The following is a 72,089-nucleotide window of genomic DNA, read 5'->3' as shown; positions in this document are numbered from 1 at the left end:
TTTCCATTGCCTAAGTAAAAAGCCCGTCCGGGCTGGTATTGTTGGGTATAAAAGTACAACAGTGTTCCCCAAAAAGGATACAGACACTCCTTTTTTCAGCCAATAACCAATCCAAGCCTGTTTTACCAGGCCATTTTGCTGGTGGCATCAAGCTGTTCCCCTAAAGACGATAGCGCATCCTCGGTATAATTAATAAATCTTTGCTGGTTGTAATAAATGTAGTTGATCCATTCTGTGTTTTTTTGCAGGTGTGATCCAAAACAGTATCGATTCCAACCTAGCAGTTATCTCATTTCTAGCTTTAAATTGATTTGGGATTCCTCTGGGATGCCCTATCGCATCCTGGTAGACTCCCTCGGGCAATTGGTCAAACGATCTCTTCGTTCGAGTACTCACGAACGCCTCCTGTGGGCTGATCATGAGGACTGATTGGGCTAACATTACCCCAGCACATCCCCTAATCCAGTTAAGCGGAATATAAGAAAATAACTGCAGATGCTGGTACAAATCGATTTATTCACAAAATGCTGGAGTAACTCAGCAGGTCGGGCAGCATCTCTGGAGAGAAGAAATGGGTGACGTTTCGGTCAAGCGGAAGTGTATTTCTGGGGCTGCCTCCGCACATCCAAAATCTGTCCGCTATAGCTACTACAATTTGGCAGTAAAGCGACACTAACCTTCTGTGGCCAGTCTCGGGCTGACTGACGTGGATCTTGCTGATTGCATCTCCAGATCCTGATACATTTACCTGGGAATGTCGATTAGTTTGCATGCGACAGCTCATTAATGCCAATGGCAGGGCATCGATCCAATTTAACTTTGTGGTTGCGCAAATCTTATTCAGCTTGGCCTTCAATGTTCCATTAACTCTTTCTACCATGTCCTGAGATTGAGGGTGGTATACACACCCAAATCTTTTTTTCACTCTTAGGGCTTGCAGAACCAACTTAACTATTTTTTGGATAAAAGCCGCCCCATTGTCGGAACTGATTTTGGTTGGTATGCCGAATCGTGGGATGACCTCATTTGTCAGAAACTTGACTACAGTTCCTGCACCTAAATCCTTAGACAGTACCGCCTCCACCCATCTGCTAAATCTATCAATTACTACCAGCATGTATCTTTTCCCTCTTACCGCTTTCAGCATGTCCACATAGTCGATCACCAAGTGCCTAAATGGTCCTTCGGGCACAGGTATATGACCTTCTCGACCTCAGCGCAGCGTTCGATACAGTGGACCACACCATCCTTATTGACCGTCTCCGGTACGCGGTTGGCATTGATGGCACTGCCCTGAGCTGGTTCGCTTCGTACCTCAAAGATAGGAGTTTCGCCATCAACATAGGCAGTTATCCCTCTGCTCCAGCTAGCCTCTCCTGCGGAGTTCCACAAGGCTCCATCCTAGGCCCCATTCTCTTCTCTCTATACATGCTCCCCCTTGGCCAAATCATTCAAAGGCACGGCATTTCTTTCCACTGCTATGCCGATGACACTCAGCTTTACCTCCCCCTGAAACCCAACAACCAGTCAAATTTAAACAGCCTCTCACACTGCCTTGAGGATATAAAATGTTGGATGGCACAGAACTTCCTCCAATTAAATTAGAGCAAGTCTGAGGTCATCCTATTCGGCCCCCCCTACTCCATCAAATTGATAACAGGCAGTCTTGGAAGTCTATCCTGCCTAGTCAAACCGCATGTCAAAAACCTCGGCATGATATTTGACTCTGCATTAAAATTTGATAAGCAAGTCAACGCTGTGGTAAAAGCCAGCTTCTTCCAACTTCGAACCATAGCTAAAATCAAACCTTTCCTCCAATTCGACAACACAGAAAAAATCATTCACGCTTTCATTTCCTCCCGCCTAGACTACTGCAACTCCCTATACACTGGGATCACCCAATCTTCCCTGTCCCGCCTGCAACTGATCCAAAACACCGCAGCGAGACACCTGACGGGTACCCGTAAAAGGGACCACATCACCCCGATTCTGGCCTCTCTCCACTGGCTCCCTGTACGGTACAGAATCAACTTCAAGCTCCTCCTATTCACGTATAAAGCCCTAAATGGACACCCCCCCACATCAAAAATCTTCTAACCCACCTCTCTATCTCCAGGTCCCTCAGGTCGGCCGACTTGGGGCTACTCACTATCCCGCGGTCTAGGCTTAAGCTCAGGGGTGACCGCGCTTTTGCGGTTGCAGCTCCTAGACTGTGGAACAGCATCCCTCTCCCCATCAGAACTGCCCCCTCCATCGACTCCTTTAAGTCCAGGCTCAAAACCTATTTCTACTCCCTAGCGTTTGAGGCTCATTGAGGAGGCGCTGCGAACTGTTTGCGTGCTACTGTATGTTTCATTTTTTTTCCATTGGAACCTAATCAGATGTACAGCACTTTGGTCAACGTGGGTTGTTTTTAAATGTGCTATACAAAATAAAATTGACTTGACTTGACTTGACTTGACTTGACCTATAGGTGTTACTATTCCCTTTCTGACATTGTTTTGAGCACATATCTCACACTGTCACAGAATGTGATCTACTGAAGCCTGAAGATAGGGTGACCAAACCCATCTCTCTTTATCTTCCTTAACACCTCCCCCCTTGCACAGTGGTCTAACCCATGTGCTTCTGAGATGAGAATGGCTAGCAGAGGTGTAGGTGCTACTGTCGTGGTTACCGGTGTTCAAAATGATGCAGATGACACGGAGAATTCTTCAAGAAGTTAAAAGCCTTTATTTGCAAACAACGGCTGGAACAATCAGGATGTCAACCATCTGACTGCCCACTTAGTACACCGGGCAGCCTATTTTTATAAGATTCTTCCAGCCTTATCTTCTTTTCCTTATCTCGCCCTCATACTCCTCTTTACAGTCATTCATCTCTTTGCAGTCACCCTGTTTACCCTGCCACCATTAAACCCCACTCATTGATGAATGTCTGTATTTCTTCACATGTCACCTTTCACCCTGCCACCATTAAACTTTCAAGTAATCACCCCACCACTCATTGATGAATGTGTATCTCTTCCCATTCTGCCGCCCTTGTCTTCTATCCTGGTTCATTCAACAATGTTTCTCCTCCTCCTGAGCAGCAGTTACAGACACGTGTCAACGGTAAGGAATGTCTAGAGCGCCTTACTTAGTTACAGAGAGGCGCCTAATGCCTAAGTAGTTACAAACCTTAAACAACAATGTATAAAATAATACCGTAACAATGTCTAATGAATAAAATAATATCAAATAATATCATGCATAAAATAATATCGTATTATCTCCCATATTCCCCCCTTTGAGACCTACACGGTCTCACAGTAAAAGAAAACCAAAAAACGCATATGTTGTTAACTCAAATCATAAATCCACTCTCAACCATTAGCCCCCCAACTTAGGATTTTATAAATAATGTGCAGTTTGCCAGTGTTCTCCTTCCATCGTGCTAATATCCTGGGTCACTCGGCCAAAAACCTACCCCCATATGTCTAGGGTAGGAAAAAAGACCCAGCTTCCCTTACAACTACGTTCTTAGTAATTCTCCAGAGTAAATTGCTCATCAGTATAGTATTCTATCGGAGGGATCTGTTGCTCTTGGAGATGAAATTTGCCCGTATCCTGGAGCAACGGCAGCTGATTCGCAGTAGCTTTCACTAGAAGAGATTTAATACATGGAAAAACACAACACAATACAATAGCAATTATAAGTAGGGTGATTCCGATAGTCATCCCGACTTTAACCAACCACGCTCCCCATCCGCCTAGAATGTTTTCTAGCCAGCCAAAGAGTTGGTGTCCGTAACCTGCATTCTGTTTAACCTCTGAAGAATCTAAACTTGAACAATGCATATAGTTGTGAGGGTCTGGTATAGCCAGTATTTGTTCCTTGGCTTTGGCGCATACGATACATTGTGATCGTTGCATAGTGTGTGCCGTATACTGTGCCCACTTATACCAATCATTAGTGGTCGCTGTGCGCCATGCGACTAAGTTATGTGAGTCATCGCCATCCCTATCCTCAACGTTCCTTCGAACCCGCCTCTGTTCCCCTAACTCTAGCAGGATAGTATTAGGACCAGTCTGGTTCCACCCAGTCCAAAGCTGTGAAATCGAGGACTCCCAGATCTGATTCGGGAGAGGCACGGTCTGATTCGGGAGAAGCACTATTGTCCCCCACCCCGTCACCCCTGTCCACATTGTCGCGAGGAGGACAGACGCCCACAACCTCATCTTCAACAACCTCAGAGTCACTAATGTCCCCCAAGACTTCCTTTATGATCTGGTCAATGCTTGATCCTTCCCCTGCGTTTTCGTTCTCACGCTTGCTTACCTCTTCTCCTGTATTTTCGTTCTCTTGCCCGTTTACCTCGAGGTCATTCACAGGTTGTGCCCGTGGGACAGTCCTTGTACAATGATTGAGATGGTACCACGTGGACCGGCCCTCTACCTGAACAGCAGTCGGTGAGGCCTTAGTTACCGTGAACGGTCCTTCCCTTCTCGGCTCATTCCACCTTTGTCGAAAGGCTCGCACATAGACCTGATCTCCGGGTTTAATAGGTCCTTCTCCCTGGTCCGCCTCTGGCTTCTTTTGCTTTTCCTGTGTGTAAATAGACTTGTGTATCATAGTTAAATGTTGCATGTATTGTTTAAGTTCTACCTCTAATTGCTCCAAACTTGGTCCCTTGTAAGGACCTCTCCATTTGGGCATCGGCATGGGTCTGCCAGTGAGCATCTCATGTGGTGTTAAATGAGTTATTCGATTAGTTTGCATGCGACAGCTCATTAATGCCAATGGCAGGGCATCAATCCAATTTAACTTTGTAGTTGCGCAAATCTTGTTTAATTTAGCCTTCAATGTTCCATTAACTCTTTCTACCATACCCTGAGATTGAGGGTGGTATACACACCCAAATCTTTGTTTCACTCTCTGGGCTTGCAGCACCAACTTAACTGTTTTTTGAATAAAAGCCGCTCCATTGTCGGAACTGATTTCGGTTGGTATACCGAATCGTGGGATGACCTCATTTGTCAGAAACTTGACTACAGTTCGTGCACCTAAATCCTTAGACGCTACTGCCTCCACCCATCTGCTAAATCTATCAATTATTACCAGCATATACCTTTTCTCTCTTACTTTTTTCAGCATGTCCACATAGTCAATAACCAGGTGCCTATATGTTAGTCAGCAGTGTGTGTGGGTTTGGAACCACTGCTGGCCAATCTCTCACTACCTCATTGACTGCTCGTAGATCATGCACTAATCTCCACCTTGACTTGTCTGCTTTTAAAACTGGTAATAGCGGGGTGTTACAGGGACTTTTTGTTCTAACAAGTACTCCCGCTTCCAACAGACCCTGTATAGTTATTGCTATGCCTTCCTCTGCTTCTGGCTTTAAGGGGTATTGTGGTCTCCTTGGCGGAATCGCCCCTTGTTTTAGTTCTATTTCTACCGGGTTTGCGGATTTCACTTTCCCGACATCTGTATCATGTTGTGACCATAAGCCATGTGGCAGCCTGTTGAACATGTTTTCCTTTGTCTGACCTTCTCCCTTCTGTACTAAAAAGAGATGGTGCTGGGGGCTAATTTCAACCTCTTTTGTTGTTCCCATCATATCTATGCTCACCTCTATCTTGACATAATTATCGTCCTCAGATTTCCATACCTTCGGTGTAATTTTTTTCCAGTTATCCATAGTGTTTACTTGCTTCATCATGAGCCCCAAGTCCCTGGACTGATGTCCCTTATTTACTAGTAATGTCACATGAGGTGCAGCTCCTGGCACCCTATACCACTTGTCAAGAAAGGTGTTCCATTTAATTTGCAAGGCTGCCCCTTGTTTTCCAATTGTTATGGCTTCTGCCCTTAGGTGCTGCTGGCCGCATGCTCCCAGGCACCACAACCTCTCTTGCTCTATGTCCTGGTTCTCGTCAAAACATACCGTACAATGTAGCTCAGTCTTGGGTGGGGTTGCTTCAGGTAATATGGTCATTACTCCCTCTTTCCATCTGTTCCACGTTTTCCAAATTTTATCTTCTATATTTCCTACCCAAAATACATTAGCTTTTCTAGCTTCCCCCATAAACAGCTGGGTATTCAATTTCTCCACATTCAGGCCATTTTTGGTACATTCTAACTTTAATTCCAGTTTCAACAAGGCATCCCTGCCTAGCAGATTAATGGTGGTTCCTTCAGACACCAATATCGGTAATACTATTTCTCTATTGCTCATTTTTAAACTTACGGGGGTTGTGCATCGTGTTAACTGTGTTTTTCCCGAGAACCCTACAGTTTTGACAATTTTTCCTGACATGGGAAGGTGGGAGGCATACTGCGGCTGCACACAAGTATATGTAGCTCCAGTATCTATCATCATAGGTGTTAACCGTCCTCCCAAGTTTACCTGAACCATGGGTTCTTCTTCTGCCTGTCGCGTTATCATTGGGTAAGGTCCCTTCCCATCCGGGTTCTCTGGGCACCCCTAATACCTAGCACAGGGATTCATGAGTCCAGTTGGGCCTCCAGTCCGGCCCGTTGGGGCCGATCCTGGGTTAAAACACTGCTCACCCTCTGTGGGTCCCTGTTGGTGTGGATCGGGCCATGTGGACAGTCCCTCCTCAGGTGCCCTACCTGATTACATCCCCAACATGTTTTATCAACTGCCCGTCTACTTACTGGCCTTCCTCGTCCCCTTCCTTGTGTCCCCTCTTGGGAGCCCCAGTCCTGTCGGGGCTGATTTCCTGATTTATTTTGTCCCTGATAGGGCATTTGAGGAAACGTTCCCCCAAAGACATTTATTATTGGCATGGGATTCTCCGGCCCCCATGGGATTCTCCGGCTCTGTCATAGGACTCACTATGTATCGGTGCATTGTTCATTTCTGCTGTTTCAGCCGGGTCTGTTGTTACTGCCAGCATTTTCTTTCCTTTTTCACGTTCTTTCTTTTTCAGTTCTTCTAGTTTCTTTTTGCATCAATTTTCTCTGCACCTCGTCTTGCTGGTCCACCTGTCTTTGTCTATCCTTACGATATTTGTCGACTGCATGAACCAGATGGTCCCTGAACTGGGAGTGGGGCATGGTTGTCAATCCCACCACCTCTTCCAGTCTGAACTTAACCTGAGGGGGCATGGCGTCCACCACAGAGGTCCGAAACAAAGTGGTCATTAACTCATTACCGTCTATTTTTTGTTCGGTTTCAAGTCTCCACCTTTTCAGTTGATCCTCCAGATAAGGTGCTGGGTTCTCCGTGTCCCCCAGCGGGTCTCCCCTCAATGTTTTTGGGTCCACCTTGAATGGGAAACAGTCTCTGAGGGCCTGCCATACCCTCCATCTGACGATGTTAAATGGCTGGCCATCAATCTTCGGGTCATTTGCGTTTTTTACCCCAGCCATTTCAAACAGTTCTGCTAATTTCGTGGTTCCTATCACTTTCACCAGTAGTGCCTTCACATCTCCAATAGCCAATAATCGTCCCGTAGTTTCCTCCTCAAAAGCCTTTATCCATTTTCCTGCCCCGTCATATATGTTAGGCAAGGCCTTTTTCAGTCCCTCTATGTCTTGGGTCGCCCAAGGGATATACTGGGTTTGTCCTGCCTTTTTCAAAAGTAACGGCATCATTCCATCCCTCAGCTCCTGTCTCTCATTCACCATCTCTTGTTGTGGTTCTACATGTATGCTTTCCCACCTCATTCCTTCCTGGGCATACACCTGGCTTTCCTTTCTTTCTCTCTCTACAGTTTTTTCCATCTCCCTTATCTCTATCTCTAAGCGCTACATGGCTGCCTCTATTTCCCTTCTACACTCCCTTGTTCTTTCCCCATCACTTTCTAATTCTGCTTCATTCTCACAGTTTTGCCCTCTCTCTGATGCCTGTTGATTACTCGCCTGTGATTCTGCATTGCTGTCTCCCTCATACTCCTCATTTGCTGCCTGACGGGTCTCAAAGATCTTTCTGTCCCTGAGGTCCTTGAGGTCCTGCAGCCTTCTGATATCTGCTTCTAGTTCCCGTGCTTCTTGCTTCATCCTTTCCTTTTCTCGCTTCCCCCTTCTCTGTCTATATTCCTTTATGTCTTGCTCATCGTTCCAAGCTGTGACTTCTCCCTCTATCTCCACTATTCCCTTCACCAAAGGACACTGCTTTATTCCGTCCTGGTTGGAATAGGGAGAGGGATACCCATGGTCCCTTAGGCTGGGGTACAGAGTTGATTTTTTCTCCTGAAACTCCTGACTTTCATGCTGTCCTTCGGGTTTTTCACCCTTGTTCGGGGTGGTATTCCTTTCTTGATGTGCTTTCCTCAGCCTTTCTCCTTCTATTTTAAATAGTTTAAGCACGTCCAGTTCCTTTTCCTTTTTCGTTACTCGGGTTTCTGATTTATCCTTAGGCTTATAGTTCTTAATCAACACTTCCATTTCATCACACATATTTATATCAAACGTGCCTTCCTTGGGCCATTTCGTAACCCGTTTGTTCATCCTTTTCCCCCATTTTTTATCCTCTTTGGATATGGGGAATTTCTTACTTAATAGTTCAACTGCAGTTATCTTATTCATTGTACTCGTCTTATTTAGTGCACTTGGTCAGTCAGTTCAAATGCAGTCCTTGTTCTCACTCCGTTCCATCTCTATGGTCACTATCCCACCTATTACGCTATTTCTATCTTCTACAGTTCTACTATATTCCTTTAATATTTTGCAATTTTTTATGTTATCCAATTATTCCAATTCTTATTCTGCCCGTAGAGACCCCTACTCACAGGGCGATATCCACAGATCACCTGATCTTGCCCGTACAGACCCCTAGCCAACTAGAGTGGTATTGGCAGGACATCTTATCTTGCCCGTGCAGATCCCTAGTTAGCCAGAGCGGTATCCACAGGATGCCTCGTCTATTCAGTCCCCTATCATATAACATATAACATATAACAACTACAGCATGGAAACAGGCCTGTCCGGCCCTACCAGTCCACGCCGACCATTCTCCCTGACCTAGTCTCATCTACCTGCACTCAGACCATAACCCTCCAATCCCCTCCTATCCATATACCTATCCAATTTACTCTTAAATAATAAAATCGAGCCAGCCTCCACCACTTCCACCGGAAGCCCATTCCATACAGCCACAACCCTCTGAGTAAAGAAGTTCCCCCTCATGTTACCCCTAAACCTTTGTCCCTCAATTCTGAAGCTATGTCCCCTTGTTGGAATCTTCCCCACTCTCAAAGGGAAAAGCCTACCCACGTCAACTCTGTCCGTCCCTCTCAAAATTTAAAAAACCTCTATCAAGTCCCCCCTCAACCTTCTACGCTCCAAAGAAGAAAGACCCAACCTGTTCAACCTCTCTCTGTAGCCTAAGTGCTGAAACCCAGGCAACATTCTAGTAAATCTCCTCTGTACCCTCTCCATTTTGTCGACATCCTTCCTATAATTTGGCGACCAGAACTGCACACCATACTCCAGATTTGGCCTCACCAATGCCCTGTACAATTTCAACATTACATCCCAACTTCTATACTCGATGGTCTGATTTATAAAGGCAAGCATACCAAACGCCTTCTTCGCCACCCTATCCACATGAGATTCCACCTTCAGGGAACAATGCACAGTTATTCCCAGATCCCTCTGTTCCACTGCATTCCTCAATTCCCTACCATTTACCCTGTACGTCCTATTTTGATTTGTCCTACCAAAATGCAGCACCTCACACTTATCAGCATTAAATTCCATCTGCCATCTTTCAGCCCACCCTTCCAAAAGGCCCAAGTCTCTCTGTAGACTTTGAAAATCTACCTCACTATCAACTACTCCACCTATCTTAGTATCATCTGCATATTTACTAATCCAATTTGCCACACCATCATCCAGATCATTAATGTAAATGACAAACAACAGTGGACCCAACACAGATCCTTGGGGCACTCCACTAGACACTGGCCTCCAACCTGACATACAATTGTCAACCGTTACCCTCTGGTATCTCCCATTCAGCCATTGTTGAATCCATCTTGCAACCTCACTATTAATACCCAACGATTTAACCGTCTTAATCAACCTTCCATGTGGAACCTTGTCAAATGCCTTACTGAAGTCCATATAGACAACATCCACAGCCTTGCCCTTATCAATTTCCCTGGTAACCTCTTCAAAAAATTCAAGAAGATTAGTCAAACATGACCTTCCAGGCACAAATCCATGTTGACTGTTTCTAATCAGGCCTTGATTATCCAAATAATTATATATATTGTCCCTAAGTATCTTTTCCATTAATTTTCCCACCACAGACGTCAAACTAATAGGTCTATAATTGCTAGGTTTACTTTTAGAACCTTTTTTAAACAAAGGCACAACATGCGCAATGCGCCAATCTTCCGGCACCATCCCTGTTTCTAATGACGTTTGAAATATTTCCGTCATAGCCCCTACTATTTCTGCACTAACTTCCCTCAATGTCCTAGGGAATATCCTATCAGGACCTGGAGACTTATCCACTTTTATATTCTTCAAAAGTGTCCGTACCTCCTCTTCTTTAATCCTCCTAATTTCCATCACTACTCTACTTGTTTCGCTTACCTCACATAATTCAATATCCTTCTCCTCGGTAAATACCGAAGAAAAGAAATTGTTTAATATCTCCCCCATTTCTTCCGGCTCAGCACATAGCTGTCCACTCTGACTCTCTAATGGACCAATTTTATCCCTCACTATCCTTTTGCTATTGACATATCTGTAGAACCCCTTGGGGTTTACTTTTACATTACTTGCCAAAGCAGCCTCATATCTTTTCTTCGCTTTTCTAATTTCCTTTTTAAGATTCCTTTTACATTCTTTATATTCCTCAAGAACCTCATTTACTCCCTGCCGCTTATATTTATTGTATATCTCCCTCTTTTTCCGAACCAAGTGTCCAATTTCCCTGGAAAACCACGGCTCTTTCAAATTATTATTCTTTCCTTTCCACCGAACAGGGACATAAAGACTCTGTACTCTCAAAATTTCACCTTTAAATATCCTCCATTTCTCTATTATATCCTTTTCATAAAACAACAATTTCCATTTCACTCCTTTTAAATCCTTTCTCATCTCCTCAAAATTAGCCTTTCTCCAATCCAAAATCTCAACCCTTGGTCCAGATTTGACCTTCTCCATAATGATATTGAAACTAATGGCATTATGATCACTAGACCCAAAGTGCTCCTCAACACATACCTCCGTCACCTGACCCATCTCATTTCCTAACAGGAGGTCCAACACTGCCCCTTCTCTGGTAGGCACCTCTACGTATTGCTGCAAAAAACTATCCTGCACACATTTTACAAACTCCAAACCATCCAGCCCTTTAACAGAATGTGATTCCCAGTCTATATACGGAAAATTGAAATCACCCACAATCACCACTCTGTGCTTACTACTAATATCTGCTATCTCCTTACATATTTGCTCTTCCAATTCTCGTTCCCTATTTGGCGGTCTATAATACACCCCTATAAGTGTTGCTAAACCTTTCTCATTTCCGAGTTCAATTTGAAAAGTCCGGGAGCAGAGCAAGGACGCCCGTTGGCTGAGCAGTAAAGTAAGTGCTAATCACAGTTCAACAGGCAGTTTAAGTGAGAAGTCAGGTAAATTGGACAATCAGGCAATTTAAATTGGTGATATAAGCAAGGCTCACAAAAGGGTGCAGCCCTGTTCAGGTGCAGACCAGTGAGGGAAGTGCCCAGTGAGAAAAGTGCGAGTCTTTGGCTGCGAGTCTTCGGCGAGGAGGCTGAGGTGAGGAGGCTGAGGTGAGGAGGATACCATTGTTTTAAGCCAGAGCTGGTTATAGGCACAAGGTGATGGCGGAAAAGTTGGTGCGGTGTGTTTCCTGCAGGATGTGGGAAGACAGGGATGTCGCTGGAGCTTCTGGGAGCTACACCTGCAAGAACTGTGTCCAGGTGCAGCTCCTGAAGGGACGTGTGGTGGAGTTGGAGAGGCAGTTGGATGACCTCAGGGCCATCCGGGAATGCGAGAGTTTCCTCGACAGGACCTATTGTGAGGCTGTCACGCCAACGGTCCAGGTCGAGCGAAGGTGGGAGACTGTTTCCGGGGGGAGTGGACGTGGACTACAGGAGACCCCAGTGGCTGTGCCTATTGCAAATAGGTATACCCTCTTGGGAACTGTCGGGGCAGAAGACGTTTCCAGTCCGAGTGGCGGACCTGTTGGCAAGGATACACGACAGGGGAGACCGAAGTCTGGAAGAGCCGTAGTGGTCGGTGACTCCATAGTCCGAGGGACGGATAGAAGATTCTGTGGCAGCAGGAGGGACTTGAGGATGGTCTGTTGCCTCCCTGGTGCCAGGGTTCAACACATCACAGACCGGCTTCAGAAAATCCTAGCGAGGGAAGGCGATCAACCTGAAGTCGTTGTGCACGTGGGCACGAATGACGTCGGGCGGAAGAGGAAGGAGGTGCTACAGCGGGAGTTTAGAGAGTTGGGAAAAACGCTGAGAAGTAGGACGTCGAAGGTAGTTATCTCTGGACTGCTACCGGTACCTCGTGCTGGTGAGGCCAGGAACAGAGAGATAGAGGGTAAGAATTTATGGCTGAGGGACTGGTGCAGAGAGCAGGGATTTAGATTTCTGGACCACTGGGATCTCTTCTGGGCTAGGGGTGACTTGTACAAAAGGGACGGGTTGCATCTTAACAGCAGGGGGACAAACATTCTGGCAGGCAGGTTTGCTAGTGTGACACCTGTGGCTTTAAACTAAGTAGTGGGGGGGAGGGGTTAACAAATTGTGAATATGAAGATGAGGTAAAAGGGAATACAGGAGATATTGCAAAAGACTCTCGGAAGAATGGGAACAGAAGTTCTAGAGCGGAAAATAAATTAAGGGCAGGGCCAATTGTGAACGATGTGAGAGGGGAGGTAAATACAGAAGTTAAAGTGTTGTACTTAAATGCGCGTAGTATAAAAAATAAAGTGGATGAGCTTGAGGCTCAGTTAGTCATGGGCAAGTATGATGTTGTAGGGATCACTGAGACATGGCTACAAGAGGACCAGGGCTGGGAACTGAATATTCAGGGGTACACAACGTATAGAAAAGACAGACAGGTGGGCAGAGGGGGTGGGGTTGCTCTGATGGTAAGGAATGATATTCATTCCCTTGCAAGGGGTGACATAGAATCAGGAGATGTTGAATCAGTATGGATAGAAATGAGAAATTGTAAGGGTAAAAAGACCCTAATGGGAGTTATCTATAGGCCCCCAAACAGTAGCCTCGACTTAGGGTGCAAGTTAAATCAGGAGATAAAATTGGCGTGTCAAAAATGTAATGCTACGGTGGTTATGGGAGATTTCAACATGCAGGTAGACTGGGAAAATCAGGTTGGAAATGGACCCCAGGAAAGAGAGTTTGTAGAGTGCCTTCGAGATGGATTCTTAGAACAGCTTGTACTGGAGCCTACCAGGGAGAAGGCAATTCTGGATTTAGTGTTGTGTAATGATCCTGATCTGATAAGGGGACTAGAGGTAAAAGAGCCATTAGGAGGCAGTGATCACAACATGATAAGTTTTACTCTGCAAATGGAAAGGCAGAAGGGAAAATCGGAAGTGTCGGTATTGCAGTATAGCAAAGGGGATTACAGAGGCATGAGGCGGGAGCTGGCCAAAATTGATTGGAAGGAGGCCCTAGCAGGGAAGACGGTAGAACAGCAATGGCAGGTATTCCTGGGAATAATGCAGAGGTTGCAGGATCAATTTATTCCAAAGAGGTGGAAAGACTCTAAGGGGAGTAAGAGACACCTGTGGCTGACAAGGGAAGTCAGGGACAGCATAAAAATTAAGGAGAGGAAGTATAACATAGCAAAGAAGAGTGGGAAGACAGAGGATTGGGACTCTTTTAAAGAGCAACAAAAGTTAACTAAAAAGGCAATACGAGGAGAAAAGATGAGGTACGAGGGTAAACTAGCCAATAATATAAAGGAGGATAGCAAAAGTTTTTTTAGGTACGTGAAGAGGAAAAAAATAGTCAAGGCAAATGTGGGTCCCTTGAAGACAGAAGCAGGGGAATTTATTATGGGGAACAAAGAAATGGCAGACGAGTTAAACCGTTACTTTGGATCTGTCTTCACTGAGGAAGATACACACAATCTCCCAAATGTTCTAGGGGCTGGAGAACCTAGGGTGATGGAGGAACTGAAGGAAATCCACATTAGGCAGGAAATGGTTTTGGGTAGACTGATGGGACTGAAGGCTGATAAATCCCCAGGGCCTGATGGTCTGCATCCCAGAGTACTTAAGGAGGTGGCTCTAGAAATAGTGGAAGCATTGGAGATCATTTTTCAATGTTCTATAGATTCAGGATCAGTTCCTGTGGATTGGAGAATAGCAAATGTTATCCCACTTTTTAAGAAAGGAGGGAGAGAGAAAACGGGTAATTATAGACCAGTTAGTCTGACATCAGTGGTGGGGAAAATGCTGGAGTCAATTATAAAAGACGAAATTGCTGAGCATTTGGATAGCAATAACGGGATCGTTCCGAGTCAGCATGGATTTACGAAGGGGAAATCATGCTTGACAAATCTACTGGAATTTTTTGAGGATGTAACTAGGAAAATTGACAAGGGAGAGTCAGTGGATGTGGTGTACCTCGACTTTCAGAAAGCCTTCGACAAGGTCCCACATAGGAGATTAGTGGGCAAAATTAGGGCACATGGTATTGGGGGTAGGGTACTGACATGGATAGAAAATTGGTTAACAGACAGAAAGCAAAGAGTGGGGATAAATGGGTCCCTTTCGGAATGGCAGGCAGTGACCAGTGGGGTACCGCAAGGTTCGGTGCTGGGACCCCAGCTATTTACGATATACATTAATGACTTAGACGAAGGGATTAAAAGTACCATTAGCAAATTTGCAGATGATACTAAGTTGGGGGGTAGTGTGAATTGTGAGGAAGATGCAATAAGGCTGCAGGGTGACCTGGACAGGTTGTGTGAGTGGGCGGATACATGGCAGATGCAGTTTAATGTAGATAAGTGTGAGGTTATTCACTTTGGAAGTAAGAATAGAAAGGCAGATTATTATCTGAATGGTGTCAAGTTAGGAGGAGGGGGGGTTCAACGAGATCTGGGTGTCCTAGTGCATCAGTCAATGAAAGGAAGCATGCAGGTTCAGCAGGCAGTGAAGAAAGCCAATGGAATGTTGGCCTTCGTAACAAGAGGAGTTGAGTATAGGAGCAAAGAGGTCCTTCTACAGTTGTACCGGGCCCTGGTGAGACCGCACCTGGAGTACTGTGTGCAGTTTTGGTCTCCAAATTTGAGGAAGGATATTCTTGCTATGGAGGGCGTGCAGCGTAGGTTCACTAGATTAATTCCCGGAATGGCGGGACTGTCGTATGTTGAAAGGCTGGAGCGATTGGGCTTGTATACACTGGAATTTAGAAGGATGAGGGGGGATCTTATTGAAACATATAAGATAATTAGGGGATTGGACACATTAGAGGCAGATAACATGTTCCCAATGTTGGGGGAGTCCAGAACAAGGGGCCACAGTTTGAGAATAAGGGGTAGGCCATTTAGAACGGAGATGAGGAAGAACTTTTTCAGTCAGAGGGTGGTGAAGGTGTGGAATTCTCTGCCTCAGAAGGCAGTGGAGGCCAGTTCGTTGGATGCTTTCAAGAGAGAGCTGGATAGAGCTCTTAAGGATAGCGGAGTGAGGGGGTATGGGGAGAAGGCAGGAACGGGGTACTGATTGATAGTGATCAGCCATGATCGCATTGAATGGCGGTGCTGGCTCGAAGGGCTGAATGGCCTACTCCTGCACCTATTGTCTATTGTCTATTGTCTATTGTCTATTGTCACCCAAACAGTCTCCTTAATCGAGCCTTCTAGTCTGTCCTGCCAAAGCACTGCTGTGATATCCTCCCTGACAAGCAATGCAACACCCCCACCTCTTGCCCCTCCGATTCTATCACATCTGAAACAATGAAATCCTGGAATATTTAATTGCCAATCGCAACCCTCCTGCAACCATGTTTCACTGATCGCCACAACATCATACTTCCAGATGTCAATCCAGGCTCTAAGCTCATCCACCTTTCTTACAATGCTCCTAGCATTAAAATATACACATTTAAGGGACCCATCATTTCTTATTCTCAGTTTATTTCTTTTCCCTTCTTTCTCTCCTACATATTGGGTCTGAGTGTTTCCCTTTTCTGCCTCCTGCCTCACACACTGCCTATTAGCTATCTGTGTTTGAGTCCCTCCCCCCAACCGTACTAGTTTAAAGTCTCCGCAGTTATTTTAGCAAATCTCCCCGCCAGGATATTGGTTCCCCTCGGGTTCAGATGCAACCCGTCCTTTTTGTACAGGTCATACTTCCCCCAGAAGAGGTCCCAATGATCCAGAAACTTGAAACCCTGCTCCCTGCACCAGTTCCTCAGCCACGTATTTATCCTCCACCTCACTCCATTCCTATTCTCACTATCGCGTGGCACAGGCAGTAAGCCTGAGATTATTACTTTGGAAGTCCTTTTTTTTAACTCTCTTCCTAGCCCCCTGAATTCTCCTTTCAGGACCTCTTCCCTTATCCTACCTATATTGTTGGTACCTATATTTACCACGACCTCTGGCTCCTCTCCCTCCCCTTTCAGGATATCCTGGACACGCTCAGACACATCCCGGACACCGGCACAAGGGAGGCAAACCACCATCCGGGTCTCCCGACTGCGTCCACAGAAACGCCTATCTGACCCCCTCACTATAGAGTCCCCTATTACTACTGCTCTCCTCTTCCTTTCCCTACCCTTCTGAGCAACAGGGCTGGACTCCTTGCCAGAGGCCCGGGCACCGTCGTTGCCCCCAGGTAGGCTGTCCCCCCCAACAGTACTTAAACAGGAGTACTTATTTCCAAGGGGTACAGCCACCGGGGTACTCCCTAGTCCCTGCCTCTGTTCCTTGCCCCCCCTAACAGTGACCCACTTGTCTACCTCCCGTGGTCTAGGAGTGACCACCTCCCTGTAACTCCTATCTATAACCTCCTCACTCTCCCTGATCAGACGGAGGTCATCAATCTGCCGCTCCAGGTTCCTAATACGGTCCCTTAGGAGCCCCATCTCGTCACACCTGGCGCAGATGTGGATGTCTGGAAGACTATCAGACTCCCAGATTCCCCACATCTGACACCCAGAACAAAAAACTGCCCTGGCAGTCATACTCTCCAAACAAAGCCCCGCGCTCGGTTACTAAACCTACCGCCCGGCCGCTACTCCAACCGCTCCAACCGCCCACCCAAAAGAACTGAGTGATCTCCTGGGAGAGGCGAAAAACCGGATAAAAAACCCAGGCCAATTTGGGAAAAAATCCGGGAAATTCCTCTCCGACCCCAAGCTAGGCGATCGAAACTAGTCCGGGAGATCACACAGGTCTTACTCCTTACTATCCCCACACTATCCCACACAATCCCCACACACTACTTCCCAAGCAACACAGCTAGGTGCTGCTTGCTACTGCTGCTTGCTGCTGCTGCTACTGCTGATTGCTGCTGCTGCTGCTGCTGCTACTGCTGATTAGGGCGGTATCCACGAGGTCTTATTCACATCACACAAAATCTACTTTCTTAACTATTTTCCACTTACCCCACTGCGCAGCCTTCTTGAGCAATCCTCCGGGTCTCCTTTCGGAATAATTTAGTGGCAGATTCTTTGGATCGGAGAGACCCTCTGCTGAAGCTGCTGTGTCACCAGTGGCTTCCCGTTTCCAACAGGCTATTAATCCAAATAAAGCGGAAAACCACCTACCTTTTTGCGGGTGGCCACCCTTAACCTGTTGTCCCGGGAAGCCCCCTGTGGGGCTAGGAAGCGCCCATGGCTGGTTGTCTTTTACCGAATGTGCCTCTTTCCGATCCTGCCGACTACGCCAAATTTGTTGTGGTTCCCTGAGCCTCGAAATTAAGACAGGCGACACGGAGAATTCTTCGAGAAGTTATAAGCCTTTATTTGCAAACAACGGCTGGAACAACCAGGAAATCAACCGCCGACATCAACAACTGCTCCCAATCTACCCTTCATAACAAGAGGAGTTGAGTATAGGAGCAAAGAGGTCCTTCTACAGATGTACCGGGCCCTGGTGAGACCGCACCTGGAGTACTGTGTGCAGTTTTGGTCTCCAAATTTGAGGAAGCATATTCTTGCTATGGAGGGCGTGCAGCGTAGGTTCACTAGGTTAATTCCCGGAATGGCGGGACTGTCGTATGTTGAAAGGCTGGAGCGATTGGGCTTGTATACACTGGAATTTAGAAGGATGAGGGGGGATCTTATTGAAACATATAAGATAATTAGGGGATTGGACACATTAGAGGCAGGAAACATGTTCCCAATGTTGGGGGAGTCCAGAACAAGGGGCCACAGTTTAAGAATAAGGGGTAGGCCATTTAGAACGGAGATGAGGAAGAACTTTTTCAGTCAGAGAGTGGTGAAGGTGTGGAATTCTCTGCCTCAGAAGGCAGTGGAGGCCAGTTCGTTGGATGCTTTCAAGAGAGAGCTGGATAGAGCTCTTAAGGATAGCGGAGTGAGGGGGTATGGGGAGAAGGCAGGAACGGGGTACTGATTGAGAGTGATCAGCCATGATCGCATTGAATGGCGGTGCTGGCTCGAAGGGCTGAATGGCCTACTCCTGCACCTATTGTCTATTGTCTATTGTCTATTGTCTACCCTCACAAGCTCCTGCCTAATGACATTGTAATCTGCTTTACTCCAATTAAGTACCTTCCCTCAACATTCAGACCTATTCTAATTCAAAACAGTATTCAATCTTATGGAGGTAGCTCTTTTAAGATTTACCTGTTTTCTTAGAACCTTTGTGTCTGTTAATTGGACATGAGAGGAAATCCAAAGGGAACTATCCTAATGTTAGTCTGACTGTCAATTGTTGAGGTGGTTATTGCACAGCAATAACCTGTATGTTGTCATCAGCAATAATACTGGGCTTGAACACTGAGGCCAAAGTTTGCTGTGTAAGCTCAGTTACTCTAGTAATATTGGGAAATATTTTCTTGACTTGATTGTGATTTTTTCCAACCATTATTGATGCACATCAGGTTCCACTTGTATATTTTTATTATATCAACTCTGCTTTTTATTTTAAAGATGGGCTCTTGAGAGCGATATGGCTTGACTGAAAAGATTATTCCAATACCCCTCCCCTTATAAACTTCAAAATGATGATAGTATGGAACATATTTCAGATGGCAGAATTGGTAGATGGCTCGATATCAAGGTAGTTATGTCCCCAGTGCTCTGTGAGATCTATCCCAGAATACTTTGGGAAATTGGGAAGGAAGTTGCTGGGATCCTGTGAGAGAACTTTCATCTTCAGCAGTGACAGGCGAGTAAACAAAAGACTGATGGACAACTCATGTTGCTCCAATGTTTAAAAAGGGTCAGCGTGGATAAGTTGGGTAACTCCAGGCGAGTTACTCTTTGCTTCAACTGTGTTGGAATCAATTGGAGAGGATTCGAGAGGACGGGATTTGTGTACATTTGGGAAGGCTGCGATCGATTACAGATGGTCAGCATAGCTCCATGCGATGAATGTATGGTCTCGGTAGTGTGTGCGTTTTATCTCTGAGGTGATAACAAAGGAGATTGATGAAGGAAGTGTATTAGTGGTTGTCTGCATGGATGGGAAATCATATCAGACGGACCCATATGGTCCACTGGTATGGATTTCAAGATACATGGGATACAAGGCGAGCTAGCTATGGGACCATTTATTCACAAAATGCTGGAGTAACTCAGCAGGTCAGGCGGCATCTCAGTGACGTTTCGGGTCGAGACCCTTCCTCAGACAGTCTCCTCGCCAACGGTCTGTCTGACTTTTCGTATTTTTTGTTATTTGTAGTGTGTTTTAAAAAGTTTGTGTTAATGTTCTCTGGATTGTTTTATGTGGGGGGTGGGGGAGGGGGTTGGGGAAAACCTTTTTTCAATCTCTTACCTTGCCGGAGATGCGGTATCTCCGGATCGCTCTGTGCCCAAACATCTTGGAGCTGGAGGCCTTGCTGGAGACTGGCTTTGAGCCCCACCGCGGGGCCGTGGACTTACCATCGGAGCCTGGGATCGACGCTCGAACTGCGGCCTGTGGATTTCAACATCGAGGAGCTCACAGTCTCGGGTAGCTCCAAAGTCGCAAAAGGTTCATCTAGCGCCGACCCGGGGTCCGGCTACGAGATCTCCCCCCCCCCCCCCCCCACCACGATGCGGGAGTTTGATCGTCCCGATGCCGAGGGCCAGACCGCCGGCTAGGGGAGGCAAGATAGTCCTGTCAACGGAAGGTACGAGGCTCCTGACCGCAGGAGAACAAAGGGAAGAGATTGAACTTTGTTTTCGCCGTCCATCACTGTGAGGAATGCGGAGCAGTCACTCTGGTGGATGTTCATGTTAAAATGTATTTTGTTTGTTTTGTTGCTTTTTATTGTTATAACTGTATGGCAAATAAAATTCCTCGTATGTTGCAAAACATACTTGGCTAATAAAGTATGATTGAGATTATGAATATGATTATGATCTGGCCCCTCCCTGCTGCCATAGATGGACACCTCACCCTCTCCTCTGTGTCATAGAAACATAGAAAATAGGTGCAGGAGTAGGCCATTCGGCCCTTCGAGCCTGCACCGCCATTCAATATGATCATCCAGCTCAGTAACCTGTACCTGTACCTGCCTTCTCTCCATGCCCCCTGATCCCTTTAGCAAAAAAGGCCACATCTAACTCCCCCTTAAATATAGCCAATGAACTGTCCTCAACTACCTTCTGTGGCAGAGAATTCCACAGACTCACCACTCTCTGTGTGAAGAAATGTTTTCTCATCTCGGTCCTAAAAGACTTCCCCCTTATCCTTAAGCTGTGATCCCTGGTTCTGGACTCCCCCAACATCGGGAACAATCTTCCCGCATCTAGCCTCTCCAACTCCTTAAGAATTTTATATGTTTCTATAAGATCCCCCCCTCAGTCTTCTAAATTCCAGCAAGTACAAGCCCAGTCTATCCAGTCTTTCCTCATATGAAAGTCCCACCATCCTAGGGATCAATCTGGTGAACCTTCTCTGTACTCCCTCTAAGGCAAGAACGTCTTTCCTCAGGTTAGGAGACCAAAACTGCACACAATACTCCAGGTGCGGTCTCACCAAGGCCCTGTACAACTGCAGCAGAACCTCCCTGCTCCTAAACTCAAATCCTCTTGCTATGAATGCCAACATACCATTCGCTTTATTCACTGCCTGCTGCACCTGCATGCTTGCTTTCAATGACTGGTGCGCCATGACACCCAGGTCACGTTGCATCTCCCCTTCTCCCAATCGGTCACCATTCAGGTAATACTCTGCTTTCCTGTTCTTGCCGCCAAAGTGGATAACCTCACATTTATCCACATTATATTGCATCTGCCATGCATTTGCCCACTTGCCTAATCTATCCAAGTCACTCTGCAGCCTCCTAGCATCCTCCTCGCAGCTAACACTGCCACCCAGCTTCGTGTCATCCACAAACTTAGAGATGTTGCATTCAATTCCCTCGTCCAAATCATTAATATACACTGTAAATAACTGGGGTCCCAGCACTGTGCCTTGCGGTACCCCACTAGTCACTGCCTGCCATTCCGAAAAGGACCCGTTTATTCCTACTCTTTGCTTCCTGTCCGCCAACCAATTTTCTATCCACCTCGACACTGAACCCTCAATACCGTGTGCTTTAAGTTTGTACACCAATCTCCTATGTGGGACCTTGTCGAAGGCCTTCTGAAAGTCCAGATATAACACATCGACTGGTTCTCCCTTATCCACTCTACTAGTTACATCCTCGAAAAATTCTATAAGATTCGTCAGACATGATTTGCCTTTGGTAAATCCATGCTGACTTTGTCCGATGATTTCACCACTTTCCAAATGTGATGCTATCACATCTTTAATAACTGACTCTAGCATTTTCCCCACTACCGATGTTAGGCTAACTGGTCTATAATTCCCCGATTTCTCTCTCCCTCCCTTTTTAAAAAGTGGGGTTACATTAGCTACCCTCCAGTCCTCAGGAACTACTCCAGAATCTAAAGAGTTTTGAAAAATTATCCACTATTTCTGAGACTACTTCCTTAAGCACTCTGGGATGCAGCCTATCTGGCCCTGGGGATTTATCTGCCTTTAATCCATTTAATTTACCTAACACCACTTCCCGACTAACCTGGATTTCCCTCAGTTCCTCCATCTCATTAGACCCCCGGTCCCCCGCTATTTCCAGCAGACGGTTTATGTCTTCCTTAGTGAAGCCAGAACCAAAAGTATTTGTTCAATTGGTCTGCCATCTCTTTGTTCCGTATGATCAATTCACCTGTTTCCGACTGCAAGGGACCGACATTTGTCTTAACTAATCTTTTTCTCTTGACATATCTATAAAAGCTTTTGCAGTCAGTTTTTATGTTCCTTGCCAGTTTTCCCTCATAATCTATTTTCCCTTTCCTAATTAAGCCCTTTGTCCTCCTCTGCTGGACTCTGAATTTCTCCCAGTCCTCTGGTATGCTACTTTTTCTGGCTAATCTGTATGCTTCATCTTTTGTTTTAATACTATCCTTGATTTCCCTTGTTAGCCACGGATGCACTACCTTTCCTGGTTTGTTCTTTTGCCAAACTGGGATGAACACTTGTTGTAGTTCATCCATGCGACCTTTAAATGCCTTCCATTGCATGTCCACCGTCAACCCTTTCAGCATCAATCGCCAGTCTATCTTGGACAATTCACGCCTCATACCCTCAAAGTTACCTTTCTTTATGTTCAGAACACTTATTTCTGTATCGACTTTGTCACTCTCCATCCTAATGAAGAACTCTACCATATTATGATTACTCTTTCCCAAGGGGCCTCGCACAACAAGACTGCTAACTAACCCTTCCTCATTACTCAATACCCAGTCTAGAATGGCCTGTTCTCTCGTTGGTTCCTCGACATGTTGGTTTAGAAAACCATCTCTCAAACATTCCAAGAAATCCTCTTCCTCAGCACCCCTGCCAGTTTGGTTCACCCAATCTATATGTAGATTGAAGTCACCCATTATTACTCCTGCACCTTTAGTGCACGCATTTCTAATTTCCTGCTTGATGCCATCCCCAACCTCACTACTGCTGTTAGGTGGCCTGTACACAACTCCCACTAGCGTTTTCTGCCCCTTAGTGTTTCGTAGCTCTACCCATATCGATTCCACTTCCTCCAAGCTAATGTCCTTCCTTTCCACTGCTTTAATCTCCTCTCTAACCAGTAACGCTACCCCACCTCCTTTTCCTTTCTGTCTATCCCGCCTGAATATAGAATATCCCTGGATGTTGAGCTCCCAGCCTTGGTCACCCTGGAGCCATGTCTCCGTAATCCCAACTATATCATAATCATTAATAACTATCTCCACATTTAATTCATCCACCTTATTACGTATACTCCTTGCATTGAGACACAAAGCCTTCAGCCTTGTTTTTACAACTCTCTTACCCCTTATACAATTATGTTGAAAAGTGGCCCTTTTTGATTTTTGCCCTGGATTTGTCTGCCTGCCACTTTTACTTTTCACCTTGCTACCTGTTGCTTCTACCCTCATTTTACACCCCTCTGTCTCTCTGCTCCTGCTCCCATCCCCCTGCCACATTAGTTTAAATCCTCCCCGACAGCACTAGCAAACACTCCCCCTAGGACATTGGTTCCATTCCAGCTCAGGTGCAGACCGTCCTGTTTGTACTGGTCCCACCTCTCCCAGAACTGGTTCCAATCTCCTAAAAATGTGAATCCCTCCCCCTTGCACCATTTTTCAAGCCACGTATTCATCTGAAATATCCTCCTATTCCTACTCTGACTAGCACATGGCACTGGTAGTAATCCAGAGATTATTACCTTTGAGGTCCTACTTTTAAGTTTTTCTCCTAGCTCTCTAAATTCACCTTGTAGGACCTCATCCCGTTTTTTACCTAAATCGTTGGTGCCAATGTGCACCACGACAACTGGCTGCTCACCCTCCCCCCTCAGAATGTTCTGCAGCCGCTCAGAGATATCCCTGACCCTTGCACCAGGGAGGCAACATAACATCCTGGAGTCTCGTTTGCGGCCGCAGAAACGCCTATCTATTCCCCTTACAATTGAATCCCCTATCACTATAGCCCTTCCACTCTTTTTCCTCCCATCTTTTGCCGCAGAGCCACCCACGGTGCCATGAACTTGGCTGCTGCTGCCTTCCCCTGATGAGCCATCTCCCCCAACAGTATCCAAAATGGCATATCTGTTTAGGAGGGAGATGACCGCAGGGGACTCCTGCACTACCTGCCTACTGCTACGCTGGCTAGTGGCCACCCGTTTCATTTCTGTCCGCTTATCTTTTACCTGTGGTGTGGCCAACTCACTATACGTGCTATCCACGACCTTCTCAGCATCGTGGATGCTCCAGAATGAGTCCAACCGCAGCTCCAACTATTCAATGCGGTTTGCCAGGAGCTGCAGCTGGACACACTTCCTGCACATGTAGTCATCAGGCACACCGACAATATCCCTGATCTCCCACATATTGCAGGATGAGCATTCCACGGGGCCGATCTCACCTGACATGTCTTACCCCCAAATTAAATCAAATCCCTCTTGTGAGATGCAAATGTGAGTGCTCACAATCACGATGCTCGAGACAATCTAGAGAAACAAGTATAGTTTATTTGCAAGTCTGCAGAGTTGGGTGCCTCCCCTGTCGAGACACACCGAGGTCGGGAAAATCCCTTCTTTTTATTCACTTCAATTTACAATTGTTACACCTTTAATTCCATGTCACACCTTTAATTCCTCCCCTTCGGGCTCCTTCCAATCGGAGCACTGAGGTGCACAATCTACCGTCACCGCCCCTGTTGCCTCCCACATCATACATCGCATGTGCATTTAAATGAGACGTCTTGTCATGATGGGCGTTTTTGTAATATTCATTTATCTCATTAGGCAAGCGCAGTACAGAGTAGTTCATGCCCTTTCCCCCCAGTTCTCTGGCTATTTTGCCCTCTCCCCTAGTTCTCTGGTTACCTTGCCCTTTCTCCTAGTAGTCTGGTTATCTTCTAACACTTGTCCTTGGAATGTCACCATTTGTTCTTGCGGGTTTTTTTCTCTAGCCGAGCACGGTCGGGTCAGCTATTTCTCAGGGTCCTTCGTCTAAATCAATTATTCCTTTTTTACCCCTCTCTCACACTCTTAATCCTTTAAACTGTACCTTTACTAAAAAGCACTGTACCTTTAACTCACTGAAACCTTAACTCACTGAAACCTTAACTCACGGGACCCTTAACTCACGGGACCCTTAACTCACGGGACCCTTAACTCACTGAAACCTTAACTCACTGAACCCTGAACTCAAGGGACCCTTAACTCACGGGACCCTTAACTCACTGAACCCTTAACCCACGGGACCCTTAACTCACTGAAACCTGAACTCACTGAACCCTTAACTCACGGGACCCTTAACTCACTGAACCCTTAACTCACTGAACCCTTAACTCACGGAACCCTTAACTCACTGAACCCTTAACTCACTGAACCCTGAACTCAGGGGACCCTTAACTCACTGAACCCTGAACTCACGGGACCCTTAACTCACTGAACCCTGAACTCACGGGACCCTTAACTCACTGAACCCTGAACTCACGGGACCCTGAACTCACTGAACCCTTAACTCACTGAACCCTTAACTCACTGAACCCTTAACTCACTGAACCCTTAACTCACTGAACCCTGAACTCACTGAACCCTTAACTCACTGAACCCTTAACTCACTGAACCCTGAACTCACTGAACCCTTAACTCACTGAACCCTGAACTCACTGAACCCTTAACTCACTGAACCCTGAACTAAAAGTACGAACAAAAAGCAGAATTACAACCCCGGGGTTACGCCTATTCAGCTGCTTCCTCTAGTCCGCTTACACCAATCAGCGGCTTCCTCCAGACCACTTATTTTAAAGTGAGATGGAACGTTTTTATCTCCAACCGCCTCCAACCGCTCCTGGGCCCCGCCCACACGCCGCTCCAACCGCTCCTGGGCCCCGCCCACACGCCGCTCCAACCGCTCCTGGGCCCCGCCCACACGCCGCTCCAACCGCTCCTGGGCCCCGCCCACACGCCGCTCCAACCGCTCCTGGGCCCCGCCCACACGCCGCTCCAACCGCTCCAGGACCCCGCCCACACGCCGCTCCAACCGCTCCAGGGCCCCGCCCACACGCCGCTCCAACCGCTCCTGGGCCCCGCCCACACGCCGCTCCAACCGCTCCTGGGCCCCGCCCACACGCCGCTCCAACCGCTCCAGGGCCCCGCCCACACGCCGCTCCAACCGCTCCTGGACCTCCCGTAGTTCTGCTCTCGCTCATTCTTCCTCAATACGGACAAGCACGAGTCCTTTTACTCCCACCTTTTACCCACAAAGCGCAGCGGTAGAGCTACTGTCTTACAGCGCTTGCAGCGCCGGAGACCGGGGTTCGGTCCTGACTACGGATGTTGGCTGTACGAGTTCGTACGGTCTCCCCGTGACATCGTGACATTTCCTTCACGTCCAACAGGATCCCACCACCAATCACACCTTCCCATCCTCATTCCTTTCGGTCTTCTGAAGAGACCTTGCCATCGGCAACTACTTGGTTCACTCATTCATTCGCATCGTAGGAAATGTAACACCTGTGCCCATCACCCCTCCCTCATATCCCTCCATGAATGAGGCGAGGCAGTGGTCCCGTGCAACTCGTCTAACGACATCTACTGGATCCGGTGTTCCTGATGTGGCCGCCCGGACAACGGCGAGACCAAGCGTAGACTGGGAAAAACCTTTGCAGAACACATGCAAATGTCTGCTTGGATCTTTTGATTATTAATCATTTTAAAGTCTCCTCCCTTTCACATATTGACCTTTCTGTCCCATTGCCAGACTGAGGCCACATGCAAATTCGAGGAACAAAACTCATAATAACTTGGATAGCTTACAACCCAATGGTAAGAACATTGAATTGTAAGATTTTCGATAACTACATAACCCCTCCCCTGTCCGTTCATGCCCCACAGCCGACCTCTTCTACACTGCTCACCCACCCCCTGCGTCCCATCCGCACCCTCACATGTTTATCCCCTCCCTTTCCCTTTCACCTGCGTACCTCTCTCCAGCTTCGTAATTCGCAACTTTTCAATCCTTTTGTCGCACAACATCTGACTATTCCTCCCAGGCCCAACCATTTAATGGAAATATTGACTTTGATCCACCATCCTTCTGCAGGTTAATGCTCCCAAGGATCCTGCTATTAATTGTCTGGTTACCCCTTAGATTTAACCTCCCCAAATGATATACACCAATGCTGATTAACTTGGATAGGTGGCAAATGGAGTTTGCGATTGTGATGTTTAAGATATATTTAGATAGCCATATAAACATGCAGTGAACAGATCTTGTGCGGGGAATTGGGATTAATTTGAGTTGAAATTTTGTCGGCACAAACATTTTGGGCTGAAGTGGCTGTTACTGCGTTGTACTGCTCTTTCTTCCATGTTCCCCTCTGTAAACTCCATTTGCCAAATCTTAGCCAAGATCTCCAACCTGTCCATGCCCTACTGTATCCTTTGACAGCGTTTCTTGCCAGACACCATACTTATTTTCATCTGCAAACCTAATAAGAAGTCCGCTTGTATTGTTCTTCAACTCGTTGATACATTTCACACAAAACATAGGCCAATGCGCTGGTCACAGGCCTCCAGCTGTGGAAACATCCCTCCACCATTACCATCAGATTTTTTTGTGATCAAGCAGATTTTGGATCCCATTTACCAGCTCACAGTGGGACCCCTGGAGTTAATATTCTGGACTAACCGATCAAAGTGATCCATGTGTAATGCTTCACTAAAGTTCATATGGACCCTACCCTCAAACATCACCGTTACTTCTTCCAAATACTCAGATTTGTTAGCCAAGATCTGCCTCGCAGAAAGCTTTGGTGAATAAGACCATGTTTTTCAAAGTGAGTAAATCGTGTCCGATAGAATAATCTCTCGCTAAGGAGGGCTCGGTGCCAAAGTCTGAGAGATCCAGGTGACCAGAGATCTTACAACGGTGTGGACACCCACCGAACGTTGTCACTGTTTTAGTCACGGTGGGTTTTGGAGAAACAGTGTGAGTAACACTGCAGTCACCTGTGCAGAGATACAGATATCTGGAAGGACATGGTATTTAGAACAGTACAGCATTGAAGTCAAAGCAAACCACTCCGGTTTGTCGGATTTCCATCTGATGGATGGAATTAACACACCTGGCCATTGATTCGCAGAAACGCATTCTATCAAGACCTTCACCCACGCTTACATTCTTCTGATCATTCCCTCCCTCGCGTTGCCATCAGGCTGCATCACTCCGTCCTTCCGATACCACAGCCCGAACCTTCATATCTCTCTTCTCATTTCCCTGAAACCCCCACCACAGTCTCCCCCGACGATATCCCCGTTGCCTCTTAATGTCCCTGATAATGGACTGATTATACAAACAACCCTTTCTGCGTTCCGCAGAGACCGTTCCCACCGTAACTCCCTGGTCCACTCGTCCCTTCCTACCCAAATCACCCCATCCCCGGCACCTTCCCCTGCAAATAGACAATAGACAATAGACATTAGGTGCAGGAGTAGGCCATTCAGCCCTTCGAGTCAGCACCGCCATTCCTGCCTTCTCCCCATACCCCCTCACTCCGCTATCCTTAAGAGCTCTATCCAGCTCTCTCTTGAAAGCATCCAACGAACTGGCCTCCACCGCCTTCTGAGGCAGAGAATTCCACACCTTCACCACTCTCTGACTGAAAAAGTTCTTCCTCATCTCCATTCTAAATGGCCTACCCCTTATTCTTAAACTGTGGCCCCTTGTTCTGGACTCCCCCAACATTGGGAACATGTTTCCTGCCTCTAATGTGTCCAATCCCCTAATTATCTTATACGTTTCAATAAGACCCCCCCTCATCCTTCTAAATTCCAGTGTATACAAGCCTAATTGCTCCAGCCTTTCAACATACGACAGTCCCGCCATTCCGGGAATCAACCTAGTGCACGCCCTCAATAGCAAGAATATCCTTCCTCAAATTTGGAGACCAAAACTGCACACAGTACTCCAGGTGCGGTCTCACCAGGGCCCGGTACAACTGTAGAAGGACCTCTTTGCTCCTATACTCAACTCCTCTTGTTACGAAGGCCAACATTCCATTGGCTTTCTTCACTGCCTGCTGTACCTGCATGCTTCCTTTCAGTGACTGATGCACTAGACACCCAGATCTCGTTGAACATCCCCTCTTCCTAACTTGACACCATTCAGATAATAATCTGCCTTTCTATTCTTACTTCCAAAGTGAATAACCTCACACTTATCTACATTAAACTGCATCTGCCATGTATCCGCCCACTCACACAACCTGTCCAAGTCACCCTGCAGCCTTATTGCATCTTCCTCACAATTCCTCACAAATGCAGGAGATGCAACACCTGTCGCTTTACCTCCCCCCTTCACTCCATCCAAGGACCCAAACAGTCTTTCCAGGTGAGACAGAGGTTTAACTGCACCTCATCCAACCTCATCTATTGTATCCGCTGCTCTAGATATCAACTTTTTTACATCGGCGAAACCAAACGCAGGCTCGGCGATCGTTTCGCTCAACACCTGCTTTTGGCTCAACAGCTGCTTTCAGTCCGCCTTAACCAACCTGATCTCCCGGTGGCTGAGCACTTCAACTCCCCCTCCCATTCCCAGTCTGACCTTTCTGTCAGGAGCCTCCTCCAGTGCCATAGTGAGGCCCATCGGAAAGTGGAGGAACAGCACCTCATATTTCGCTTGGGCAGCTTGCAGCCCAGCGGTATGAACATTGACTTCTCCAACTTTAGATAGTTCCTCTGTCCATCTCTTCCCATCCCCTTCCCAGTTCTCCCTCTATCTTCCCGTCTCCACCTATATACTTCCTTTGTCCCGCCCCCCCACATCAGTCTGAAGAAGGGTGATGACCCGAAACGTCACCCATTCCTTCTCTCCCGAGATGCTGCCTGACCTGCTGAGTTACTCCAGCATTTTGTGAATAAATACCTTCGATTTGAACCAGCATCTGCAGTTATTTTCCTACTATACAAACAATACACATCAACACACGATTTCGAGGAATTTATTATTCCAACCTTTGCTTACTCTTGTGTAATTCAACGCACCACAATTAACGATGAGATAGCGAGTTCCTGGTTCTTGGTTCTTTCTTGTTTCTTGGTCCTCCAAAATATTCCAAATGGAATTTAAACTGGAGATGGAGGAGTATGGACTTAAGCAAGAAGGGCTTCTTGGAGAAGAAGAGCTGCCTTAAAGTTAGTTGCGTCTGGTTGAGTAGCTATAGTGGGGTGAAGACTATTCCATGCTTGAATTGTGCGAGGGAAGAATGAAGAATGAAGTTACACTATGGGGCCGACTGGCATCGTTTAATGTCCTTTCTTTGAGCGAGATCGGTTTACGAAGCAGTCGGGTTAGATTGAAGGTGCGAGGGCTCAGGCCACGAAGGTGAAGTGACCCGGGTCGAGCAGGACAGTAGGATCACCAGGCACAATATATGAGTGTAGGGGACGTAGAAGAGCGAGGTCGGACCAACCAGGGGAGTTCGGTCAGATCATCGACGAGATTTGGATCAATATCCGGCTGAGGTGGGTCAGGACATCCGGGAGAATTAGGTCAGGATATTCGCGAGTGTTGAGTCGCAGCACCTGGAGTGATGGGCCAGACAATCCGGGTAAATTAGGGCAGACCTCCAGGGAGAAATCGATCAGATCATCCGGGAGAGTTGTGTCGGACCAGTCGGAGAGTTAAGGCGGATCATTCAGGGGTTAGTTCAGTTCAGTTAGCGAATAGGGAGAAATGGTTCAAACCAGAGAGGAATATAGAAAATATAACCACGTACTCTCTGGGCGGCAGCGACGAGGCCTTTATCTCCATCCCGTGCTGAGATTAGGAATGTGACACTGAACCAATTTCCTGAACTGGTGCAGCCCTTCAGCTAATGTAGTCTACCACCGCAGTTGGGGAGGGAGCGATATGTATCCAAATGACTGAGTCGTGAAACGTGGAGCGGGATCTGCAAATGGTGGTGATCCAATGCAGCTGCTCTCGTTATCCTCTTGCTGGCGGAAGTTTGGCGTTTGGGAGGTGTCGGCTGAGCAGTCGGCCGAGGAAGCGCATTGCCTGTTGCAAACGCCGGGAGCGGTAGCGGGGGTGGTGTTATCGAGGGATTAATGTTTGCGCAGGTGGACAGTATCAATCTGGAGGCTTGCTTGTCATGGAAGGTGTGGGGTTCTTCAGCTTTGCTGGAGCTGCAGCCTCCCGGGATAGCGGAGGGTATTTCAGGACTTTCGGAGTTGAGTCATTCGCGACTGAGTGGCGCGACTCTGACAGGCTCTTGCCGTCAATAGATATATGTGACAGCTCCATTTGTGTTCCTGGTGATGGTGGTGGAATCAGCGTCATGTAATTTTCATTGAATGTGGAGGGGAGGTGGTGCAGGATGGCCATTGCCTGGTGCTATTGTGGTGCGAATTTCGCCACCAGTTTACAGTATTCAAAAAAAATGTTGGACGATGAGAATCAGAGGGAAGTCGAACCGAGATAATGGAAGTGAAGCCAGTAAAATTAATTAAGAATTCAGAGAGCAGACTGTGGAGAATAAAGCTCGCAATGCTACACGAGGAAACACGGCGGCGAAGAGTGCATCCTGTTCTCCGGCAGCAGAACGGGCGCGGTCCGATTGAGCTAACGCGTCCTGAAGGGAATAGACAGTTGTAGGGCGGAACGAAGCTGGAATGGTCAGCTGACTGATCGGCGAGTGAGAAAGATCATAGTGGGACAAATGCGGGCTTTTCTGTTCGGGTAAACTGAATAGACGAATGGACCAGTTTTGTTTTCTGATTGAATCTGACAGATTCAATTTCTTCTCGTGCCATAAATAGACGTGCCGGCCAAACTGGAGGAACTGAGACATTTTGGGCACCGTATCGATGACACTAGGCACGTAGTATAGAGATTCGCCGTCACTGGTCTATATTGGTGGAGAATCATCAAAGTGTGCGAGTGCTGAGTTTGAGAGGCAACGACTCACCGTTTCTCAGGAGGCATATCTCTGAGAGTGAGGGGACAGGGTGACAGATTGTGGGTCGAGGGTCACTAACTGGGAGATTGTGTGAGTTGCGTGCCGAGTCACTGCGGGTAGAGTCTGACCGTCCACACAATATGTGGTTACAAGGTCACATTCTCCTGGCACAGTGAATGTTGCTTGCAGGTACCAAGACCTTCAGGAAGCAGCGCGAACTGTGAGCTGCTCCGGGATTCGCTCATTGGTGAGTAATGAATCGAAGCACTGAGGCGAACGCATATTTCACGGCGCCTATTACCTGCTCTCTAAACTTCGACTGGGTGGCAGCGTAAATGAATGTGTTCGTGCAGCAGCTGAAGTTCCTTAGCAAATATCCGACATAGGCGAAAGTAATTTCAGCTTCATTTCCTCCCGTTCCTATCCCTGTGGCCTGATAATAGATGAATTCCGCGACATTGGTTAGCCACAGGAGAATGAAGCTGCCGGATAGTGTGAAGAGTAAAACCACAGACCTCCTCCTGCTCTCCATCTCCGGGTCACTGCTGTTCTCCCCTTTACTCTGACCCCTCAGCCTCTTACGGACCCTGCTGGCCACTAAAATGTGCCGGACTGTCAGAGCGTTGAGCAGCAGGATTACAGCGAAGGGGAGGAACGGAGTTAAAGCAATGTCGAGCCAGTCAAATGCCACCCACCCGGGGTCAGTAAAGTAACTTGGCTTCGGATAACAGAACCACGGTACATTGTCGATGATCGATCTGGGTCCATAACTGAAGTAAAGTGGACCGTTCTTCAGACAGAACAGAACGCCGGTTGTTGCGAGAACCACGGCCGCAGTTTTCCCGGTGCAATATTTTGTTTTCAGCTTCTGGCAACAAATGGCGTCAAACCGATCAAAGGTGAAAGTGACGGTGAACCAGACGGAACAGTTAACAGCGATGCGAGACAGGACTCGGAGTACGATGCAGACAGGAGTAATGTTCAGGAAGCACACCGGGAAATAATGGTAATTGATCTGATACAAAATTACCTCAGTGACAATCACTTGTAGATCCGCCGCTGCCATGGCCACCAGGTAGCGAGTGGTGCAGGTGGAGAGGCCGCACTTACCCCGGGACAGGATCACCACCGCCACCAAATTCACTGCAGAACAAGAACGGAAGTGGGCAAGAATTAGGAACAGCAGTATGACTCTCGTCCTAAAACACTATCCATCAAGATAATTGAGGTTTCGACCTTCAGAGCTAAATTTTCTGCTGTACTCTCCAATCTTCTGACTTGGTCGATGTCATGGAATCTACCGAACATTGTCTCAATGAAGCAGCTTAAAGAACCAGCCGCCTCTGGTTTCTATGACGTCGAACGCAAGACTTTCAACAATCATTGGAGTCCACAATTTAGCATCAACTGAGTCCCACACGGTTCATGCTTCTTCCTGAACGCGAGTCACATACTGCTTGACTGCGTTGTCTGAAAACGTTGTCCTCGCACAGCCCGGGATATCTACTCACTGCACTCTCCCAATACATGCTCCCCGCCCGGTCTCGATTCATACTCCCCTCAATGTCCGGAATACATACTGCCCGCATCATCCCGATACACACTCTTGCAGTGTCGCGTTGCATACTCCTGCACTATTCGGATACAGACGCCACACACTGTCTAGGATACTCCCGCATTGTCATGGATACATACATCTCTCATTGTCCGGGATACAGACTTTTCGCACAGCCCGGGATATCCACTCACTGTACTATCCGTGATACATTGTTCCGCACTGTCGGTGACACATACCACCGCACTCTCCGTGATATATACTCCCACACTATCCGTGATATATACTCCCGCACTGTGATATAGACTCCCACACTATCCGTGATATATACTCCCGCACTGTGATATAGACTCCCACACTATCCGTGATATATACTCCCGCACTGTGATATAGACTCCCACACTATCCGTGATATATACACCCGCACTGTGAAATAGACTCCCACACTATCCGTAATATATACTCCCGCACTGTGATATAGACTCCCACACTATCCGTGATATATATGTAATGTCCCGTCATATCTGTTAGTCTTGTGTCATGTTCTGTGTTTAGATTCTCATTTCAGGTCCCTTGACTTCCTGCCATTGTAATTGTCAGCCCCGCCTTGATTGTTTCCACCTGTGTGCCCTTACCTCATGTATATATAGTCCACGCCTCCCTTTGTCCTGTGCCAGTTCGTATTGTGATTCATGTGCTCTGATTCACGTGCTCTCGGTCGTAGTATAGCTAGTAAGTAATTTTTGTAACTAATGTTTTTGTAGCTGAGTAAGTTTAGAGTTTTTGGTTCGAATATAACAGTATAACAGGTATAACAGAGCTTTATTTGTCGTTCGGCACCGAAGTACCGAACGAAACTACATAGCAGTCATAGAAAAAAAGAACACAAGACACATAACCCCGACACAAACGTCCATCACAGTGACTCCAAACACCCCCTCACTGTGATGGAGGCAACAAAACTTCCACTCTCTTCCCCACGCCCACGGACAGACAGCTCGTCCCCGACCGACCCGCACAGTCCCCGCACCGGGCGCTGAAACGTCCCGCGGCCGAACCGGGCGATGAAAGGCCCGCGACCAAGCCTTGCGCAGCTAAGTCCAGTGATGTAAAGTCCCGTGGCCGAGCCACACCGGGCGATGTTAAGTCCCGTGGTCGAGCCGCACCGGGCGATGTTAAGTCCCGCAGTCGAGCCGCACCGGGCGATGTTAAGTCCCGTGGTCGAGCCGCACCGGGCGATGTTAAGTCCCGCAGTCGAGCCGCACCAGCGATGAAAAGACCCGCAGCCGAGCCGCACCGTGCGATGTTAAGTCCCGCAGCCGAGCTGCACCGGGCGATGTTAAGTCCCGCAGTCGAGCCGCACCAGCGATGTAAAGTCCCGCGGCCGAGCCGCACCGGGCGATGCAAAGTCCCGCGGCCGAGCTGCACCGGGCACTGTTAAGTCCAGCGGCCAAGCCGCACCGGGCGATGTAAAGTCCAGCGGCCAAGCCGCACCGGGCGATGTTAGGCCCCGCAGCCGAGCCGCACCCCGCGCCGTGAGGAAGAGAAAAGTCCCCCCCCACCCACACCACCACCCCCTCCCACACCACCACCCCCTCCCACACATACACAACCAAACAAATATATAAAAACCATCCCAACACCGACACACAACAAAAAAAAAAGGAAAAAAGACGAACAGACTGCTAGTGAGCCGCTGCCGTTAGGCGCCGCCACTTCCGAATCGCAGTGTTCTTTAATGTGAAAATTAAAGAACGCCTTTATTTTCTCCAAATTGACTCTTGTGTGTGAGTCGTGCGTTTGAGTCCAGTTCCTGTGTGCCCCAGAGCATAACAGAACGAACTGGCCATAGTATGGACTCAGCCGACTCTAAGATTTGGAAATCAGCCCTTGCCAACCAGGGCACTAAGATCCAGCACCAGGAGGAGCAGCTGCGCTCAGTCAGTCACAGGGTGCGCGAGCTGAACGATTGACAAGGCGAGTTCCAGTCATCAGTGACGACCCAGATTAACCACCTCGCTGTACAACTCCATCAGGTTCTGGCTCGTCTCGACCCAACCTCGGCAGCTTCTCCACTGGCTCACATTGAACCTTCAGCCGGCCATCCGCCTGCTGTTCCGGCCACGCCTGCGAACCCCACGCTGATTCTACGCCTGGCTTCACCAGATAATTTCTCTGGAGACTCGGAGAATTGTAGATCATTCCTTGTACAATGTGATCTCAACTTCAAGCATAACCCTGCACACTTCCCCTCAGCGGCACCAGGCTGCTGATCGTCCTCCCAATCACCAGGGGTCCTTCACACCGAAGAAGTCATCGTTCCCTGTTCATCGCTGGCCGGAGAAAACAGCGTCCTCTCAGCCGTCGGAGGAACCCATGCAGCTAGGACGAACCAGGCTGACTCCGGAGCAGCGACAGCGCCGCCTGAAGGACGGAGCCTGCTTTTATTGCGGTCAATAAGGACACCGTCTGGCCGACTGCTCGGTAAAAGGGGTGGCTCACCAGTGAAAAGGAGGACACTGGTGAGCCAATTCCCCGTTTCGGACTTACCTCCTCGACCTCTGACACAGGCCACCCTCACTCTAATTCAGCAAATTGTGACTCGGGGGGTTTTGATCGACTCCGGAGCCGACGAGAATCTCATGGACTGGACTCTAGCTCGATCGTGTAAGGTTAAATCTGTGCCCCTGTTGCAACCTATTGTGGCGAGCGCTTTAGATGGACGTCAGTTGTTTGAGATAACTCATCGTACAGAACCTGTCAAAGTCATGTTCAATGCTAACCATGTGGAGATAATGTCTTTTCACTTGTTTGACTCAGCTCAACATCCCTTGGTCTTTGGTTTCCCTTGGCTGCAGAAACACAATCCTCAGATTGATTGGCGATCTGGTAAGATCAGACGATGGGGGGTTGAGTGCACACAATCATGTCTTGTTGAACCAGTGAACAAAGGGGTGAGTTACGGGAAGATCGGGGCGGTTTTGGGAATAAATGTTCTTAAATCTGAAGAAATAAAGATTTCTAATGATGATGATGACTATCCCGATCTGTCGAAGGTTCCACCATGTTACCATGAACTGAAGGAGGTGTTCAACAAGTCCAGGGCCTCCTCATCGACCTTTCGACTGCGCTATCAACCTGCTGCGGGGGGCCCTATTCCCAAGGGGCGACTGTACTCCATATCCGGCCCCGAGAGGAAGGCGATGGATGAGTACATTGAGTCCTCCCTGAGGATGGGCATTATTCGCCCGTCCTCCTCGGCAGCAGGCGCGGGGTTTTTCTTTGTGGGCAAGAAAAATGGGTCACTTCGTCCCTGCATAGATTACAGCTTCCTAAACGAGATTACGATCAAGAATCGTTACCCACTTCCTTTGATGTCTTCTGCTTTTGAACTGTTGCACAAAGCCAAAAGTATTCACTAAACTAGACTTAAGGAATGCATACCATCTAGTGAGAATCAGAGAGGGGGATTAGTGGAAAACTGGGTTTAACACCCCTAACGGGCACTACGAGTATATGGTGATGCCGTTCGGGTTAACCAATGCCCCCGCAGTCTTCCAAGCTTTTATGAACGAGGTCCTCAGGGAATTTCTCAATGAGTGTGTTTTTGTCTACCTTGATGACATTCTTATCTTCTCCCCAGACATACAGTCTCATGAGCATCATGTCAAGTGTGTGTTGCAGAAGCTCTTAGCTAACCGTCTGTATGTGAAGGCCGAGAAGTGCGACTTCCACGCAGACACAATGTCCTTTCTGGGCTACATTATATCGGCCGACCACATCCAGATGGACCCTGGTAAGGTCAGTGCGGTGGCCAATTGGCCCACCCCCACTAACAGAAAGAATGTGCAACAGTTTCTCGGATTTACAAACTTTTACAGACGTTTTATTAGAGACTTCAGTGCTGTTGCTGCTCCTCTGCACTCTCTCACGTCTTCCAAGACCTAGTTCCAGTGGAATCCTCCGGCCGAAGCCGCCTTCCAGCGCCTCAAAACATTGTTCACCAACGCTCCTGTTCTGACCATCCCAGATCCCCAGAGACAGTTCATTGTGGAGGTGGATGCCTCCAACGAGGGGATTGGGGCGGTACTTTCCCAGAGAGCGGAGAAGGACAACCGGATTCATCCCTGCGCCTACCTGTCACGTAAGTTGACCCCCGCAGAAAAAAATTACGATGTCGGAAACAAAGAACTGCTGGCGGTCAGAGCCGCATTGGGGGAGTGGATGCACTGGCTGGAGGGGGCCGAGCAGCCTTTTCTGGTATGGACAGATCACAAGAACCTGGAATACATCCGCAAAGCCAAGAGACTCAACTCACGTCAGGCCAGATGGACTCTGTTTTTTAGTAGGTTCAACTTTTCTCTGTCTTACAGGCCCGGTTCCCAGAACACAAAACCAGACGCCCTGTCCCGACTTTATGACCCTGAACCTGATACCAGAGAACCCGAACCCATCCTGCCACTTAACCGTGTGGTAGGAGTGGTGTCTTGGCAGATCGAAACAGATGTGAAGCAGGCTAATGATGAGACTCCAGCACCGAGTGGCTGTCCTACTAACTGTTTGTTTGTTCCTGTGACATTGCGCCCCCAGGTAATCCACTGGGCTCACACGTCCCTGCTCACATGCCATCCAGGTGCCGAGAACTGTTTTTGTGGTTAAACAGCGTTTTTGATGGCCTTCACTTGAGAAGGATGTAGCTGAATATATGGCCGCCTGCCCTGTCTGTGCAAGGAGCAAGCCCTCCAGACAAGCCCAAGCGGGCCTGCTGCACCCACTTTCAGTCCCTCAGAGGCCCTGGTCCCACATCTCTATTGACTTTGTTACTGGGTTGCCGGCCTCCAAAGGTAACACAACTGTCCTGACGGTGGTAGACCGATTTTCAAAGATGGTACATTTTATCGCTGTGGCCAAGCTCCCCTCTGCCAAAGAGACGGCAGAGGTAATGATGTCTCACGTTTTCCGTATCCATGGTTTCCCTACAGACATTGTCTCGGACCGAGGTCCTCAGTTTGTGTCCAAGTTTTGGAGTGAGTTTTGTTCCCTCATAGGTGCCACCGTCAGCCTGTCTTCTGGTTACCATCCGCAATCCAATGGCCAGACTAAGCGGATGAACCAGGAGCTCGAGACCTGCTTGCGCTGTCTCATCGCGCAAAACCAGACCACCTGGAGCGACCATCTCATCTGGGTCGAGTACGCACGCAACACGCTTCCTACGGCTGCCACGGGACTCACACCCTTCCAATGTGCCTACGGCTACCAGCCCCCCTTGTTCTCGGCTTATGAGGGTGAGGTGACGGTGCCTTCTGCCCACGCAATGATCCGACGCTGTCGCCGAATCTGGGACGGAGCTCGGAGGGTTCTACTCCGGGGTCAGTCCCGGATGAAAGCGGCAGCCGACCGCCACCGCAGATCCGCTCCGCATTATCGCCCAGGCCAGAAAGTATGGCTGTCTACAAAGGACTTGCCACTTCACGTCCACGCCAGAAAGCTGGCTCCAAGGTTCGTGGGTCCATTTCCCATTTCGAAAGTCATTAACCCTGTTTCGGTCCGTCTACAACTCCCCAGGTCATTAAGGGTTCACCCTACATTCCACGTCAGCAAATAAAACCGGTCAAGGAAAGTGCACTCGTGCCCGCCTCCAAGCCCCCTCCACCCCCCGGCTCGTCGACGGTGGTCCGGTCTACACAGTTAAGGCACTTCTTGCAGTCCGAAAGAGAGGTCGCGGTCACCAGTTTCTCGTCGACTGGGAAGGCTACGGTCCTGAGGAGAGGTGCTAGATTCCTGCCAGCTTCATTTTGGACAAAACTTTGATCAAGGACTTTGACAAGACTCATTCTGACCAGCCTGGACCGTCAGGAGTCGGCCCTAAAGGGGGGGGGGGGGAACTGTAATGCCCCGTCATATCTGTTAGTCTTGTGTCATGTTCTGTGTTTAGATTCTCATTTCAGGTCCCTTGACTTCCTGCCATTGTAATTGTCTGCCCCGCCTTGATTGTTTCCACCTGTGTGCCCTTACCTCATGTATATATAGTCCACGCCTCTCTTTGTCCTGTGCCAGTTCGTATTGTGATTCATGTGCTCTGATTCATGTGCTCTCGGTCGTAATATAGCTAGTAAGTAATTTTTGTAACTAATGTTTTTGTAACTGAGTAAGTTTAGAGTTTTTGGTTCGAATCGCAGTGTTCTTTAATGTGAAAATAAAAGAACGCCTTTATTTTCTCCAAATTGACTCTTGTGTGTGAGTCGTGCGTTTGAGTCCAGTTCCTGTGTGCCCCAGAGCATAACAATACACTGTGATATAGACTCCCACACTATCCGTGATATATACTCCCGCACTGTGATATAGACTCCCACACTACCCGTGATATATACTCCCACAGTATCCGTGACACATACCACCGCACTCTCCGTGATATATACTCCCACACACCCCGTGATATACACTCCAACACTATCCGTGATATATACTCCCGCACTATCCGTGATATATACTCCCACACTATCCGTGATATATACTCCCGCACTGTGATATATACTCCCACACTATCCGTGATATAGACTCCCACACTATCCGTGATATAGACTCCCACACTATCCGTGATATAGACTCCCACACTATCCGTGATATATACTCCCGCACTGTGAAATATACTCCCACACTATCCGTGATATATACTCCCACACTCCCCGTGATATATACCCCCGCACTATCCGTGATATATACTCCCACACTATCCGTGATATATACCCCCGCACTATCCGTGATATATACTCCCGCACTATTTGTGATATATACTCCCACACTATCCGTGATATATACTCCCACACTCCCCTTGATATATACTCCCACACTATCCGTGATATATACTCCCACACTATCCATAATATATACTCGTGCACTTATATATATAGTCCCACACTCCCCGTGATATATACTCCCACACTCCCCGTGATATATACTCCCACACTATCCGTGATATATACTCCCACACTCCCCGTGATATATACTCCCACACTATCCGTGATATATACTCCCACACTCCCCTTGATATATACTCCCACACTATCCGTGATATATACTCCCACACTATCCATAATATATACTCGTGCACTTATATATATAGTCCCACACTCCCCGTGATATATACTCCCACACTCCCCGTGATATATACTCCCACACTCCCCGTGATATATACTCCCACACTATCCGTGATATATACTCCCGCACTGTGATATATACTCCCACACTCCCCGTGATATATACTCCCACATTATCAGTGATATATACTCCCGCACTATCCGCGATATATACTCCCACACTATCCGTGATATATACTCCCGCACTGTGATATATACTCCCACACTCCCCGTGATATAGACTCCCACACTATCCGTGATATATACTCCCACACACCCCGTGATATATACTCCCACACTCCCCGTGATATATACTCCCACACTCCCCGTGATATATACTCCCACACTATCCGTGATATATACTCCCACACTATCCGTGATATATACTCCCACACTCCCCGTGATATATACTCCCACACTATCCGTGATATATACTCCCACACTATCCGTGATATATACTCCCACACTATCCGTGATATATACTCCCACACTATCCGTGATATATACTCCCACACTATCCGTGATATATACTCCCGCACTGTGATATATACTCCCACACTATCCGTGATATAGACTCCCACACTATCCGTGATATAGACTCCCACACTATCCGTGATATAGACTCCCACACTATCCGTGATATATACTCCCGCACTGTGAAATATACTCCCACACTATCCGTGATATATACTCCCACACTCCCCGTGATATATACCCCCGCACTATCCGTGATATATACTCCCACACTATCCGTGATATATACCCCCGCACTATCCGTGATATATACTCCCACACTATTTGTGATATATACTCCCACACTATCCGTGATATATACTCCCACACTCCCCGTGATATATACTCCCACACTATCCGTGATATATACTCCCACACTATCCGTAATATATACTCGTGCACTTTGATATATACTCCCACACTCCCCGTGATATATACTCCCACACTCCCCGTGATATATACCCCCACACTATCCGTGATATATACTCCCACACTCCACGTGATATATACTCCCACACTATCCGGGATATATACTCCCGCACTGTGATATATACTCCCACACTCCCCGTGATATATACTCCCACATTATCCGTGATATATACTCCCGCGCTATCCGCGATATATACTCCCACACTATCCGTGATATATACTCCCGCACTGTGATATATACTCCCACACTCCCCGTGATATAGACTCCCACACTATCCGTGATATATACCCCCACACTATCCGTGATATATACTCCCGCACTGTGATATATACTCCCACACTATCCGTGATATATACTCCCACACTCCCCGTGATATATACTCTCACACTATCCGTGATATATACTCCCACACTCCCCGTGATATATACTCCCACACTCCCCGTGATATATACTCCCACACTCCCCGTGATATATACTCCCACACTATCCGTGATATATACTCCCACACTATCCGTGATATATACTCCCACACTCCCCGTGATATATACTCCCACACTATCCGTGATATATACTCCCGCACCATCCGTGATATATACTCCCGCACTGTGATATATACTCCCGCACTGTGATATATACTCCCACACTCCCCGTGATATATACTCCCACACTATCCGTGATATATACTCCCGCACTATCCGTGATATATACTCCCGCACTATCCGTGATATATACTCCCACACTATCCGTGATATATACTCCCGCACTATCCGTGATATATACTCCCGCACTATCCGTGATATATACTCCCGCACTATCCGTGATATATACTCCCGCACTATCCGTGATATATACTCCCGCACTATCCGTGATATATACCCCCACACTATCCGTGATATATACTCCCACACTCCCCGTGATATATACTCCCACACACTCCGTGATATATACTCCCACACTATCCGTAATATGTACTCCCGCACTATCCGGGATAGCTATTCACTGCACTCCCCGTGAATTATTCTTCTGCAGTATCGGTGATACATACTCCCGCACTATCCGGGAAACATACCCTCGGCTCTGTCCGGAATACAAACTCCCCGCACTGGCCGAAACACATGCCCCCTCACTGTCCGCGATAACCCCCCCCCCGCATTGCCCTGGATAAATACTCCCTGCACTGTCCGGAATACAAACTCTCTACATTGAGACCATCCAACCACATTAGGTTTCGGAAGTTGTGACGAGTTCGCCTCTCATACTTCTAATCCCTAAAAATGAAACCTAGTCCATCCAAACCCCGATGCCCAAATCTCTGTTCCTTTTGAACGAATGTACCGCATTTCGCCGCAATTGCTCTCTGGCAGAGAATATCATTCCCAGGGACATAAACAATCAGAATATCGACATTTTACGTTCAATATTCTGAACACTATTAAATATTGAACCAGACGTTCCGCACTATTCGCAAAACATTTGTTTCCCTCAATGTCGAGGAAGCTACCGATGAATTCGGTAAAAAAGCAACAATGACAGAAACTCTGTCCGGCCAATCCACTGACTGGATAGATTAGTTTTGCTAAGTTTAGTTCAGTTCAGTTTAGTTTACTTGAGTTTAGTTTAGTTTAGTTTAGTTTAGTTTAGTTTAGTTTAATTTAGAGATACATCGCGGAAGAAAGCCGTTCGCCCACCGACTGCACACCGGCCATACACTAACACCATTCTACACATTAGGGACAATTTACATTTTTACCGAAACGAATTAACCTGCAGCCCTGTACGCCGTTGGTGTGCATCAAGGAATTCGGAACTCCCGAGGAAAACAGGGAAATGTTTTAAACAAGTACATGCAGTGTTATAGAGTCACAGAGTCACACAGAATGGGAACACAACCTGCAGCCCAGTTCGTCCATGCCGACGAAGATGCCCCATGTAAGCACGTTCCATTTACCTGCATTTGCCCCATATCCCTCTGAACCTGAAATGTGTGGTTTCCCCAGTGTCCGGGTAGACAATAATAGGCAATAGACAATAGACAATAGACAATAGGTGCAGGAGTAGGCCATTCAGCTCTTCGAGCCAGCACCGCCATTCAATGCGATCATGACTGATCACTCTCAATCAGTACCCCGTTCCTGCCTTCTCCCCATACCCCCTCACTCCGCTATCCTTAAGAGCTCTATCCAGCTCTCTCTTGAAAGCATCCAACGTACTGGCCTCCACTGCCTTCTGAGGCAGAGAATTCCACACCTTCACCACTCTCTGACTGAAAAAGTTCTTCCTCATCTCCGTTCTAAATGGCCTACCCCTTATTCTTAAACTGTGGCCCCTTGTTCTGGAATCCCCCAACATTGGGAACATGTTTCCTGCCTCTAATGTGTCCAATCCCCTAATTATCTTATATGTTTCAATAAGATCCCCCCTCATCCTTCTAAATTCCAGTGTATACAAACCTAATTACTCCAGCCTTTCAACCTTTACTCCCACAGTTTAATAAAAACAGAATGGCAAAGTGTAATTTGATTTCCCCCTACTTGCTCAATCTCAACAGGATTCAGCCCTTTTAGGACTGGTGTAGTTCCTACTTTTAATTTGGAGACACAGCGCGGAAACAGGTACTTCGGCTGATCCAATCCGTGCTGACCAGCGATCCCCGCACACTAACTCGATCCTGCACATTTGATACAATTCACAATCCTTACTGAAGCCAATGGAATGTGCGAGGAAATCGGAGCTCCCGGAAAAAAACCCCACGCAGGTCACGGGGAGAACATGCCAACTCCGTACAGACAGCACCCGAGATCAGGATCGATCCCGGGTCTCTGGCACTGTAAGGCAGGAACTCTACCGCTGCGGCACCGTGTTAGTACTGCGGGACGGTCATCACTTCGCTCATCAACAATTGCCAGTCTGTCACCATTCCGAGATTAAGCCGCCTCCAGACGGAATCCTTCCAAAGTCCATAACTTCCTATTTACCCATGTTTTCCCCCACCTGTCCTGTATTTTCCAACTCAATCCGCGCCAGTGCATCACTCTTAATCATCTCCTTATTTCCGTAACTCGGAATCCCGCCCTACATTAAGAAAGCGGCATTCTCAGAAATATTTCCAGATTCAAATCATTAATGTACTGCATCTTGTGACCAGCTCTGCTTTAATTCGGTGGGGTTTCACCCGTACCTGGTATGGGGGTGGGGGTGGGGGGTTGGGGGGTTGGGGGGGGGGGGGGTGGGTGGACGACGACGACGACGACGACGATTTATTATTTTCTTGTCACGCAGCTAATTTGCAGTTCGCCCTAATGTATCACTACCTTTCCCACCTGGGGCTTTATCTGAGCTCTTCCAAGAATATTAATTCACCAGACATGTCCTCCCATAATATACGAGTTACATCGTCAGAAGCTGCACTACGTTTATCTAAGCTTCTATCCATGACATTAGTTTTCCACGGTCAATATTCTGACATCAATCATCTTATAATGAATTGGAGCCTTTTTCCAATAATTACTTTTAGAAGCAGTTTAGTTCTTCCTTCCATGTTTTTACCGAGATACATTTCCGCAAATTTAATGCATTTGGCAAAAAATTGAAAGATGACAATAATTTATCCAACGTTCCACAGAACGACTTTAGCACTTGCGGTAGACATCATCCCGATTCTTAACGTTTCAACATTAATTCCTTTGGCATCTTCCTTTTATGAACTCCCCCAATTTGCTACCTGTTTTCCCATTAGTGCCTTGATTCCCCAGCATCACTAGAAATACATTGCATTATTTTAACTGAAGACTGAAAGAAAGTATTCCTTTCTTCGTTCGTTCAGCCTTTTCTTTGATGTCCATTACAGATTCGGGCGAAGTCCTACATTAATTTTGCTCTGCTCACTTACCAGGGACTCCAATGACGGCGATGATCACGTACAATATTTTCTCCACGTTGAAATACACTGCTCCCATTTTCTATTTGAAGAGACGCTTACTTTGATGAAGAAGAAACAAATGTGTGTCGACGCCACATTCCGAGAGCTTTATAACCTTGTCCATCTCCGCGGGAACATCGAGGTTTCAACTCGGTTAAAAATAGAAACAAAAAGATGACGATAGCGAAGGCAACGCCTCGCTGAGTTGAGTTTGGAGTTTGATTGCGAAATAAGGAAGACTGGATAATGAGTCTGCTGGGTTAAGATGGAGAGACACACTGTCAGCAATTGGACATTACTTTAAATAACTACTGAACCATCTTCTCGTCTTAATCTAGTTGCTGATTAATCCGAAACACCAGGGCACTGCTCAGGGAATGTACCTGCCATATTTGAAGATACTTATCTACGAAATTAGGTACTTATGTGTAAAATGAAGAAACGAATAAAGAGATAATTGGAACAAAATACAACACAAATGATAAAGTAACTCGGAACAATAAAATACAACGCCCTGCCACTCGTCAGATTAATTCACGCCCTAAAATATTATGACCGTACAAATTGACGTTGCTCAAATTACTACAATCCAGTAAAAATCCAGTTTGTACACTCGTTTCTGCACCTTCGGTTCACACGCCTGCTGCCAGGGTCCTGTTTCTACACTCCGAGTGTAGTACTTTAGCTGTACTCGCCCGTGGTTACACTCCTTCTTATGTCTACCTATCTGTTTCAATATTCTGTTCTTATCATCCCATTGTCTTCATTCGTCCTTCTACATGCCAATGTCTGCACGTCTTACGTGTCTACATTCCTCTTTCTACATTCCTGTTCCTATACGCTTTTATGTTTTATCCGCATCTGCTGTTATCCAATGGCTCGGCCTCGGGCCAAGTGTTAAAATTGGTCTTCATGTTGTTTATAATTTCGTAAGAAATAGGAGCAGAATAAGGCCAAACGGCCAATCTGCTCATCAAGTCTACTCCAACATTCAATCATGGGTGATCTATCTATCCCTCCTAACACCATTCAACCCCATTCAAAACCGTGGTCCGTGCACAAATCTCCCACATTCCCGCCAGCACATTTGCCTTTTTTTGCAGTCACTAACATCGGTCCTCAGATTCCTCCGAGCTACATTTGAAGGCCAAATTTCTTCATCTTTAAGCTTTGCTCATCTTTCCCCATCAGAACCTATTCTCTAAAGAGCGCCCAGGGCACTTTCTGTGAACAGACCTTTCCGTATAACGGATACAGTCCGAAGAAGGGTCTCGACCCGAAACCTCACCCATTCATTCTCTCCAGAGATACTGTCTGTCCCGCTGAGTTAATCCGGCTTTTTTTTAGTCTATAGCGGATACAGCTACGACTTCGACGAAAATATTTTCCCCGTTTCTTGTGTCTCGTCAATAAAATAATATTTGATGTTTAAAAATAAGTTTTCTCGCTGCTATTGTTTCTTCCGTTGGTTTGCAGTTTATGAATCCTGAGCATCTGTTTGTAAACTGTGATTACCATAATTAGTCGTGCCACGGAAAATATATTTCACTATTTCAACTATATGAGAGATTTACAAAGAAATATGGATAAAGCAACGTTCAGTGTGGAAATTTAACCTGACTTGCAATGACTGGCCCATGGAATTAGATCCACTGAGCTATGGGGGGTGATGACAAATAAGATGAACTGTCACAATGCTATGCAAAACCGTGAAAATATATAGATATAGATATAGTACAGAATCAGAACCGATTACTCATGTCAAGTCAAGTCAAGTCAATTTTATTTCTATAGCACATTTAAAAACAACCCACGTTGACCAAAGTGCTGTACATCTGATTAGGTACTAAGGAAAAAATGAAACATACAGTAGCACACAAACATAACAGCGCATACAGAACAGTTCACAGCGCCTCCTCAATGAGCTTCAAACGCTAGGGAGTAGAAATAGGTTTTGAGCCTGGACTTAAAGGAGTCGATGGAGGGGGCAGTTCTGATGGGGAGAGGGATGCTGTTCCACAGTCTAGGAGCTGCAACCGCAAAAGCGCGGTCACCCGTGAGCTTAAGCATAGACCACGTATGTAAGGGAGGAGGGCATGGGCTTAATATGAGGAGTAAGAGGTTTGGAGAAGATGAAAAGAAGAACGTTTTCACCCAAAGAGTGATGGCAGCGTGGACCGCATTGTCTCATAGTGAATGAATGAATGAATGAATGAATGAATGAATGAATGAATGAATGTTTATTGGCCAAGTATGCATATACAAGGAATGTGCCTTGGTGCTCCGCTCACAAATGACAACACAAAAATACAGTTAACAATTAAGAATAAAGCATAACCACATCAAAACAATATGGATACAACATTACGTTCTAAACATGTGGGTGAAAATAAACCGGAGCAAAAAAGAGACTACAGACTTTGGTTATTCAGTTATCACTCGTGGAAAAAAGCTGTTTTTATGTCTGGCTGTGGCTGCTTTGACAGTCCGGAGTCGCCTTCCAGAGGGAAGTGCTTCAAAGAGTTTGTGGCCAGGGTGAGAGGGGTCAGAGATGATCTTACCCACTCGCTTCCTGGCCCTTGGAGGAGGAGCCAGCGCTGCCCTCGCAGCTGCGCCTTGCTTGAAGTCCGTTGTCTTTTGTATTTTTTGTTGTTTTTGTCTTAATTGTAGTTTAAATGTGATGTAGTGTTTGCGGTGGTGTGTTATGTGTGCGTGGGGGGACGGGGGGGGGGGGGGGACGGGACTGTAACATTGTCTCTCCCGAACGGAGACCCGACCTTTGTTTTCTGTGTAGTGTCTCCGTTCCCGCTGCGGCCTACCACCGGCCATGCACCTGAAGCTGGCGGGCTCCACCTACCATCGGCCATGCACCTGGAGCTGGCGGGCTCCACCTAGCATCGGCCATGCACCTGGAGCTGGCGGGCTCCGGCTGGGACCACCTGGGCTCTGGTTCGCAGAGCCCGCGGCCCGGACTCACCACCTGCGGCGCTGGCCGCCTTCGGATGCTGCAGGAGCGGCTGCGACTCGTCTCCGGAGGCTTCTTCGGCGCGGGCTGCCTGGACGTCGGAAGCCCGCAGGCCCCTGGGTGGGGGCCGACATCGGGAGCTCCGGCAACGGCAGCGACAGCGTCTTCGCCCGCCCCGAATCGCGGGGCTTGGGTCGGGCCGCCACGGACCTTTCACCGCCCGGCGCGGCCTGAAATAGGATTTTCTCCGCCCGGTGGGGGCTTCAATGTCGAGAGCCCCGACCGCCCCGACCGCCCCGACGTGGCAACTTCAACAGCCTGACGGCAGGGGAAGAGAAAAATACATTCTGGCCTTCCATCACAGTGAGGAGGGGACTGGAGGAGACTCACTGTAATGGATGTTTCTTTTGTTTGGTGTTGGTTTATGATTGTATGTGTTATTACATTTTTATCGATTATTCTTATTGGTCTTATTGTTGAACTGCGGGTAATTTTTCATTTCACTGCATTTCATGTGACAAATAAATTGACTATTGACTATTGCAGCATACAGTTCGTCAATGGGGGGGGAAGGTTGCAACCAACAACCTTCGCAGGTGTGCGAACGATCCGTTGCAGCCTCCAATTGTCGTGCTTGGTGGCTGAGCCAAACCAGACCATGATGGAGAAGGTGAGGACGGATTCAATGATAGCAGTGTGGAATTGGACCATCATTGCCTGTGGCAGATTGTGTTTCCTCAGTCGCCGCAGGAAGTACATCCTCTGTTGGGCCTTTTTGACTGTGGAGTCGATGGTGGCCTCCCATTAAAGGTCCATGGAGATGATGGTTCCAAGGAACTTAAATGACTCCACGGATGTGACAATGGTGTTGTTGATGGTGAGTGGGGGGAGGGGAGGGGGAGCTCTCCTAAAGTCTACAATTAGTTCCACTGTCTTGAGAGCATTGAGCTCCAGGTTGTTGCGATGGCTGTGTCACTTCCCCTCTGTAGGCAGATTCTTCCCCATCCCGGATCAGTCCAATCAGTCTGTGAGGTGCAGACGTTGGTGTAGAGAGAGTAAAGGAGAGGGGAGAGTACGCAGCCTTGCGGTGCTCTTATGCTGAGGGTCTGCGGGTCCGAGATGTGCTTTCTCAGCCTCACGTGCTGCTTCCTGTCCGTCAAGAAGTTGATGATCCACTGACAGAGGAGTTCAGGCACAGTCAGCTGGGAGAGTTTGTAGTGTAGTAACTCTGGCACAATGGTGTTAAAAGCAGAGCTAATGTGGTGGAGGCAGAGATAGTCTCTCAACATCGTTGAAGCACCTGGACAAGCGCTTGATTGCAGAGGCAGAGTTGGCTGTGGATTACCTGGTGCTGAATGGAATTATTAACAAGACCGTGATGAATTAATGGGCATGAAGGCCGAAGGGCTTGGTTTTGTGCTTTACGGTGCAATTTGAGGGATGATTTGAAGAACTTGGTGAAGCGGGGACACAGGCCAATTGTTAGATTTGTTACATGATGGGAGGGGCTGAAATATTTAACGGAAAATTGAAATCACTAGATTTTCATCCCGTAAAATGTGGTGACTGATGGGCTGTTATTTGTAAGTCCGTGTATTGATTCCTTAGCTGAGATCATTTTTGTTCACTACGCACTCCGGATATCCATAGAAGCAAATCCCTGCACCAGGTCAGAGTCTTTCACCAGCATCACCAGTGATATGTGAAATAATCACGGAAGACAATGTTCAACGGAGATCACGGCAATTTTAGAGCTCTACCCTTGCAGGTGCTGTCAAAACCAATGGATTCTGATCAAAGTGTAGGGAGTGGATGTGAAAGTGAGATAACGGAGAACTCGTGTAAATGTGTCATTGATTGACTCAGTGGGCCGAGATGTTTCCATGCTACATCTTTCAATCAATTCAATCTATCAACCCTTTGCACCGCTCAGCCGGCACTCTGACGTTTAAAATGCTCTGTTGTCTACCTATTCCGAGTTATCATCGCTTGAGTTCACTCATTATTTAGAGTTTTGTTTCGGATTGCCACATCCGTCTTTACGTTTTATTGTACTTCGAACACTGATATGTGCATGACAATTGATTGGGAGTAATATACATAATTCGATCAGGAAACACAATTACCTGGGCCAGGAAACAATTGCATTTAACGACAAACAAGGGCAGGAGATTAGAGAGATGAGAGCACAATAGACGCACCATGCTGATAGGAAATCGTGGATGGTGGTGACCGTGAGCACGGATGATGCATTGGATGAAAAGCAGATATAATACAGTATATCTGCAGGGAAAGGACATGTGATAGAAGGTGTGAGGCAAGAGGAGATCGAAATCGATCTGAATCTGTTCAAAATATTGGATCCAGAGGAAAAGACGGATCCGAAGGAGAGAAGGATAGGTTTGAATTTGGGACAGGGAGACAATCTTAAGATTGTGAGTGTGATTCTGAACGTGATTCGATGATACTGAGAGGAGCTGAAACAAGATCATCCTGAATTGCTTCACACCGAACAGAGGAATACGGACGCGAAGCCGGAGCAAGTGGAACAAACGGAGAAGCCAGCCACGAGTGAAGTTGTTGCCTCCCCCCTCATTAACTGCACATATTGGGGCCGGGGTAGAAGCCTGTACTTTCGCCATCCTGCCGGTACAGGTAAGAAGCAGTGAAGGAAATACAGTGTTGCAAACGTATGCCTTTTTGGACAGTGGAAGTTCCGCTACCATATGCACAGAAAACGTGATGAGAAAACTGGATATTACAGGAGAAAAGGTTAAGCTACTCTTGAACACCATTAATGGTCCGAGATACCACGATCGTTATCATATCACAAGTATGGAAAAAGCTAGTCGGGAGGGACAACTTTGTACAGATATCTGATGTGTTTACACAAGAGCCTATACCCGTCTCTCATTCGAACATACCTAAGCAAGAGGACTTGGAAAAGTGGCCTCACTTGAAGGATGCAAATTACCCAAAATAAACTCAGGTACCTACTTATCGGAACGAATGCTTTTAAAGCATTAGAACCTAGAAGGGTTATTACCAGTCAAGAAGATGGTCCGTTTGCTGTAAAAAAACATACTCGGGTTATCTGTGGCTCCCCGAGAAAGAATAATAAAGGCGGAAAAGGGAATAATTATACTGCTGCTGCTGACAACCGGATATCTATCGTAAACCTAGAGGAGTTGTTGACTAAGCAATATAATCACGACTTCAATGAAAGACCCGGCAAGGAATCAGAAGAAATGTCCAGAGAAGTGAAATTCTTGGAAATTATGGGTCGCTCAGTAAAGATGATAGAAGGTCACTATTACATGGATCTACCCTGTCTGACAGAAACCTGGCAACAACCTCTGGATTACCTCCCACTCAACCTCACTACACCCAACGGATACTCCTACATCAATAAACCACGCTCGGAAGGCCGAGGTGGTGGGATTGCCGTAATTCACCGACAGGACTTCATGATCAACCTCATCTCCATCTCATCTGCTCCTTCATTTGAACACCTGGCTTTCAAACTCTCTGGCCACACAAAATTAGTCATGGCAGTTGTCTACCGCCCTCCCAAACCACACCCATCATTCCTTTCTGACTTCTCTGACTTTCTGACCCAGTTCTGTTCTCTCTCCCCCTCAATCCTCCTCCTCGTTGATTTCAACATCCATATGGACTCCACTGACTCCACAATAACCGCTGACTTCACTGAAATACTCAACTGCTTTAACCTCACTCAACACGTCAATTTTCCCACCCATAACCGTGGGCACATTCTGGACCTTGTCTGCTCCACTGGACTAAATCTACATCACCTCTCTGGCTCCGACCCCACCCTCTCTGATCACTTAGCCATCACCATGTCTGTCAACATTCCCACCCCAGCTCCAAAGCAAAAACGCAAAATCAACTTCCGTAAGCTGAACTCTGTTTCACCTACCTCGCTCTCATCCTCCCTCTCTGAAATAATGTCCACCTCTCCCTTCGTTGACCTCCACAGCCCATCTGACCTCACTGACTACTACAACCGCACTCTCTCCTCCTGCCTCGACCAGCTTGCACCTATAAAAACCAAAACAGTTTCCTTCACCCACTCTGCTCCCTGGTTTACCCCTGAACTCCGCGTGATGAAAACTCATGCCCGCCAACTTGAAAGACTCCGCAACAAAACAGGTCTCACAATTCACTCCCAAGCCTACAAAGACCACATGCAGCACTACAAAGATGCCCTCTCCCGCGCCCACTCCACCTACTACTCTCAAATATTTCACTCTGGCTCCGGAAACCCAAAAACACTCTTCTTACAATAAACAAACTCCTCAGCCCCCTGGACACCATCTCCCAATCATTCACAGTTGACAAATGCACCACTTTCCTTTCATTCTTCCAAAGCAAAATAGACAACATCTACAGCACCTTAACCACCAACGCACCTGCTCCCCCTCAAACCACCTGCCCCCCCCCCCCCGCGGGAACATCGAGGTTTCAACTCGGTTAAAAATAGAAACAAAGAGATGACGATAGCGAAGGCAACGCCTCGCTGAGTTGAGTTTGGAGTTTGATTGCGAAATAAGGAAGACTGGATAATGAGTCTGCTGGGTTAAGATGGAGAGACACACTGTCAGCAATTGGACATTACTTTAAATAACTACTGAACCATCTTCTCGTCTTAATCTAGTTGCTGATTAATCCGAAACACCAGGGCACTGCTCAGGGAATGTACCTGCCATATTTGAAGATACTTATCTACGAAATTAGGTACTTATGTGTAAAATGAAGAAACGAATAAAGAGATAATTGGAACAAAATACAACACAAATGATAAAGTAACTCGGAACAATAAAATACAACGCCCTGCCACTCGTCAGATTAATTCACGTCCTAAAATATTATGACCTTACAAATTGACGTTGCTCAAATTACTACAATCCAGTAAAAATCCAGTTTGTACACTCGTTTCTGCACCTTCGGTTCACACGCCTGCTGCCAGGGTCCTGTTTCTACACTCCGAGTGTAGTACTTTAGCTGTACTCGCCCGTGGTTACACTCCTTCTTATGTCTACCTATCTGTTTCAATATTCTGTTCTTATCATCCCATTGTCTTCACTCGTCCTTCTACATGCCAATGTCTGCACGTCTTACGTGTCTACATTCCTCTTTCTACATTCCTGTTCCTATACGCTTTTATGTTTTATCCGCATCTGCTGTTATCCAATGGCTCGGCCTCGGGCCAAGTGTTAAAATTGGTCTTCATGTTGTTTATAATTTCGTAAGAAATAGGAGCAGAATAAGGCCAAACGGCCAATCTGCTCATCAAGTCTACTCCAACATTCAATCATGGGTGATCTATCTATCCCTCCTAACACCATTCAACCCCATTCAAAACCGTGGTCCGTGCACAAATCTCCCACATTCCCGCCAGCACATTTGCCTTTTTTTGCAGTCACTAACATCGGTCCTCAGATTCCTCCGAGCTACATTTGAAGGCCACATTTCTTCATCTTTAAGCTTTGCTCATCTTTCCCCATCAGAACCTATTCTCTAAAGAGCGCCCAGGGCACTTTCTGTGAACAGACCTTTCCGTATAACGGATACAGTCCGAAGAAGGGTCTCGACCCGAAACCTCACCCATTCATTCTCTCCAGAGATACTGTCTGTCCCGCTGAGTTAATCCGGCTTTTTTTAGTCTATAGCGGATACAGCTACGACTTCGACGAAAATATTTTCCCCGTTTCTTGTGTCTCGTCAATAAAATAATATTTGATGTTTAAATATAAGTTTTCTCGCTGCTATTGTTTCTTCCGTTGGTTTGCAGTTTATGAATCCTGAGCATCTGTTTGTAAACTGTGATTACCATAATTAGTCGTGCCACGGAAAATATATTTCACAATTTCAACTATATGAGAGATTTACAAAGAAATATGGATAAAGCAACGTTCAGTGTGGAAATTTAACCTGACTTGCAATGACTGGCCCATGGAATTAGATCCACTGAGCTATGGGGGGTGATGACAAATAAGATGAACTGTCACAATGCTATGCAAAACCGTGAAAAATATAGATATAGATATAGTACAGAATCAGAACCGATTACTCATGTCAAGTCAAGTCAAGTCAATTTTATTTCTATAGCACATTTAAAAACAACCCACGTTGACCAAAGTGCTGTACATCTGATTAGGTACTAAGGAAAAAATGAAACATACAGTAGCACACAAACATAACAGCGCATACAGAACAGTTCACAGCGCCTCCTCAATGAGCTTCAAACGCTAGGGAGTAGAAATAGGTTTTGAGCCTGGACTTAAAGGAGTCGATGGAGGGGGCAGTTCTGATGGGGAGAGGGATGCTGTTCCACAGTCTAGGAGCTGCAACCGCAAAAGCGCGGTCACCCGTGAGCTTAAGCATAGACCACGTATGTAAGGGAGGAGGGCATGGGCTTAATATGAGGAGTAAGAGGTTTGGAGAAGATGAAAAGAAGAACGGCTGCGACTCGTCTCCGGAGGCTTCTTCGGCGCGGGCTGCCTGGACGTCGGAAGCCCGCAGGCCCCTGGGTGGGGGCCGACATCTGGAGCTCCGGCAACGGCAGCGACAGCGTCTTCGCCCGCCCCGAATCGCGGGGTTTGGGTCGGGCCGCCACGGACCTTTCACCGCCCGGCGCGGCCTGAAATAGGATTTTCTCCGCCCGGTGGGGGCTTCAATGTCGAGAGCCCCGACCGCCCCGACCGCCCCGACGTGGCAACTTCAACAGCCTGACGGCAGGGGAAGAGAAAAATACATTCTGGCCTTCCATCACAGTGAGGAGGGGACTGGAGGAGACTCACTGTAATGGATGTTTCTTTTGTTTGGTGTTGGTTTATGATTGTATGTGTTATTACATTTTTATCGATTATTCTTATTGGTCTTATTGTTGAACTGCGGGTAATTTTTCATTTCACTGCATTTCATGTGACAAATAAATTGACTATTGACTATTGCAGCATACAGTTCGTCAATGGGGGGGGAAGGTTGCAACCAACAACCTTCGCAGGTGTGCGAACGATCCGTTGCAGCCTCCAATTGTCGTGCTTGGTGGCTGAGCCAAACCAGACCATGATGGAGAAGGTGAGGACGGATTCAATGATAGCAGTGTGGAATTGGACCATCATTGCCTGTGGCAGATTGTGTTTCCTCAGTCGCCGCAGGAAGTACATCCTCTGTTGGGCCTTTTTGACTGTGGAGTCGATGGTGGCCTCCCATTAAAGGTCCATGGAGATGATGGTTCCAAGGAACTTAAATGACTCCACGGATGTGACAATGGTGTTGTTGATGGTGAGTGGGGGGAGGGGAGGGGGAGCTCTCCTAAAGTCTACAATTAGTTCCACTGTCTTGAGAGCATTGAGCTCCAGGTTGTTGCGATGGCTGTGTCACTTCCCCTCTGTAGGCAGATTCTTCCCCATCCCGGATCAGTCCAATCAGTCTGTGAGGTGCAGACGTTGGTGTAGAGAGAGTAAAGGAGAGGGGAGAGTACGCAGCCTTGCGGTGCTCTTATGCTGAGGGTCTGCGGGTCCGAGATGTGCTTTCTCAGCCTCACGTGCTGCTTCCTGTCCGTCAAGAAGTTGATGATCCACTGACAGAGGAGTTCAGGCACAGTCAGCTGGGAGAGTTTGTAGTGTAGTAACTCTGGCACAATGGTGTTAAAAGCAGAGCTAATGTGGTGGAGGCAGAGATAGTCTCTCAACATCGTTGAAGCACCTGGACAAGCGCTTGATTGCAAAGGCAGAGTTGGCTGTGGATTACCTGGTGCTGAATGGAATTATTGACAAGACCGTGATGAATTAATGGGCATGAAGGCCGAAGGGCTTGGTTTTGTGCTTTACGGTGCAATTTGAGGGATGATTTGAAGAACTTGGTGAAGCGGGGACACAGGCCAATTGTTAGATTTGTTACATGATGGGAGGGGCTGAAATATTTAACGGAAAATTGAAATCACTAGATTTTCATCCCGTAAAATGTGGTGACTGATGGGCTGTTATTTGTAAGTCCGTGTTATTGATTCCTTAGCTGAGATCATTTTTGTTCACTACGCACTCCGGATATCCATAGAAGCAAATCCCTGCACCAGGTCAGAGTCTTTCACCAGCATCACCAGTGATATGTGAAATAATCACGGAAGACAATGTTCAACGGAGATCACGGCAATTTTAGAGCTCTACCCTTGCAGGTGCTGTCAAAACCAATGGATTCTGATCAAAGTGTAGGGAGTGGATGTGAAAGTGAGATAACGGAGAACTCGTGTAAATGTGTCATTGATTGACTCAGTGGGCCGAGATGTTTCCATGCTACATCTTTCAATCAATTCAATCTATCAACCCTTTACACCGCTCAGCCGGCACTCTGACGTTTAAAATGCTCTGTTGTCTACCTATTCCGAGTTATCATCGCTTGAGTTCACTCATTATTTAGAGTTTTGTTTCGGATTGCCACATCCGTCTTTACGTTTTATTGTACTTCGAACACTGATATGTGCATGACAATTGATTGGGAGTAATATACATAATTCGATCAGGAAACACAATTACCTGGGCCAGGAAACAATTGCATTTAACGACAAACAAGGGCAGGAGATTAGAGAGATGAGAGCACAATAGACGCACCATGCTGATAGGAAATCGTGGATGGTGGTGACCGTGAGCACGGATGATGCATTGGATGAAAAGCAGATATAATACAGTATATCTGCAGGGAAAGGACATGTGATAGAAGGTGTGAGGCAAGAGGAGATCGAAATCGATCTGAATCTGTTCAAAATATTGGATCCAGAGGAAAAGACGGATCCGAATGAGAGAAGGATAGGTTTGAATTTGGGACAGGGAGACAATCTTAAGATTGTGAGTGTGATTCTGAACGTGATTCGATGATACTGAGAGGAGCTGAAACAAGATCATCCTGAATTGCTTCACACCGAACAGAGGAATACGGACGCGAAGCCGGAGCAAGTGGAACAAACGGAGAAGCCAGCCACGAGTGAAGTTGTTGCCTCCCCCCTCATTAACTGCACATATTGGGGCCGGGGTAGAAGCCTGTACTTTCGCCATCCTGCCGGTACAGGTAAGAAGCAGTGAAGGAAATACAGTGTTGCAAACGTATGCCTTTTTGGACAGTGGAAGTTCCGCTACCATATGCACAGAAAACGTGATGAGAAAACTGGATATTACAGGAGAAAAGGTTAAGCTACTCTTGAACACCATTAATGGTCCGAGATACCACGATCGTTATCATATCACAAGTATGGAAAAAGCTAGTCGGGAGGGACAACTTTGTACAGATATCTGATGTGTTTACACAAGAGACTATACCCGTCTCTCATTCGAACATACCTAAGCAAGAGGACTTGGAAAAGTGGCCTCACTTGAAGGATGCAAATTACCCAAAATAAACTCAGGTACCTACTTATCGGAACGAATGCTTTTAAAGCATTAGAACCTAGAAGGGTTATTACCAGTCAAGAAGATGGTCCGTTTGCTGTAAAAAACCATACTCGGGTTATCTGTGGCTCCCCGAGAAAGAATAATAAAGGCGGAAAAGGGAATAATTATACTGCTGCTGCTGACAACCGGATATCTATCGTAAACCTAGAGGAGTTGTTGACTAAGCAATATAATCACGACTTCAATGAAAGACCCGGCAAGGAATCAGAAGAAATGTCCAGAGACCCCCCTTATCCTGTCAGCTCCTGCCTCAATTCTCCCCAATCTCCACCACCGACCTCTCTGACCTCTTCACAGGAATAAAAACTGCCACCTGCTCTCTGGACCCCATCCCCTCCAGCTTTGTCAAGGCCTGCCTTCCTGCTCTCTCTCCACTTATCACTGCAACAATAAACTCCTCCCTGTCCACTGGCATCGTCCCGCCATCCCTCAAAATCGCTGCTGTCACCCCCATTCTGAAAAAACCTGGTCTAAACCCTGACACCCCAAACAACTTCAGACCAATCTCCAACCTACCCTTTCTGTCCAAAGTTTTGGAACGTGCTGTAGCTTCCCAACTCAAATACCACCTCTCTACCAATAACCTGTATGAAACTTTCCAATCCGGATTCCGCTCAAACCACTGTACTGAAACTGCGCTCCTCAAAATCACAAACGACATTCTCCTCTCCTCCGACGCTGGCAACCTCAACATCCTCATCCTACTTGACCTCAGAGCCGCCTTTGACACCATAAATTACTCCATTCTCCTCACCCGACTTGAAACCTCCCTTAACATCACCGGCACAGCCCTATCCTGGTTCAAATCTTACCTCTCTGACAGACACCAGTTCATCTCCATTAACAACGGTAAATCCCCCACCGCTCCCCTCCCCCAAGGTGTCCCCCAAGGCTCAGTCCTTGGCCCCCTCCTCTTCATCCTCTACCTGTTCCCCCTTGGTCAATTAATCCGCCGTCATGGTCTCAACTTCCACTGCTTCGCCGATGATATCCAGCTCCTCATCTCCACCATGTCAATTTCCCCCACCACACACTCTACACTGACAAACTGCATCACTGAAATAAAATCTTGGCTTCAATCAAATTCCGTCAAACTCAATTGCAACAAATCTGAAATCATCATCATTGGTCCAAAAACGCTCACCAAATCCACCCAAAACTTCATCCTCAACATTGATGGTCTCCCAGTATCCACCTCACCTCACATCCGGAATCTTGGAAACATCTTTGATCAAGCCCTCTCCTTCGACAAACACACCAAACACATCACAAAGACAGCCTTCTTCCACCTCAAAAACATTGCCCGTCTCCGTCCATCCCTCTCCTCCACAGCTGCAGAAACCCTCATCCACGCCTTCATCACCTCCAGTCTGGACTACTGCAACAGCCTCCTCTATGGCGCACCCTCAAAAATCATCAGTAAACTTCAATACATTGAAAACTCCGCTGCCCGTCTACTCACCCACACCCCGATCCGTGACCATATCACCCCCGTCCTTTATAAACTCCACTGGCTCCCCATCCCCCAGAGAATCCAGTACAAAATCCTCCTCATAACCTACAAAGCCCTCCATAACCTGGCCCCATCCTACCTGACCGACCTCCTCCACAGGCACACTCCCACCTGCACCCTCCGCTCTGCTGCTGCCAATCTCCTATCCCCCCACATCCGGACCAAACTCAGATCCTGGGGGGACAGGGCTTTCTCCATCGCTGCTCCCACACTATGGAACTCACTACCCCAAAACGTTAGAGACTCCTCCACACTCACCACATTCAAAACATCGCTGAAGTCTCACCTGTTCAGTACTGCCTTCAACCACTGAAGCTCACCTCACCTTCTGTCTCCTTTCTCTGTTCGTTTATTTATTTACTTATTTAACATATAACATATAACAACTACAGCATGGAAACAGGCCTGTCCGGCCCTACCAGTCCACGCCGACCATTCTCCCTGACCTAGTCTCATTTACCTGCACTCAGACCATAACCCTCTAATCCCCTCCTATCCATATACCTATCCAATTTACTCTTAAATAATAAAATCGAGCCAGCCTCCACCACTTCCACCGGAAGCCCATTCCATACAGCCACCACCCTCTCCTCTGAGTAAAGAAGTTCCCCCTCATGTTACCCCTAAACCTTTGTCCCTCAATTCTGAAGCTATGTCCCCTTGTTGGAATCTTTCCCACTCTCAAAGGGAAAAGCTTACCCACGTCAACTCTGTCCGTCCCTCTCAAAATTAAAAAAACCTCTATCAAGTCCCCCCTCAACCTTCTACGCTCCAAAGAATAAAGACCCAACCTATTCAACCTCTCTCTGTAGCCTAAGTGCTGAAACCCAGGCAACATTCTTGTAAATCTCCTCTGTACCCTCTCGATTTTGTCGACATCCTTCCTATAATTTGGCGACCAGAACTGCACACCATACTCCAGATTCGGCCTCACCAATGCCCTGTACAATTTTAACATTACATCCCAACTTCTATACTCGATGCTCTGATTTATAAAGGCAAGCATACCAAACGCCTTCTTCACCACCCTATCCACATGAGATTCCACCTTCAGGGAACAATGCACAGTTATTCCCAGATCCCTCTGTTCCACTGCATTCCTCAATTCCCTACCATTTACCCTGTACGTCCTATTTTGATTTGTCCTACCAAAATGCAGCACCTCACACTTATCAGCATTAAACTCCATCTGCCATCTTTCAGCCCACCCTTCCAAAAGGCCCAAGTCTCTCTGCAGACTTTGAAAATCTACCTCAGTATCAACTACTCCACCTATCTTAGTATCATCTGCATATTTACTAATCCAATTTGCCACACCATCATCCAGATCATTAATGTAAATGACAAACAACAGTGGACCCAACACAGATCCTTGGGGTACTCCACTAGACACTGGCCTCCAACCTGACATACATTTATCTATTTATTAATTTCCCTATGTTCTCTAAATCTCTGTAAAGCGTCTTTGAGTATATGAAAAGCGCTATATAAATAAAATACATTATTATTATTATTATTATTATTACCCTTTAAACAAGAAGGTCTTCGTCTGCCGAATAACCGATGCATTGCAGAACAACGTAAGCAGAATCTGAAACGCAGACTTAACGAACTCACTCATCGGAGTTCTTATCAAATTCAGACAAGAGCCGGTAGCCTTGATGGCAGATATCAAAGCAATTTTTTATCAGGTCAAGGTCTCGGAAAAACACATTGACTACTTGCGATACCTGTGGTAGCAGGACGGTAATGCACAACAAGACCTCGTTGAATGCAGGATGAAGGTACATCTCTTCGGAGCAGTGTCATCGCCGAGTTGTGCAAACTTCGCATTGAGGAAAACCGCTGAGGATAATAAAGCTTACATTTCAGAAGAGGTGACAAACACATTAAAGAGCAATTTCTATTTGGACGATTGTTTAAAATCTATGTCGACGGAAGAAGAAGCGATTCAAATGGTCAAACATTTGACTTCCCTTTGCAATAAGGGAGGGTTCAGGCTAACGAAATAGATAGCAACAGCCGTGCTGTACTGGAAACTATTCCACCGGAGGACAGAGCTGAGGAGACTCGGGAGTTGGACTTGGATAAGGACGATCTGCCCATGGAAAGAGCACTGGGATTGCACTGGTGCATTGAAACAGATGTGTTCAAGTTCAGAATTTCGATTCAGGAGAGACCATGTACAAGAAGGGGTATTCTGTCCGTGATTGGTTCTGTTTATGACCCCTTGGGATTTCTTGCACCATTTACACTACCAGCCAAGTTAATTTTGCATGATCTCTGTAAGAAGAAACTTGGATGGGATGAGAGTATAACGCAAATCGTCTCTCACCGATGGATAGAGTGACTAGAAGATCTCAACAAGATCTCGGAGTTCAGAGTGGACCGGTGTATGAAGCCTACAAACTTTGGTCGAATCAAATTTGCTCAGCTGCATCACTTTTCTGACGCAAGTGAAAGTGGTTATGGTACTGTTTCGTATTTGAGATTGGAAAATGATGACAGTGAAGTACAAACTGCGTTCTTAATGGGAAAGGCCAGAGTGGCACCATTGAAGCAAATGACGATTCCCAGGATGGAGCTTGCAGCCGCAGTCTTAGCCGTTAGAATTGACATATTGCTGCAAAAGGAGCTGCAGCTTGAGCTGGTGGAGTCTACTTTTTGGACTGATAGAATGACAGTGGTTAAGTACATTAATAATGAAAACAAACGTTTCCTAACCTTCGTAGCAAACAGGGTCTTTTTAATAAGTGATGCTACTAAGGTATCTCAGTGGAAGTATATTAATACCAAGGAGAATCCTGCGGACGAGGCGTCTAGAGGATTAACAGCGGGCCGCTTCTTAAGTAATAAGAGACGGATCAGCGGGCCAGAGTTTCTCTGTAGACCAGACAGTGAATGGCCAACGTTTAAGCTGGAAACTGAAATCCTTGCCAATGATCTGGAGGTCAAACAAGACATTGTAGTGAAGGTCATTAGTAAGGGTTGTAAAGAAGGCGTTTGGTATGCTTGCCTTTATAAATCAGAGCATCGAATATAGAAGTTGGGATGTAATGTTGAAATTTTACAGGGCATTGGTGAGGCCGAATCTGGAGTATGGTGTGCAGTTCTGGTCGCCAAATTATAGGAAGGATGTCGACAAAATGGAGAGGGTACAGAGGAGATTTACTAGAATGTTGCCTGGGTTTCAGCACTTAAGCTACAGAGAGAGGTTGAACAGGTTGGGTCTTTATTCTTTGGAGCGTAGAAGGTTGAGGGGGGACTTGATAGAGGTTTTTAAACTTTTAAGAGGGACGGACAGAGTTGACGTGGGTAGGCTTTTCCCTTTGAGAGTGGGGAAGATTCCAACAAGGGGTCATAACTTCAGAATTAAGGGACAAAGGTTTAGGGGTAACATGAGGGGTAACTTCTTTACTCAGAGGGTGGTGGCTGTGTGGAATGAGCTTCCGGTGGAAGTGGTGGAGGCAGGCCAGCTTTGTGTCATCCGCAAACTTGCTAGTGTTGCTTCTAATTCCCTCTTCCAAATCATTAATATATATGGTAAACAGTTGCGGCCCCAACACCGAGCCTTGCGGCTGCCCACTCGTCGCTGCCTGCCATTCTGAAAGGATCCGCTTACTCCGACTCGTTGCTTCCTGTCTGCCAACCCATTTTCTATCCATGTCAACACCCTGCGCCCAATACTATGCGCTCTAATTTTATTCACCAATCTTCCGTGCGGGACCTTATCAAAGGCTTTCTAAAAGTCTAGATACAGTACATCCACTGGCACCCCTTCATCCATTTTATTTGTCACATCCTCAAAAACCTCCAGAAGATTAGCCAAGCATGTTTTCCCTTTCATAAATCCATGCTGACTTGGACATCATTTTACTGCTATCCAAATGCACCGTTATTACCCCTTTAATAATTGACTCAAGCATCTTTCCCACCACCGAAATCAGGCTAACTGGTCTGTAATTCCCTGTTTTCTCTCTCGCTCCTCTCTTGAAAAGTGAGGTAACATTAGCTATCGTCGAATCACCAGGAACTGATCTTGAATCTATTGATCATTGGATAATTATCACCAATGCGTCCACTATTTCTAGAGCCACATCCCTGAGGACCCTGGGATGCAGACCATCAAGCCCAGGGGATTTATCAACCAATTTTCTATCCCATCAGTCCCTTCAATCCCATCCTTTAGTCCCAATCCATACCAGTTTTAATCCTGCTGCAACTCACACCCTACATTCGGGTTACTATTTGGGGGTCTGTAGATAACACCAATTAGTGTCTATGTAATGGCAGTTTCTATACCATCTCCAAATCCCACTTCGATAGCCATTACTGCTCGGGGTTGACATGTAGTTATAGCTTACGCACACGTCGCACCCTGATATGACAAAAATGAATCTTCCAAACTTCTTTTCTTCATATCATATATATATATACAGCCGGAAACAGGCCTTTTCGGCCCTCCAAGTCCGTGCCGCCCAGCGATCCCCGTACATTAACACTATCCTACACCCACTAGGGACAATTTTTACATTAACCCAGCCAATTAACCTACATACCTGTACGTCTTTGGAGTGTGGGAGGAAACCGAAGATCTCGGAGAAAACCCACGCAGGTCACGGGGAGAACGTACAAACTCCTTACAGTGCAGCACCCGTAGTCAGGATCGAACCTGAGTCTCCGGCGCTGCATTCGCTGTAAAGCAGCAACTCTACCTTCTTCATTAATTAGTTTTTATTAAAATAGCACAAATCAAAGAGTCAATTCATCACTATCCTTACTTTATCAACTGTTCCTTCTTCTAACAATATCTCAGAATTCTTGCAGTTATTACCGTATGGTTCTTACAAATATAGCTGGTGCGAGCGCATGGTACGAGCGCGTGTGGTAAAGAACTGTATGCTCACCATCCTCCGAGTCTAAACTGACCCACAACCTCTAGCCTCCTCCCATCTCGCTGGAATTTAGAAGGTTGAGGGGGGATCTTATAGAAAATTACAAAGTTCTTAAGGAGTTGGACAGGCTAGATGCAGGAAGATTGTTCCCGATGTTGGGGAAGTCCAGAACAAGGGGTCACAGTTTAAGGATAAGGGGGAAGTCTTTTAGGACCGAGATGAGAACGTTTTTTTCACACAGAGAATGGTGAATCTGTGAAATTCTCTGCCACAGAAGGTAGTTGAGGCCAGTTCATTGGCTATATTCGAATCCTCTGCTTGAGCTAGTAACGGCAATTATTGATATTAATGACAATCTACTTTCGAAACGCCACACTCATGTTTAATCTTAACCTCCAAAAACTAATTTGGTTTTGGCATTAATTAGCCTCACCCTCGCCTAGAACATTTCAATGGTTATATCATATCATATCATATCATATATATACAGCCGGAAACAGGCCTTTTCGGCCCTCCAAGTCCGTGCCGCCCAGCGATCCCCGTACATTAACTATCCTACACCCACTAGGGACAATTTCTACATTTACCCAGCCAATTAACCTACATACCTGTACGTCTTTGGAGTGTGGGAGGAAACCGAAGATCTCGGAGAAAACCCACGCAGGTCACGGGGAGAACGTACAAACTCCTTACAGCACAGCACCCGTAGTCAGGATCGAACCTGAGTCTCCGGCGCTGCATTCGCTGTAAAGCAGCAACTCTACCGCTGCGCTACCGTGCCGCCGTTCACAGATCTAGTTCTGAATTCCGGGTTTATTGTTGCCATTTCTGCATTGACTCTCATTTTTATGTTGAATTCCTTCCTCTTATCTGTATATTCTTCCAGATTGCAGGATCCTGCTGATGTCCCGTGTCTCCGGCATAGACTGGCTTTAACAAGTTTGTCCTTAGACTGTAATCCCGTGGTTTATTCAAGACTATCTCCTTGCTCTGTACTGCCTGATTCTTTATGTTCTCCATCACGGCGACACCATAGGCCAAGTCCAGCACGGAAGAAGTGGCTTGGGGCTTGGCGGAAAGCGACTTCGCTGGAACAAGGCATCTTCACTAGAGCACCGGAAGTTCGTCGCAGCCGAAGTCCGCCGAGAGGAGGAGTCGAGCAGGTGTGCCAAGGCTGTGTCGCAAGCTAAACACGGCCAGTGGATGAGATGGGAGAATGTGGAAAAGTGGAAGATCAGCTGGAGGGACATGTGGGAGATGGAGGGGAACGGGATAAGTTTCCTCGTTCGGGCCACCTCTGATGTCCTTCCGAGCCCCAAAAATCTCAACCAATGGCTGGGCGAAGATCCATCATACCCCCTAAGTTCAACACCAGGCACGCTTAAGCACATCCTCACTGGGTGTAAAGTGAGTCTCTCCCAATGACGGTACACCTGGAGACATAATCAAGTGCTCAAAAGCCTGGCAGCGACTCTGGAAAGCAGGAGAACAACCAACAATGCCCTGCCGCCCAGAACAACCAATTGCCTTTGTTCGGGAAGGGACGCAAAGGCAACGGAAAACTCCACCAAGGACCAGATTTGGACAGCTGGAGGCAGCCCGGGATTGGCAGATGCTGGTGGACGTGGACCAACGGCTTACAGTTCCATCAGAGATAGCCATCACCAACTTGAGGCCTGATCTTGTCATCTGGTCCAACTCACAGCGCATGGTGTATTTTGTGGAGCTTACAGTCCCTTGGGAGGATGCTGTGCAGGATGCCTTCGAAAGAAAGAAACTGCGATATACAGAGCTTACAGCGGAGGCGGAACAGCGGGGCTGGAGAGCAAAGATCTGCCCAGTAGAAGTTGGATGTCGGGGCTTCGTGGCAACATCAACTGTAAGAATGATGGAGGACCTGGGGATCAGCGAACAAGCCCTACGCCAGGCCATCAAGGAAACATCACAGGTGGCAGAGCGGAGTAGCCAGTAGCTCTGGCTGAAGAGGAAAGACCCCATCCGGTTTCCCAAATAGGCTGGCTGGGCAGATTCGGAGGGGAGCAGTTCTGGGACGCCAGAACGCACAGCTGAGCCGGCTGGAGACGTCGAGGGCCCAGTCAGGGAAACGTTGATGGAAGTAGGAGCCCACTTCATAACCCCAAAGACGTGTCTGCCCAGCCTTTCTCAACATCGGAGGATCGTAGGTGAGTGCTCAAGCCTTCAATCACCACAGGGAGCAAGTTGAGAATTGGCACCTTGGATTTTAACATCACGTCCTGTGTAGTTGAAAACATACAGATATGACAGACCATCTTTCTATATTCATGTTCCTTACCTGTGCCATATTGCAGTTAATAGGCGTCTTATCTGCTGACAGTGCAGAGCCATGTAATTCTGTATTTCCTATTTAAACAATGAGAACACTCCGGCCCATCGCTCGAACACGACTTAATCCCATTCCACGCTATTTTCTTCTGTCATTCATCATCCCATCCATCCCTGAACTTCTCCACAAATTGTAGTAGCATTGGTATAAAACATCCGCCAATGAATATTGAACGAACATCTTTCGTTAAACGGAAGTTATTGCAGATATCTCGGCTTATTTCGAGGACTCTGCCACTCACCGATACAGCAGGACATTGTTAGGTGGGCAATTGTTGTAGTGATCGCAGTGATTGCTGTAGTACGTCTTTAGCATGGGGTGGGGGGAGGGGTAACTGGAGACTTTGGTGAAAAATACACTGATCGCAGAGATAACGTGCAATCTTCGCAAGACAGCGCCGCATGTCAGTATCGAATGCATGTCGTTGGTCCAGTGAGGCACAAGTTCTAGCAGCCGCACGACCGTGTAGCCCTTCGTGCACTCTGCCGTGAGGAACTGTGCACTGCGAATGCACATTTACACGCGAGACTTGTTTTTTTACCGGGCTGTGCATTTGTCTGGGTATATTGGTCGCGTAGCTATACCGTAAAATTAGGTCCTCGTTTTATTGATTCATTGTGTTATTGACATATGTATGTTTTGCAATCACACTACCCCGCGCAATTGTTTACAGGAGACTCAATAGGCACAGCGATGCGGATGCTTACAACTGGGAAATGGGCCCTACAGCTCACCGCTTCCGTATTGACTGTCGTTTTCGCTTTGACACAAATCCTGCACTGGTTTATTACATTCTCACCATATTACCGATGATGCGAGGGAACGAGGATGCAGAGCTCGGAGAATGACATCAAGGTCCGGAAAGCGCTCGCATGGAAAGCCCTCAATAACATGGGGGAAATCTGGACTTCACGGATGTCTAAGGGTCTCAAATTGAGATTCTTCCATGCAACTGTAGAGATAATATTATTGTACGGGTGTGAGGCATGGACTCTCACTAGCGCACTGTCCGAGTCTCTCGATGGTATTATTATTATTAATGAATTATTATTATCTACACCCAAATGCTCAGAAAAGTTCAAACTGTCAGCTGGAGGGACCACATCACCGACACCCAGCACCAAGCTCTATGGGGAGATTCCACCTCTGACCGAGAAGATCAGGTCAAGAAGGATGAGGCTCGCTGGTCATTACCACCGCCATCCCGAAATACCAGCAAACAAGGTTGTGCTGTGGGAACCCACCCATAGAAGACGGAACCAGGGGCGACCAACCAAGACGATGCTGATGACGTTGATGGAAGACGCATATGTAGAGACAAAAGAGGATCTTGCCAGTTGTATGGAGAGGACAGAGATGCTGGTGCGTCCGTCACCGTGCCCATCGGAAACCAACACCACTGCGTCGCTAATGTTTTCAACGATTTTAATTAATTAAATATTACCGTCATCCGTACACATGCACATGCAGGGAATTAATAGCGGAAACGGAGGACACGGAGGAATCTGCCACGATCACACGAGAACAAACAGGCTCCACACAGACAGCACCAGATGTCGTAATGAAACGCGAATCGCTGGAGCTGTGATGCGAGCTGCGCCCCCGAGTCTTTGCACCGATTCCCACGCTGCACAATGAGGGTGAATATTTGGCGCACTTCCCGGTGTTCAGAATATCCTAGTTAGTCCGATGCTGAGGCTTTGCTGAGGTGCTGATCCTCACGTTACTGTGATGGGTTTTGGTCGATCTTGGCCGATGTTGAAAGAAAGGGCGTATTTCTAATGGATGTGCGCATGCTCGTTATTTAGACACAGTGCTCACACTGCTCCACACCTGCGTTATTGTGTGTTAAACAGCTTTGTGAATTTGTCTTTAATTAACGGTTAGCTCTTTTTATCCTTAGGGCATAGCTGGCAAAGATGATCACCGCAGCAGTCGTCGTCTTTCATGTATCGAGACTCTCTCCCACATGGTTTCATCTCGTCATTAACAAGATGGCTGTACAGTGACGCAGCTGGTAAAGCTGCTACCTCATATCGCCAGGAACGCGGGTTTGATCCTGACCTCGGGTGCTAACTATGTGAAGTTTCTCCCTATAGCCGCGCGGGTTTCTTCCAGTTTCCACATCCTAAAGATATACGCATTTGCAGGTTAATTGGCCCCTCTCTAATTTGCCCCGAGCATGCAGGGAGTTGATGCGCAAGTGAAATAACCTAGCGCTAGTGTGAACGAGTTATCAATGCTTGCCATGGATGCTCTGGGCCGAAGTCCCCGTTCCATGCTGGTTCTCTAACCTAAACAAACCAACAAATATAACTTTTAAAATTGTTCAATTTGCAGTCTTCCCCTTCTTGTCTTTCTTGTCATAGTATTTGCATATTTCAGCTTTGTAACTGAATTCCCCTGTAATTATTGCATGTTTCATGCCTTTATGGCATATTATTTTCGTCACTCGACATAACACAAAAGACAAGATATTGCGAACGCTTCCGTGTGCCATTGGAAGTAGAAACTGCTGAGAATACATGGCAGGACAGGTCTCGGCCATTTGGAGAGAGGCATCAATGAAGGAATGAAGGAATGATTGGCCGAATTAATAAATGAATGAATGGATGATACATTTTTATCACATGTGATACGTCACTGCGAAATTCTTGAAATCTGCCCAGTTCTCCACGACTTTTCATTGTCAGGCAATCTGAGAAGGGTTTCTTTCACATGCTTTTTGGAATAGATCAGGGTTAACTCGACAGCGATTAGGTGCTTTGGGTAGGCTTTTGACGTAATGCCGCAAGTTGATTCATTAGTAGAGTTAGAATGTGTGATAGGTTGGCGAAACAGGAAGCTGTCGATGCTCGACTGTTGTGCTGGAGGAGTGAAGCGATTGAATGAAATCAGATAAACCATGAGGTGGAGAGCTGGATCTGATGAATTGAAACAATATCCCCTTTGCTCGAACAATGCCGCACCCAATTTCCATACCTCAGTATCACCACCTTTCCCAGTCTTTGTAGTTGCTGAATCAAATCCCTGAATTATTCACAACCTGTCTCAGGGGGGATTGCACTTGGCATCAACAGATGACATCAGTTTGCTTCAACAGATTACATCAGCCAAGTGCAACCTCCCCCCCCTCCCCCCCCCCCCGAGACAGGTTGTGAATAATTCAGGAATTTGAATTATTGATAATTTCAAAATTACTATTTTTAATTCTTTTGAAACTTCACTGTCCCGGTGGAGAAGGAAAATGGTATAAAATATCCGGGAATGTTGTGTTCCAGCATTTCATGCCGAGAGATTACCGACAGCTCACGGGGACACGTCGCTGGGCAAGGAAAATGCTTGACGAATATTACAGTGTGGAGAAAATCTTGTACGTGATCATTGCTGCCGTTGGAATCCCCGGTAAGTGAACAGAATTAAAGTGTGTTAACCGACGTTGACCTGATTTTGACCATGTTACAAGCTTCACTGCTGATAATCGTTGTACAAGAATAAGTCAGTTATATCAATTCTCCGTTCAATATTTTGGAATTAACACTGAGATTTTTCATATCATCAGACAGCTGAAACTACATCTGTTTTTCTCACACTGCCGGGACCCACCAGAATGTTGTTCTTGCCGTCAGTGGTACCTTACAGAGTTGGCCCAGCGCTCGGGACTGGAAGCTCTCAGCGACGGTGTGACCGGAGGGGTTTACATTGTGATCTTCGCTGTGTTTGTTACTGATCAGAGCGAACACGGAGTCCGATGTACACATCTCACTATGGAGTCTGTCACAGTCGGATTTCACCGCCTGTTGGTCAATAATTAGATCGATCACCTGAACCAATGGCCGCGGAACTACCGGCGTGTGTTGTAACCGAACTGAACTCACTGTGGAACGAATCCATTAACGAAGCCAGTTCGCTGCCGGATTCTACGTTGTGCCTGCCTTCCCTCTGGAACCTTCCTCGTCCCCAACAGATGCCGAGTTCCAAGAGCCCTAGTGAAACACGGCTGGTCACGGTTAAACCCGTGAAACCGGCCCCATCAGAGACTGTGTGCAGGGTTAAAGATAGCAACGACCATTCCACCTATTGTAGCGGGTGGCTGCTCGTTCCCTCCCCGCCCTTTATCCCGCCCGCCGCCTCATCTCCTCTCCCCTGAAGCAGGCAGGTCGGGCACAGTCGGAGCCAGGTCTGACATTGTTAAACTTGCAGCCGCGCACCGACTCCAACACTCCTGATCTTTAGCTGAAACTCGAGCCGGTGTTCAGCCCCGGAGACCGTGTTCAGTAATGACCAGTGTCGGTTTCCTTCTCTTTCTGCAGTGAATTTCCTGGCGATTGTGATCCTATCCCGGGGAAAGTGCGGCCTCTCCACCTGCACCACTCGCTACCTGGTGGCCATGGCAGCGGCCGATCTACTGGTTCTTATCGCCGAGGTCATTTTGTATCGGATTCGTTATCATTACTTTTATTGGAGTTTCCTGACCATCACCCCTGTGTGCAATGTTATCCTTGCACTGACGTTTGCAGCTACAGATTGTTCTGTCTGGTTCACCGTCGCTTTCACCTTTGATCGGTTTGTCGCCATTTGTTGCCAGAAGCTGAAAACAAAATATTGCACCGGGAAAACTGCAGCTGCGGTTCTCGCAACAGCCGGCGTTCTTCACTGTCTGAAAGCCGTTCCCAACTACTTTGCATATGATTCCTGGAGAATCATAGACAACATCCCCTGGGGTTGTAATGTGAGGGATGGTTATTTCACGGACCCCGGGTGGGTATCATTTGATTGGTTCTGCACAGTTGTTACTCCGCTCCTCCCTTTCGCTATAATCCTGCTGCTCAACGCACTGATAGTCCGGCATATTTTAGTGGCCAGTCGGGTCCGTAAGGAGCTGAGGGGTCAGAGCAAGGGGGAGAACCGCAGTGACCCGGAGATGGAGAGCAGGAAGAGGTCTGTGGTTTTACTCTTCACCATCTCCGGCAGCTTCATCCTCCTTTGGCTGACGCTGGATGTAAACATCGTCTATTATCAGATCACAGGAACTGGAAATGATGGGAGCGATTCTGAATGGATCTTTAACAAGGTTGGGTTTTTGCTGAGGAATCTTAGCTGCTGCATGAACACATTTATTTACACAGCGACACAGTCCAAGTTCAGGGAACAGGTGAAGAATGCGGTTAAATATCCGGTCACCTCAGTGTTTCGGATCATTA

General features: G+C 47.1%; 1 protein-coding gene across 1 annotated transcript; it reads right to left on the bottom strand.

The window, feature by feature from the left end:
• Window positions 1-32,365: 32,365 nt before the first annotated feature.
• LOC144589746 (putative G-protein coupled receptor 139) lies at window positions 32,366-45,714 on the bottom strand. Its single transcript, XM_078394845.1, has 2 exons — window positions 45,648-45,714; window positions 32,366-33,267 (listed from the first exon to the last, which is right to left on the bottom strand). The coding sequence occupies exons 1-2, from the start codon at window positions 45,712-45,714 to the stop codon at window positions 32,366-32,368; spliced, it is 969 nt and encodes a 322-aa protein (XP_078250971.1).
• Between the last annotated feature and the right edge of the window lie 26,375 nt (window positions 45,715-72,089).

The sequence above is a fragment of the Rhinoraja longicauda genome, unplaced genomic scaffold (assembly GCF_053455715.1).
Source record: "Rhinoraja longicauda isolate Sanriku21f unplaced genomic scaffold, sRhiLon1.1 Scf000069, whole genome shotgun sequence".
NCBI classification, from domain to species: Eukaryota; Metazoa; Chordata; class Chondrichthyes; order Rajiformes; family Arhynchobatidae; genus Rhinoraja; species Rhinoraja longicauda.
Note: the sequence above shows the minus strand (reverse complement) of the source record. Positions and strands in the feature narration are given on the sequence as shown.

What these genes read in the sequence shown, in the direction of transcription:
- LOC144589746 (XM_078394845.1), bottom strand. Translation starts at nt 45,714, where the DNA reads ATGGGAGCAGTGTATTTCAACGTGGAGAAAATATTGTACGTGATCATC. An exon ending in CGCCGTCATTGGAGTCCCTG is followed by an intron (nt 33,268 to 45,647) that starts GTAAGTGAGCAG and finishes CTTGTTCTGCAG; the next exon opens with TGAATTTGGTGGCGGTGGTG.